Source organism: Brassica napus, chromosome C2, assembly GCF_020379485.1.
Source record: "Brassica napus cultivar Da-Ae chromosome C2, Da-Ae, whole genome shotgun sequence".
In the NCBI taxonomy this organism is placed as follows: domain Eukaryota; kingdom Viridiplantae; phylum Streptophyta; class Magnoliopsida; order Brassicales; family Brassicaceae; genus Brassica; species Brassica napus.
This window is the reverse complement of record NC_063445.1, coordinates 22,344,160-22,415,884: the sequence shown is the minus strand read 5'-3', so window position 1 is coordinate 22,415,884 and position 71,725 is coordinate 22,344,160. Positions and strand designations below refer to the sequence as shown.

Sequence of the window (71,725 nt, the reverse complement as noted above, 5' to 3'; positions counted from 1 at the left end):
TCGTTAAAAAATCTTTAACTAAAAATCCTATGAATTAAATCCTCAACTTTAATTTTGTTTATAAGTTGAAAATTTATAATGTTAAAACTTAATTGAGAGATTTTCTTAAGATTTAAAAATAGACGAGGGGGTTTATCACAAAAAAATCATTAAATATTTTAAAATATTTATTACTTATGCATTGTTTAAAATTGATTTATAAGCCTTTAAAACTAATCTATAAATTATTATTCATTATTTTATTATAAAATTAATTTGTAAATCCTAAATTATTAATTCTTAACACTACTTAAAACATAATATAACTTAGAAATATTAAATTATTTTTATATTTGGCAATAGTGATATAAAAAAACTTGTGTTTTATATAGCCATTGTCAAATATCGAATCATTAAAAAAATTTAAGTTATATTAAGTCTTAAATAGTGTCGAAAATAATTAATTCATGAAGTCAATCTTCGTACTTACAGTAGGACGCTCATCTTCTTTTTATATTTTCACGATTTCTGACCTTCGGACCATATTTTCCTTCTACCCCAAAAAATAATGTAAAGATATTCTTCTTCTCTTTTATTTCTGAACCAATACTTTGTACTTTTGTCCTATTGATTAATTAAACAATATATTAGATCCATTATTCTTGTTTTATTGTATTACTTCATATTTTTGTAGTATTACTTGATTTTTCCGTAGTATGATGAGTAATCTTCTATTATTTTATCTTAACAAGTAGCATGAATTGTAAAATCTTATAAAATCATTGTGAAGCCTTATTAATTATTTTTAAAAGTACTAAAATTTTGTCACGCTTTATAAATCGGTTATATGATTGATAAACTAATGTACAAGAATTTATAAATTAGGTTTAAAATCTTACAAATCAACTTAATTCATAAATGATAATAAAGATTTTAAAACATTTAATATTTTTTAGTGATAAAACCCTAAACTATTTTTAAATCGGAAGAAAATCCCTAAATGAAGTTTTCAATATTATAAACCCCTAACTTATAAATCATTAACGTATGTCACTTTCCGTCACTGTATTTTAGAAGGAGGGTTACATTAATTAACGGAATTAAAGTTGAGAGTTTATTTCGTAGGATTTTTAGTTAAATATTTTTTTTGCGATTAATGTTTAGTCGAGAGTTTTAATTACTACTTTGTTGTATAAGAAAACTTTCACTTATCTAAAACTTTTTCACTAAAATATTCAATGTTTCAACCCAGAGTGATATACTTGGAGGGATACAAAACTAGAATTATAAGAACTCCTTAACGTCAGCAGAAAACAGACGTTCTTCCGGAAAACTTTAGCCGACAGAATTAACAAATTTTTCAGGAGATATAGAAGTATACATAAAACGAGGACTAAAGTAAAAACAAAGAGTTATCGATCAAACTAACATGACACCCAAGAAAGAAGAAACCACCAAGGAGGAAAGATAAGGTAAGCGCACATCATCCAGCCGAACATTATTTGGGATGAAGCAGCACCTCAATATATTGCTCTGAAAATCACTTCTGGAGCCACGGAAAAGAAGTAGACTAATGAATTCAAAGAGATGAAAGACGAATTTGATAACATTAAATCTCGCATGATGGAATAAGAGTCAAGGCCCCATTTCCATGAAAACAAGCCAAAAACCCTGTTACAAGTGAAAACAAGAAAAACACACCTTCCTAACAGCAGAGGAAATACCACAAAAAGAAAAATTGAACATGCAACCCGAAAATCTTGAACCCGAGACATCAATGAGGCCAGAGGCGTCTTAAATAATTTAATAGTCTCAGACGAAACATGATATATGGATGTTTTTTAGATATTTTCGTCAACATTTTTATTGCATTTCAAAAAAAATGAACCAAAAAACGTTTTGGTATTTAATTTTTTTTTTTTTTTTTAGAAAAATGGGCCTTTATATGAAAATTAGGTTTTGTGAACAGAAAATTGGGAATGGTGAATCATACATAATTTGTTTGTTTTGTCTTTGTAGTAGCTAGGTTTAATTTATTATGGGTCCTTTTTGTTACAAATTCACCAATTATTTGATAAATTAACATAGTGAAATAGGTCCTTATAACCACTTAAATAACATTACAAAAATTTGGACCCATGAACCCATGACCAATTCCTATGTTGCGATAGTCAAGAGCCGGCACTGAATGAGGCCTCCACAGAACACCGGAAGAAATCTAAGTAGAGAACACGACGGAGCAGAGGTAACGAGACAAATCCGAAGACAAGTACCGACTGAGCCATCGTTAACGAACCCCAACCAACAAAATCAATATTTGAAGATCCAGACCTAGAACCACACTTTGAGAGAATAAAATCCTAGCCGAAAAGAGATGCAAACATAGAAACAAACAGAAGACACAAACCAAACCGATGGTGGCTAAGGGAGCTCACTCCGACATCGGCCAGAGAGCCGGATAAAGATGATCTTAGAACTAGAGAGAAACAATGTAACGGCCCGGTTCCTGGCCAAAAAATTTCTTAAGGAGAGCCCGTTAGGACTGCAGCCCATTAAGGTTAATGACCTAGGGTTTCCTCCTTTTCCTATAAATGAAGCTGCCTCCTCTCACTTTTCTCTCATTCTGAAACTTGAGCGAAGCTCTGCAGAGATTTATAGAGACTAGGAAACCCTAGCCGTCAAGCTTCTCTTTTCCTTTTCTCTCTTCTTCTCTCAAGCCTCTCTCTCTCTCTTCCCTGCGCCGTCTCTCTCTCTCCTTCCCTCTCTCCTCTCTCCCTCCTCCTCGCCGGTACCGTGTGGTGGTGGTGGTTGCAGCCGATTGGTGGTGGTGGTCAGATCTCGCAGCTCTCTTGTTTCCTTGTTCCAGATCTGTTCAGATCTCCTCTCCCTTGTCTCTTGTTTCCAGATCCGGATCCAGATCTAGGCTAAGGTGGAGTGTCTTGAACCCATCTTGTTCTCATGTACTGTATACTCCTTTATGTTGGAGTTAGGGTTGATTAGACCCTGTTTGAAAGCTAGGATGATAGATCATGATTATTGCTAGGATGTTAGATTAATGGAACACGATGCATAAGAACCCTCATATTGTTAAATGGGACTTAGTAAATTGAAATGGAGTTGTGGTAGCGATGATGGATTGGTAATTTATGCTTGTATGTTTGGATGTGTAGTCCCATGAGTGGTTTGTGATTAAAGCTAGGATGCTAGAGAGAAATGAATGCTAAGCTGTTAGATGAGTAATGATTGTTAATGTTATTGAAGTAGAACTTGAGTGCAATGTGTATTGTGTGTGACACCGATAACGGGTGGCGTCTAGTGAATGAGTCCAAGTACAAGTCTAAATGAAAAGGAAAGTGAATGAGAATGGGAAGGGATAAGTGAAAATGATAAGGATGTGAAAGGATAAGTGAAAGTATGAAAGAATAAGGTTACGGTTAAGCATGGGTGGGGAAAGCATATAGAGTCTAAGGAAAGTATGTGTGGCAGTAGTTCACGCTAGGTATCCATAGGAGATGTGGCGAATCCACAAGAATATGGAAGCACCCATAGGAGATGTGGCCAATCCACAAGAATATGGGGTAGAAGCCTAGTAGGAGCTACCCACTGATGATAAGAACGTGTGCCAACCGCGAGAGGCGGGATATAAAAACGTGCATCATGGTCGGGTAACGGGGAGTTAAAGGTGTCATAGGATCGAGTCGGTCTAGTATGAGGAGACGGTTCAGTCTAGGGTTTAACGTGTGTGGCAATGAGTGGGATCATTGTATTGATTGATCGCTAGGTTGCTAGAAATGTATGGAGTTGAATGTTTGGAAATAACGATGATGATATGAAATGATGAAAATACATTACCTGATTGTAGTGGCTAGTCGGTCCTAGTTCCCGCATAGAGTAGTATAGAGTGTCATGCGGGCAGGCTGGTCTAGAGCCACTTCACTGAGTAACTTGTTGCTCACTCCTCCATTTCCATTTCCCTGTGCGCAGGACTGTAAGTAGGAGTATATGGATGTGGGTGTGACAGTATTTCAAAGAAGGTTTTGCGCCCGTCGACTCTCGGGACCAGTAACGGGACACGTAGGGTTGTCTAAATGAGTAGACACGTGTCCATAACGCCCCTTCGATAACCCCGGTCGGACACCGGGGAATCGGGCCGTTACAATTGGTATCAGAGCGGGTTAAGATCCCTTAGTTCCGTCCTAAGGGATAAGCATTTCCGACGTTTAAAAAAAAAATTGTTTTCATTGAAAGAAAAGAGTTTGTGAAAGTTTTGATTCTCCTAAAAGTTCTGAAAACGATTTCAAAACCACCCACTATATTTATACTTCTAGTATGCTTCTGATCGGATGTCTACTTGAAAGATGTCTTCGACGATCAGTAAGAACCAGAGTGACAATTACGGGTATCGTGGACCTGCATGGTGGAACCCGATCTACATTCGGACTCAGCACACCATAAAGGGAAAGGTGGTACCCTATCAGTGACGCCTATTGACGAAGTTTCATCGCCAGACACATGAGTTGGAGTGGTTGGAGGAAAGCCAGAGATGGAAACCCGACTAATGTAACTACCGAGAGCATGAAGGTTGTGGCGGATATCATGGGTTTGGAGGAACATTAGAAGTGCAGTGAAATAAGTTGAGGTCATAAGTCAATGAAAGTATTTCCCGAGGAAAGACATATATCTAATGGAGGGCTAGTTCTAGGATATCCGCCAGAGAGACATGAATGTAAAGGAATACAATAAGGATGTAACCCCCTGGGGAGATTTGTTGGGCACCCTCTAAGGGGGCGAGAACTGATTCACCGCTTCCTGAAGGAAATGAGAACCGATATGAAGAATAGTTGTGACGTGCAAGATTACTGGGATCATGAGCTAATCTAGAAAGGTGCAGAGTTATAGTTTTGGTTGTAAGAAGATCATAGGCTAACCAAGCATCACATACTCAGAGCCCAAGGGAAACTTGCAACATCGCCATTACCACAAGGCGGTTTTGTTGTGACAAGAGCGGAAGTGCGAGAAGAACCACACTAGGATATAATGGATGGGAGCATACTACCAGTACAACCAGTAGGGTTATGATAGGAGGCTCGTTCATCAAGGAAAACATGGTCAGACCGAAGGACTCAGAGGATGAGGATATGTTTGGTGCGGAGTAGCTAAACACCAAGTCGGGGCTGCTGGACTCAACTAGTAGGATCCACGGTTGAAGTGCTATCCTAACTATCGGTCCCAGCAAGGGCAATTTCAATTGGGGTTACACGGGTTAGGACCGAGGGAGTATAGAGAATGATGACCATGGGAGTGTATGTGGTAGTGTTAATATCTCTCGACAGTGTGAACCTGCATGGAGACCAGCTGGGGTTGGAGTTTGGAATGATATGAAGTGACATAATTTTGGGATGCGTATTTAGAGGTGTACCAGTGTTCGGGGCTGTTGCAGTATGTTAGGGATAGCATCGGGGCTTAGCGAGAATCTATACGGAGGTCAAAGATTAATGAATAGGAAGAGAGCTAGGAAAGAAGACCGGGACCAAGCACATGGAGTTAATGTATTGTATTGGCATGTACTCATAATCCTCGATAGGAGAGGAGAGTAGTCCTTAATGGAATAAGGATTAGGATATGGATATAAGCTATCTTGATGTTGAAAGCTGAACAGTTAAGTGAAAAGGAGAATGATTTGTATTTGGAAGTGAAAGCTCTAAGTATTGTATATCATTGCTGTAGTAGCCGGGTATGCAGACGCTTTTGAGCATTTTTAAGGACCCATGGAACTGAATTAGTGCATACACCGTAGAGCGGAAATACAGAACATCGTCTAGTCAAAGGAACCATATCGGTTAGCACCATATAGTTCGTTGAGTTGTTGAAACCTACAGCAAGTAGCTTTGGAGTTTACTAAGAGCGATTTGACATTACAGTATTGCCAGATTCTGATATCAAAGAAAAATATCCAGGAGACAACATTACGAGTTGGTAATTGACATTACCAGTTGTAGAAGTGTGTCTTTGGATCAACTGATGCGCAACATGTTCACGTGAAGTGGATGTACGATGCCGCAAGCATATTAAGATAAGCACGCGGTAGTGATGATCGAAGACACAATATTCTATTCCACCCGAAGAGTGTGATGATACTTGGGAGTAGCTTGTTAAGTTTTGTGAGATGAAGTGCTCGCTAAGTTAATCAACGGAGATGTGGTTGGGTACCACGCAACGATGAAGGAAGAGATCATGGGACAAGTTTATTGGTCGCAATGGGCATTATAGTGGGCAGCAAACTGATTTATCAGAATTCAAAGAGGAACTGCCATGGGTAAAGATAAAGAGGGTTCTAATGGAGCTTTGCAGTTGAGATTTGTTAGTTAAGAACAGTGGGGTGTAAGGCCGTATATGATTGATGCAAAGAGTTGTATGTGTCAAATGGAAATGGAATATGATAACAATATATTTTTGTTGTTGGGTCGCCAAGGACATGGCAATCAACCTATGTGGTGTACATGTGTGTTGAGCTTAGAGAGGAAGTTGGTTAATGGATCTGATATTAGTTGAATCCATACAAGACATTAGCTACGAGTCGAGTAAATGGATATGCCCTATGAGAATTGTATGAACAACCATGTTGAATCCCTTATGTTGGACCAAAGTGGGGGAGATCAGAATCTCGAGCCTGAGATGATCCAGGAAACTGCTTAGCAGATATAATTATGGATGGTGAGCTGCTTTATGAAAGGATGAAGAGGTACATGACCATCAGAGAATTACGTCGACAAAAGTGGTGGAGATATGGAAATGCATATGAGATGAAAGCAATCTAGGGATGAGAACGCTGTTGGAGAATCGATTTGGGCTTTAAGAGGACGTTGGATCTCCCTGAGGAATATGGAACCTGGTCTGTTGCATGAACCATTAGATTTCAAAGGACGAGTTGTTTACCCATTTGGGTTCGGGATGTTAGAGTTGTAGTATCGACACACAGAATTCGAGGACGAATTCCATTCAAGTGGGGGACAATTGTAACGGCCCGGTTCCTGGCCCAAAAATTTCTTAAGGAGAGCCCGTTAGGACTGTAGCCCATTAAGGTTAATGACCTAGGATTTCCTCCTTTTCCTATAAATGAAGCTGCCTCCTCTCACTTTTCTCTCATTCTGAAACTTGAGCGAAGCTCTGTAGAGATTTATAGAGACTAGGAAACCCTAGCCGTCAAGCTTCTATTTTCCTTTTCTCTCTTCTTCTCTCAAGCCTCTCTCTCTCTCTCCCCTGCGCCGTCTCTCTCTCTCCTTCTCTCTCTCCTCTCTCCCTCCTCCTCGCCGGTACCGTGTGGTGGTGGTGGTTGCAGCCGATTGGTGGTGGTGGTCAGATCTCGCAGCTCTCTTGTTTCCTTGTTCCAGATCTGTTCAGATCTCCTATCCCTTGTCTCTTGTTTCCAGATCCGGATCCAGATCTAGGCTAAGGCGGAGTGTCTTGAACCCATCTTGTTCTCATGTACTGTATACTCCTTTATGTTGGAGTTATGGTTGATTAGACCCTGTTTGAAAGCTAGGATGATAGATCATGATTATTGCTAGGATGTTAGTTGAATGGAACACGATGCATAAGAACCCTCATATTGTTAAATGAGACTTAGTAAACTGAAATGGAGTTGTGGTAGCGATGATGGATTGATAATTTATGCTTGTATGTTTGGATGTGTAGTCCCATGAGTGGTTTGTGATTAAATCTAGGATGCTAGAGAGAAATGAATGCTAAGCTGTTAGATGAGTAATGATTGTTAATGTTATTGAAGTAGAACTTGAGTGCAATGTGTATTGTGTGTGACACCGATAACGGGTGGCGTCTAGTGAATGAGTCCAAGTACAAGTCTAAATAAAAAGGAAAGTGAATGAGAATGGGAAGGGATAAGTGAAAATGATAAGGATGTGAAAGGATAAGTGAAAGTATGAAAGAATAAGGTTACGGTTAAGCATGGGTGGGGAAAGCATATAGAGTCTAAGGAAAGTATGTGTGGCAGTAGTTCACGCTAGGTATCCATAGGAGATGTGGCCAATCCACAAGAATATGGGGTAGAAGCCTAGTAGAAGCTACCCACTGATGATAAGAACGTGACCGCGAGAGGCGGGATATAAAAACGTGCATCATGGTCGGGTAACGGGGAGTTAAAGGTGTCATAGGATCGAGTCGGTCTAGTATGAGGAGACGGTTCAGTCTAGGGTTTAACGTGTGTGGCAATGAGTGGGATCATTGTATTGATTGATCGCTAGGTTGCTAGAAATGTATGGAGTTGAATGTTTGGAAATAACGATGATGATATGAAATGATGAAAATACATTACCTGATTGTAGTGGCTAGTCAGTCCTAGTTCCCGCATAGAGTAGTATATAGTGTCATGCGGGCAGGCTGGTCTAGAGCCACTTCACTGAGTAACTTGTTGCTCACTCCTCCATTTCAATTTCCCTGTGCGCAGGAGTGTAAGTAGGAGTATATGAATGTGGGTGTGACAGTATTTCAAAGAAGGTTTTGCGTCCGTCGACTCTCGGGACCAGTAACGGGACACGTAGGATTGTCTAAATGAGTAGACACATATCCATAACGCCCCTTCAATAACTTCGGTCGGACGCCAGAGAATCGGGCCGTTACAAACAAGATCAAAAAAATACTCGAGATCGAGAAAGTTCTTGTTTTACCTTTACACTTGTCTAGATAAAAAAGTATTCCCCTTAGAAGCTGCATATAATTTGTATTATTCCAATAAATGAAAGTTTTATTTTTTATTAAAGTTTTATTTTTCATATTATATTGGATCCCTGGATATATTCCATACGATCTATTCATATATTTAATTGTATCGTATACTTGATTCACTGTGTATTGTTGTGATATCCCATTTACAGGAGATGTATATATTTAATTTAAAAAATACATAACTGTTTCTGTTTCAAGTGTTTAAAATGGAACTTAGGATTTATCAGTTAGCTTTTAAAATAATGGTTTTTGGAATTGAAAGGTGACGAAGTTGAGACCGAGCTATCTAACTCTTTCAGCTTAACAAAGGGTATGAGAGAGACAAAGTCTTCTATCAAATACCAATATATAAAGGAGAAGACGGTTAGAGGAAGAGAAAAAGACGGTCGGCATGGTCGTGGCTTTTACCATTAGCATATGTTTTTCATTGCTTCTTGGTTCTTCTAGTCTCTGTCTTAGTTGTATCTAAGATTGAGGCTTAAACTTCTATAAAAATTGTTTCAAGATTCTGCTACATTCTTTTTTTTTTTTTGTAATCTTGATGTGATTCCAAAAGTTTTTTAGGTCTAAGGACTAATTACCACGAGATTTGCAGGATCCGCATTTTTTTACCATTTAAAATGTTCTGAATGGCCAAGGAAAATCAAAACCAGAACGGTACTCACTGCTGAATTCTTATTCTGTAAACGTTTATATTTTCAAATTCGAAAGTTTTTAGTAAAAAAAAAAGGTGTGGGTATTGGCGAGTTGACTACTGACCTTGCATTACAGAACCATATGATTGATACTAAATATTGATTAAATACAAAGAGATGCTAAAATGGAACGGTCTAATGCCAAATAAATATTATTAATTTGTACGCTAAACCAAACAACATGATATATAAACAGTTCCTAATCTTACCTTAAGTATGATCAAGACATGTTAACTACAGCGTGGGACATAAAATGTGAACGACTATTCAAATATTACATCATTTGGGTTGCGTAGCATTCATATGTAGAAAGATTATTGATTGTCATTGATATTTCAATATTTAAATATTGCCTTCAGTTTTTTTACGGCATACATAGATTACATATTGTACAATATAAGTGCCATTTATTTCTACGGCGGGGTCCCGAATTTTAATCACAAAAATATAGTTGTTGATATTGCAGGAGCACAATTTTCACACATGGGGAAAAGAAAATGTATAGAGTTTGTAAACTTTTTAGGGGAAATTGAACTGTTTGACCATTGCAAACATTAAAAAGGGATAATTCAGTGTCTAACTAACTTTTCTAATATTTATATACACAACATTACTTTTTTTATAATAATACGGTATTATCACTTCCTCCAACCCGATGAAACCTGCAGAAAAATAAATATAAAAATTTATAATTAAAATAAAAGTAAAATTTCATGTAGAATAGTTGTAACCAACTATTGGTATAGCTGTAACCAACTATTGGTCATTTATTTTATAAAATAAATCATCACTTCTTCCATACGTACATCTCAGCTTATATATCCCACAGTTATTCTGTAAAAATACATATTTCTTGTTTTTATTTCATCTGAAATACATAGAATTCGAAATATATAGAATGGAAAATCATTTTCTTTGAATTAGGGTTTATATTTTCATGTTGAGTTTAGTGATTATTTGATAAAGTTTAGTTTTTGGACGATTGGGGACCAATTACCACGTTCCATGAAGCCATATGCATAGCAACATTTGAGAAAGATGGTAGATTGTCTTTAAATTAAAATTTTATTTTCACTTTGTCTATTCTATATGCCTCATATAGAACAAAAATGAATTTGTCTAGCATTTCGAAATGTGGGTTTAGTTTATGGGAAGATTTGAGCTGACATTAGATTAGGGTATATACTTTTGTGTAGAATATAGTGATTAGTGGCTAGAATTTAGTTTATAATCCCGTGGTCGGTTTAGGGATGAGTTTATGTTTAGTTATGGAAGTTTGGGGTTTACATTGGATTGTGGTTTACATTTCCGTATAGGGTTTAGTGCTTAGTTGATAGGGTTCAATGATCACTTTGTCTTTAGTTCACCTTGTCTATTCTATATAACTCATGTAGAATGTAAATGAATCTGTTTGGCATTTCGAACTTTGAGTTTAGTTTAAGGAAGATTTGAATTGATATTGGATTAGGGTTTACATTTCCGTGTAGGGTCTAATGCTTAGTTGATAGAGTTCATTTTATGTACGTTTAGGTTGCCAATTGGGTAACATGACAATACATATGTGTTGAATTTTAATTCATGATCTATGCTATTTTGCTATATGGAATAGTGATAGTTGTAAGTTCGATTCTTCGTTACGTTAAATACAGTTAGAGCATTTTCAATGGAACACTATTTTATCTTCTATATTTTACACTAAAATAGAGTAACTCTAATAGAGTTACTCTATTTTAGTGTAAAATATAGAGAAAATAATAGTGTTTCATTGGAGATGGTCTTAGGCTACGCACTCCGTATAGTTATATAATTGTTAATAGGGAATTTATATGCCACAAAAAAACACCATGTCGCTTACTTTAAAAATGCAACTGGCTACTTATTATGAGAAAGGACAAAACCACATGAAATGTGTTCAAAGAATCTGACATTGAATTATGTCAAAATCAATGATACTCACCTAATTTGTCACTCAAATTGGCTATTTGGCCAATAACCCCAGTTTTTAGTATGTTCTCTTTTTTGAACAAATGTTTTAGTATATTTTCTATATATATAGCCCTTTCTCAAAACTGTTTTCTATATACAGTAGATACTCTATAAATTAATACTCGATAAATTAATAATCTCTATAAATTAATAAATTTCGCCGGTCCCAACTTGGGTCAGTTAAAAATTTGACACAAATCGATAAAATAATAAGATAATTTTTTTTAGAAAATTCTATGTAAATATATGGTCCCATTAAAATTATAAATTAATAATTTATATGTATACATATTTATATAAGTAAGAACCTATTATTATATTGTTTGCTTTATATTCATAATTGAATTATTTTTATATTTTCTTAACACTTAATATATTTTTGAGGAGATTTAGTAATATTATATCTAAAACCACATTTAAATTCTATGAAATATATATTATATACACAAAATAATATAATAAAATTAATATAAATGTCAAATTTCAAAAAATAAAAAATAAAAATTAATGTCTATAAACTAAAATCAAATATTTTTCTTATCTTATAATAAATATATCTTAAAATAAAATAAATAAATAAATAAATAAAGAAACTTTTGTAAATTAATATCTCTATAAATTAATAAAATTTCAAAGTCTCAACATTATTAATTTATAGAGGTTTTACTGTATACGTTTAGTCTATACTATATCTCAAGCTATTTTAAATCTATGAGAAATAAACAACTATGTAATCATTTATTTATAGAAGCTTCTTCTTTTCTTATAACAGGAGCGTTCGAGTTTTTAACACCCCACTAATCTTTAATCTATATCTTGTTGATGATGGATCCTAATTAAAATTCATTCAGAAATAGGATTTACGAAAATATAAACTTGATTAACAAGTAAGATAAAAAAATAAAAAGACTAAGCTATGATCAACAATGAAAAGTGGATGTTTTATTAATGATTTGAATACGAGTACAATGAGGTGTTAAGTTACAATGGAGATTGTATGTAATTAGCATATAGTTTAGCTATGGAGGATTCAGATCCCCTCTCTTTGGTTCCTTCTTCTTCTTTTATAGATCTTTCAGAGTGATCGTAACGGCGTGTGAACTCCGGCGTGGATTGGACGCTTTAATGATGGCTTTTAATGTCTTTGATTTTTGTATGTTTTGAGTTGACTCCTCCGAGTTTGGTTTCTTGGCTTCTTGAGTCTGCAGTGGGGCTTTGACCTCGGTAAGCCTATGTTTCCCTCTTGGATCTCGGTGGTGATAGAATTTAGGCTCTATCGCTTTTGGATTAGAATGTCGGACCGGGTCTGGAGTTGGGTGAAACCGGGCTCCAATAGTTGAGACCTTATAACATAATTTATTTCTCAAACTTAGAGAATCTATCCACTTTTGTAGTTTCTTGACACTTGACACCTAAAATGCGTTTAATTTAGGGTGGTTAACAGCAAGAGATGTGTATCCTAATTAGAGTGAGTGTGATTAATATATTTTTGACACCCAGTAATATATAAATTAATAAGAAATTATGATATCATTCGAAATTTTATCTAGTAATTTATAAATATTGAATATGATAGTATTAAATATTATTTATTTGAATATTATTGGTATTTTCTCATATCGTTCTACTTGCTCAACATTATGATAATCAAATATATAACTGATTGATAATTTAGTATGAATGGAGATGATCATTTTGGTATTACATATATAGAAAAGTGGGATCTATATGACCCAAAACAAGATGAAACACTGTTTTTATATATGCAAAGAAGATTTTTTTTTAGAAAGATAAAGAAGAATGTTTTTGCTTATAGTTATTTTAAAACATATTACATGGGTCTAAGACATGTATGGTGCTCAACAATTCTTTTATTTTTATTGCAACATCAACAGTGAAAGATTCCCCTTTAGAGCATGATTAATGCTGATGTTTTAGGTTAGAGTGGAGTTATTAACGTGATATGAGATACGTCTCTTAACTTTTAACTAAGAAAAATTAAGAAACGTCTCTTAAATAAGAGACGTCCATGATTAATGCGGGTCTCTTAGGGTGGAGTTCTTACCGTAATATAAGATACGTCTCTTAGTTTTTAACTAAGAAAAATTAAGAGACATCTCTTATGGCATGATTAACCCAGGTCTCTTAGCCGGAGTTCTTAATTCATGATTTGACACTTGTTTTTTTACATTTTTCGGCTAAGAGATGACTCTTATATTTTTTATTTAAGAGACGGTTCTTAGCTTTTCTTAGTTAAAATCTAAGAAAAGTTAAGAACCGTCTCTTAGCCGAAGCTAAGAACCCCAATTAAGAGACTGAGGTTAATCATGATCTTATATCTCTTATTTGACATTTCTTAGTTTTTCTTAATTAAAAACTAAAAGACGTGTATTATAATACGGTAAGAACCTCATCTTAAGAGACCCGCATTAGAGCATAAGGTTTTTCCCCCCAAATTCTCAGAAAAAAATAAATGCAATAAATAAGAAAATTAAGATAGATAAGGTGGAACTAAAGAAAAAGACAAGAAACGTACAAGAAACTTACCGTTGTGAATAGATTGTAGAAAGGTTTTTACACTTGTCAGACTGGCTGAATTATATTTTTATTTAAAAATTATTAAATTAATCATCGGTATTATTATTATATGAGAAATTAATGGGAAGAAACTGACTCAATGCTGATGCTCATGTTCTAAGGCTCTGAATATATATATATATATATATATATATATATATATATATATATATATATGTTTAGTATTCAATAAAACAACTCGATTCACTAGGCACCTCATTTTCCAAGTGGTAAAAAAACAACAGTATAATATGTCAGTACGTACAAACACGTCCATGCCTATAGCAAAATAATCAATGTTATTTTGTATGTACTTGCACGTATAGCTTGACTTGCCCTCACATGGGATAATACTGGAAGCTAGCTAGATATCACACAGAACCTTCAAACTTGGTTCCACCAAGTTGAAATAATTGTAGGAACCAAGTTGAAATAATTGTAGGAACATACAGTATACTTAAAAGTTTTTTAAGAAAAAAAAAATTAAAGTTTAAAGTTAAAGTTCATAGGAAATAATTTTTAAAATATCACACATAATATATGTCACATTCAGAGAATAAATATATATGGAAAGTATTGCAAAGACCAAGAGATATATAATAGAGTAAATCGTGAAAGACGACAAATCAACGGTGACGGCGTGGAAGAAGCAGATGATCATACGAAGCAGCTTTTCCCGGTTTCGGAAGATAAACAATGGACTCTGAAACTGCACAAGTTCTCCGACAAGAACCGTAGAGACTTACTAACCCGAACCTGCCGCTGATGCTGTTATTTACCAACACCTTGCTTGGCCTACCGGAGTTTCCTCGGTACCTCCGATCTACGTCTTCTTCATCTTCGTCGTCATCTTTGGAACATTCCAACAACGCCGCCGCGAAAGGATCTTTCTCCATCGCCGTCACCGGGGAGCTGCTCCTTTTAGTGGGACAGTTAGATTTATGGTTTTTACCGGTGACCGGAAAGGTGATACTCCGGTGAGGAGGGAGAGGTAATATAACTGAAGACTCGTTGTTGCGGCGGTGGTTGAGTCTATGAGAGTAGTCTTTGGGTTTCCCAGGAAGCTGTTCCCATGAGAATGGAACACCGATGAGACCAAGAGGAGTCGCCAGAGAGTTTAAAGGAGAGTCACCTGGAAACAAGAAGGAAGAAGAAGATAAAGATCGCCGGGAAGAAATATTTTTCTTCGCCGGAAAGTTGGCCGGATCAGATCGTCTGGCCACTAATCTGGTTTTTGAAGAATCCATAAGGTAGAAGAGAGAGAGAGAGGGAGAGACAATGTGGGCTAGAGAATGGCCTTTTAGTTTATTCTCATCAGAGATTTCTTTCTCCATTTAAACTACGGGTGGGCACTTCGTTTATTTTTTAGGTTCGGTTCGGGTTTGGTTAGTTCGGTTCTAGCATTTTTTTCAACTGAAGTAAATCATAGTTAGTTTGGTTTGGTTTGTGTTCGGTTCGGTTTATATTCGTTTCGTTTTGTATTCGGTTCAGTTTGTTTTTTTGGACCAATTTAATTAGATTCTTCTTAGTTTAATTTTTCTAAAAGAAATTATGTTTTGAAACATAAATTATGTAAACATAAACTATATGAACTAAATTCAATATAAAACTGAAACAATTTTTTTTTTAAAGTCACAAAAGTATATAAGAATTAAAACAAATGAAAGTTAAGTAAATTAAAAAAAACAACATCATTAGTAATATCTCTTATATCATTAAAATTCAAAAGCCTACAATGAATGAAATATTTTAAATCAAATATTTTGATGATTACATATTAGGTTAGAAAAATATATGTTAATGAATATAAAATGGAAAATATGTGGTTTAGTATTAGAATTTTTGTATACTGGTATTACTAATATTTTTAATTTAAATAATTACAAAAATACATCGGTTTCTCGGTTCGGTTCGATTTAAACCAAACCAAACCGAACCATTCGGGTTGGAGAAATCTTCAACCAAATGGTTTGAAATAGACTTTGGTTCGGTTTGAATCGGATTCGGTTCGGTTGGTTCGGTTCGACTCGGTTCGGTTCAGTTTTTTTGCCCACCCCTAATTTAAACTGTGGAAAAATAAAGGACATAATTGTCTTATTTATTTTCAAAAAATATTTTGTTCAACTAATTGTAATTACAATAAAAGGCCAAACATAATTATTACATCTAAGTACTACTAATTTTATAACTCTTTTGCGTCGAATTAATTATACACTTGCATTTATATTTGAATGTCGAACAATAAAAATTTTAGGTGGGGGAATAAATCAATAAAATACGTAAGGGAACTTAAACAGAGAACAATTTTACGTTGTTCGTTTCATGTCATTTCTATCGGGATGATTTATTTACATAATTAATTCAAATGATCCATCGGGACGGTTTGTTTGTCCATCAAAATAAATCATCTAGATGATTCATCTAGATGGACTTATATTCTCTTCTTTTTCATCTTCATTTCCATTTAGATTAGTTTTGTAACTAAATTACTAATATATTTTTGTTCTAGGTTAATTATATTTTAGTTTTGTTTCCCTATATTACAAAATATAATTATTTTAAAATATGGTTTTCGGAAAATATAATTTTACGGTTTTAGCGAAAATATAATTTTGTGATTTTAGCAGAAAAAATAATTTTCTTTTGTGATTTTCACGAGAAAAAAAGTAATTTTCGGTTTTGACGGGAAAATGTAATTTTGTGGTATTGGCGAAAAATGCATTTATGTGGTTTTAGCGTGAAAACATGTTTTTGAGGTTTTGGCTGCGAAAAAATGCGTTTTTGCGATTTTGGCAGAAAAAATCATTTTTGCAGTTTTGTCGGGAACATGCATTTTGCAGTTTTGGCGGAAATATGTGTTTTTGCGGTTTTGGCGGGAAAATGCGTTTTTGTGGTTTTGGTGCGAAAATGCATTTTTGTTGTTTTGCTGAAAAATGTGTTTTTTTGCGATTTTGGCAGAGAATGTGTTTTTGTACTTTCGGCGGAAAATGTGTTTTTGTGATTTTGGAAGAAAAATGTGTTTTACGGTTTTGAGAGGAAAATGCATTTTGGCGAGAAAGTGTGTTTTACGGTTTTGGCGGAAAAATATGTTTTTGCGATTTTGGCGGGAAAATACGTTTTTGCGATTTTGACGGAAAAAATGTTTTTTGCAATTTTTTCTGAAAAATGTGTTTTGTGGTTTTGGTGGGAAAATACATTTTTACGATTTTATCTTTTTTTCATAAGTGACAAAAATGATATTAGATTTATGTATGTAATTTGTAAATGATATCATGAGTATAATCGATATTATACTATTTTGACTAAACTATTTGCATCGAGATGATTCAATTTTGTTTAACTGGTTGGTTTTACAAATTAAACTTAAATTTGTAAAGTTCATGCAGATGAGTTATCGAGATGAGCTATTCAAATGACTTGTAATTTGAAATCTAAACGAACAATTATCTCATTTTCATCAGGTGGATGATGAACCGAACTGTAACGACCCAAATCTCGGCCCGGAAAAATTTAGCCCACTAAGACCCAATTACATTGAAGAAAACCATAAAGTTTTCTTATTTAAGATGGGATTTCGTGGTGGCCTCTGACAGAGACTTTTGGGGATGGCAAAGTCCTGCCGGAACGTCACCGGAACAACCACAAATAGCCACCATGAAAGAGAAGCCATCCTACCATCCGAAAAGAGAGAGTAGAGCTCTGCAGACATGTTTTCGGGGAATAGAAGAACGATCGGTCAAATATGAGTATTTCGAAGTTAAATTTTGAGGTTATATTCTACACTCATAGATCTATGTGTATCAGAAAGCAGATCGTCATTTGGAATTTTAATCTAAGAGTTATGGTTGTTTCTTTGGGACTGATATCTACAGATCGGATCCGCGAACAGTCAACTTCATCAGCGTTTTATCGTTGATACAGAAGGAACCAGGGAACGGGCGAGATATCATTGGAAATATCTCAATGCCATATTTTCAGATCATCTATCCGATCGTCAAATCGACGTACGGTTAGAAAATTATTGACGTTTCTTCTTGGCGAAGAATAAAGCTGTTGAGTTGCAGAGACAGTTCCGACCAGTCTCGGTGTAAGTGAGAAAATGTCGACAGAAACAAAATCTTTCAGTCTGGAAATTTGTCAGTAAGTAGTTAATTCTCTTATCTATCATCTCCTGCAAGCGGATCGTTATTCCGAGTTATTTTCTGAGAGTTATGGTTGTTTTCGTGAGAGGTGTTCGTGAAGTTTGCGTTTACGACCAGCCTGCAGATGAAGCTACTTTGGTTAAGCAAATGGTGTCCGATCGGAGTAAACTTGGTGTCTATGGATAGATAACATATAGGACAACATTATGACCGGAGGGATCTAAAGGTTATCGGTCAGTGCTTGATTTATTCATCTGTTTGCTCTATGGTTCAGCTCTGTCAGAATATCATATTTATCTAATTTCAGAGAGCTTCGGAGTTGCTTTGTTAGAGCCGTCAAGGTCCATTCGGCGTTTCCTCAGGTTTCTTCAGAACCCGTGGCAAAGGTGAGGGTCTATTCCGTAAATTCCGTACCAGTGTAGAATTTTCTCTATCGTAGTTTAGATTTCGAATCATGATCCGTCTGTTTGAATTGAGTCTTGATTGTTAGTTAGTTCATTCACTGTAAACTGGAACTAGGGGTTTAGAGGATTCAACCGTTGATTGATTGCGTGATGTTAAGAGATGCGATATATATATGTATGTACACAAAGCTATGAGTAGGGACTATGTGCGCGGGCGGGGGCTCAGAGATGTCTGGGCTAGCGACGCTACTTTGACTGTGCGGCCAGGGGTTCAGAGACGTCTGGACTTGCGATGCTACTTGTGCGGGCGTGTGGTGCAGAGACGTTTGTACCATGGACGCTACTTGAGAGGGCGGGGGTACAGAGACAGAATGTACTAGCGACGCTACGTATTATATATCCATATGAGGAGATGCGGGGTGTATGGATTAGCTATATGCTATCATCGCATTGTTTGTGTGATGCTTTAGGCGTCTTGTTTGTTCATGTTAGAGCTAAACTTCCATAGTGGAAGTTCTATTACTCAAGTCAGTGGTTCGCGTGTTTAGCATCCCATACCTCACGGAGTAACTCCCCTGTTGCTCACCCCTCTTTCTTCCCCTTTCAGATGAGACTGACGAGCAGGAGTGATTGCTATCGGGCTGGTGCTTTGGGAGTTTTATTTCGTTTCTTTTTCAGACTTGCGGTTTTATGTTTTTATCGATATTTTCGAAATTTATTACGTTATTTGGATTTATGTCTATTTATTGGATTTACGGCTTTGGAGTTGAATTTTGAGAAGTAATAAATGGAGATTTCAGACTTTTTATTTATTTAAGTTATTTCGGAAAATACGGGTGTTACAATTTGGTATCAGAGCAGGGTTCCGTCCCGGCTCTGATCCGGGATGGCGATTTGTTGGGACGTGGTTTCGACTCGGTTTTGACTCATTTTTAATTCGATTTAATCGATTTTAAAAGATTTTTGAATCTGGGGATTTGGGAGTTTTAAAAGAAGAAAAATACAGCACCTTTTCGTTCAGTGACTTTTAATCCAATTGTCTTTTTATTGACGATGAGTAAAACTCATCGTCATCCGCTCTCTAGCTAACATGGTTTCTGCCAGATGTTCGAGAGATGGATGATGTCACAGTTTGATAGATTGCTCAGGTGTGTATCAGTTTCGTCAGCCGTGTTCGGAGATTGTCCGCATGTGGATGTGTGACGTTGTTGCCACCACCCAAACTTCAAGCCATCTCTCCACGAGTTTTCGTTATTGGAGATTATGTGGTATGAGATGTGAGCCATGAGTTGGCATGTGTTATTCGTGTGTATGAGTAGAGTTACTGCGATGGAGTCATGGTTATTTTGTAAACTTGTGGGGATCGCTTTTGGATTGGGGTGTGACAACTTGCGTTGTGTTATATTGGAGTTACACTTGGTATGTTTTCCAGTTTTTGGCAGTGTTGATCATTTCAGAGATGTGTCAGTTTGGACAGCTGACATAGAAACGTTAGGAGCTATTTATATTGATTGCGGTGTACCAGTTATGCTTGGAGGGCCGATTGGTTCAGAAACTCGTTAGAGATGGAGTTGTGTTTTGCGATATCATTCTTGGGATGGGCTTGTTATCACGACATCGAGTACTGTTGGATTGCCTGAGGGCAAGAGTTCACTTTTCTGGAGCAGAGCAGATTTTATTTGCATACATGCTACATGCAGAGGAGTTATTGGATATGGGGAGTAAATGGATTTTGGTGATCATTTCGATGGTCGACATGAGTTGCAGGATCTTCTAGTTATCTCAGAGTATGGAGATGTATTTGTGGCCTTGGAAGGGCTGTCACCAGCCAGAGGAGATGTTCTTACGATCGAGTTGGAGTCAGGGCCAGCACCGGTTTCACGAGTTATATACCGATTAGCGCCAGAAGAGATGGATGAGCTGAAAGAACATATGGAAAATTCATCATACAAGAGATTTATTAGGCCGAGTAATTCGCCGTGGGGAGCACCAGTGTTGTTTGTAACAAAAAAAAATGATGGGAGTTTCAGGCCTTGTATTGACTACATAGACTTGAACATGATAACCATCATATTGATGAGTTGTTGAATTAGCTGCATGGAGGTTCACGTTTCTCGAAGGTTGTCTTGGCATCAGGACATCATCAGATTGCTATAGTTGAGGAGTATGTGCGGAATGTGGGTTTCGTATACGTTATGGATATTATGAGTTTTGGTGATATCATTTTGGATCGACGAATGCACCGATAGCATTTGAGAAGCTTATGAATGATGTCTTTCGCGAACACTTGGACAAGTGCGCGATTGTACTCATCGACGACCCCATTGAGTTATTCTTGGAGTAGAGGGAGCATGATGAGCGTTTGTGGATTGTGTATTGATGCATGAGGATCAGGTCGTTCTATATACACTGCATCAGTTGAGACCTCATGAGACCCACTACCCTATTCATGATTCGTAGTGGCTGCAGTGGCAATTGCGTTATAATTTTGGAGATTGTAATTGTACAGGAAGGAAGTTTAGATTCTCTGGGGTCATTGGAGTCTGAAATTTATCTTCATTCATTAAAACTCGTACTTGGACAGTGCAGTTGGATTGAGTTGGTAGCAGGCTACAGTTTGGATATTGCATATCATCTGGTAAAGACAACCAGGTGACAAATGTCTTGGGCAGGCACATGAGCGACGTATCAGGAACCAAAAAGGTTCATGAGTTTACTGGGACATTTGTTAGTCTCAGATTGTGTGCCATTACTGTCGATGGAGAGACAGATGCCTTGGGACTTTAGAGCAGGCAGTCTTGCTATGGAGGATACGCCAAGCGCATGTTAGCGTTATGGCTTTGTAAGACGATCGAGATGGGGAGTATTGGATATCATAAGTATTGAGCGGGATGTACCTGTACCAAAACTGAGTTGCGTGTTGGACGATAAGCTGTTAAGAAAAGGGATCTTACAGCAAATACATCACTTGTGTTTCTCTACCCACCGGAAACACCAAGGGGTACAAAGATATGAAGTGTTAACTATAATTGGTCTAGTATGAAGAGAGTTGTAGCTTCATTGCCTCACAGTATCAGACACGTCAGATGACTATGACAGAGGATCAATTATCTATCATGTTATTTTTGAGCTTTCTTTTGCCGGAGTGGAAATGGGGCATGGTGATTATGGACATTGTTATTGGATTTTAAATCACCATATGTGGAAAAGATGCCACATGGGTAGTCATGGATAGACTTACCAAGTCAGCCCATTTCCTAAGTAATTAAGAAGACAATAAGAGCTAATCAGTTGGAGCAGACCTACATTATTGAGTTTGGGAGGTTTCATGGATGTCAACATTGTATCGGATTGGGATTCGAAGTTCACGTCTACATTTTTGTAGTCATTCAGAAGGAACTTGGGACAAAGTTCCACAGGAATACAACTTATTATCAGCATACAGATGGTTAGTCAAAGAGGACTATTCAGACTTAGAGGACATGCTCAGGGATTGCGTCTTACAGTGGGATGGAAGATCGGAAAGCATTACATCTAGCAGAGTTTGCCTACATCACAACTATCGTTCGAGCATTGAGATGACACCGTATGAGGCTATTTATGGTAAACCTTGTTGTATACCACTTTGTTGGACCAAAGTGAGGTAGTGACATGAGTTAGAACTATTAATGGTTCAAGAGATGGTATAGCAAATGGAAATGCTCAAGGATTGGCTTTGGGACCCCCATGACGGCAGAGGATTTATGCAGCTAAGCGTCGTAAGGATTTGGAGTTACATATGAGCAATCTAGTATACCTGAAAATAATGACATTTCAGGGAGGACTTAAGACTCATAAGCTGAAGCAACTAAAACCGAGGTACATTGGACTATATCCTCCGGTGGAGCGAATTGGAGCAGTTGATTGCAGTTATTTTATCAGCAGTGTATCAGAGTTCCATGACGTGATCCAAGTGAGATCAAATTCAGGTGAGGATTGACTATCCGAAATTTTTTTTTAGGACGGTATTGGACAGCCGACTCTGGATTTGAATTCGAGGACGAATTCCTCGTAAGCGGGGAAGAATTGTAACGACCCAAATCTCGGCCCGGAAAAATTTAGCCCAGTAAGACCCAATTACATTGAAGAAAACCCTAAAGTTTTCTTATTTAAGATGGGATTTCATGGTGGCCTCTGACAGAGACTTTTGGGGATGGCAAAGCCCTGCCGGAACGTCACCGGAACAACCACAAATAGCCACCATGAAAGAGAAGCCATCCTACCATCCGAAAAGAGAGAGTAGAGCTCTGCAGACATGTTTTGGGGGAATAGAAGAACGATCGATCAAATATGAGTATTTCGAAGTTAAATTTTGAAGTTATGTTCTACACTCATAGATCTATGTGTATCAGAAAGCAGATCGTCATTTGTAATTTTAATCTAAGAGTTATGGTTGTTTCTTTGGGACTGATATATACAGATCGGATCCGCGAACAGTCAACTTCATCAGCATTTTATCGTTGATACAGAAGGAACCAAGGAACGGGCGAGATATCATTGGAAAGATCTCAATTCCAGATTTTCAGATCATCTATCCGATCGTCAAATCGACGTACGGTTAGAAAGTTATTTACGTTTCTTCTTGGCGAAGAATAAAGCTGTTGAATTGCAGAGACAGTTCCGACCAGTCTCGGTGTAAGTGAGAAAATGTCGACAGAAACAAAATCTTTCAGTCTGGAAATTTGTCAGTAAGTAGTTAATTCTCTTATCTATCATCTCCTGCAAGCGGATCGTTATTCCGAGTTATTTTCTGAGAGTTATGGTTGTTTTCGTGAGAGGTGTTCGTGCAGTTTGCGTTTACGACCAGCCTGCAAATGAAGCTACTTTGGTTAAGCAAATGGTGTCCGATCGGAGTAAACTTGGTGTCTATGGATAGATAACATATAGGACTACATTATGACCGGAGGGATCTAAAGGTTAACGGTCAGTGCTTGATTTATTCATCTGTTTGCTCTATGGTTCAGCTCTGTCAGAATATCATATTTATCTAATTTCAGAGAGCTTCGGAGTTGCTTTGTTAGAGCCGTCAAGGTCCATTCGGCGTTTCCTCAGGTTTCTTCAGAACCCGTGGCAAAGGTGAGGGTCTATTCCGTAAATCCCGTACCAGTGTAGAATTTTCTCTATCGTAGTTTAGATTTCGAATCATGATCCGTCTGTTTGAATTGAGTCTTGATTGTTAGTTAGTTCATTCACTGTAAACTGGAACTAGGGGTTTAGAGGATTCAACCGTTGATTGATTGCGTGATGTTAAGAGATGCGATATATATATGTATGTACACATAGCTATGAGTAGGGACTATGTGCGCGGGCGGGGGCTCAGAGATGTCTGGGCTAGCGACACTACTTTGACTGTGCGGCCAGGGGTTCAGAGACGTCTGGACTTGCGATGATATTTGTGCGGGCGTGTGGTGCAGAAAACAATGAATGAAGACAATGGTTAGTTGCTCGTTCAAAAACAAAATAAAAAGACAATGGTTAGTTGCAAACTTACAAATGGTATTTGGTTACTCCATAACAAACATAACAAATACTACGTGTTGTAGAGCTTTTATGAATTTATCACACTTTTGGTATCAGCTCACGTAAGATATACGAGCTTCCTTGCCAGTACTTTGCTAGTTCAGTGGTTGAGTCTTCATTTACAAGTATTCCACGGTGAAGTTTTTTTACATATGGACGGATGGACCCATAAAAACAAAACAAAAGAAACAATATACCTTTCACTTTCAGCACTCTTGATTGCTTGCAATTCGTGACCAGGGATAATGAAAAAGTTCATTCTCTCCAATGATATACATCTCCCTCTCATATCTCCCTTAAAACCTGCTTCATGCGGGACATCGCTCCGTCTGGTAAGAGTTTTATGGATGTAGTTGTTCCTCGAAAAACATTTCCGTAAAACTAATCTGTGTGGTACAAATGAAAAGAAACATGCTTCATAGAAAAGAACAAAAACAAGTCAACAAACCAAACTGCATGCAAAATCAAAAACTGTGTACACTTGTTGAGATTGAGAAAGTATATTTTTTACAAAAAAAAGATTGAGAAAGTATCTTACATGTACAAATACCTGCAACAAACTAAGCACATGTTCATCAAGAGAATTTCTAGCTATTAAAAAAAGAAAGAAACTATATTAAAAAGAAGAGACACTATAAGGAAGAAACTCTTTTAAAATGTTAAGATATCATATAATTAAGTATTGTAACTTTATAATTGGTTTAAAAAAATATTTAAACAATTGAATATGTATTTGAATAACAATACAATTATTATTGATATTATGAAATATTCTTTTGAATATCTAATTCATGATGATGCTTTAACAATACTTAATTAATTTTCAAAAAAAATGTTTGTGAAATCATCTTTACTTAAAATTAAAAATATGAAATTATTTTTGTTTGTCAACACTATGTTATATTTTAAACGAAAAACTAAATAGAATTCGTAAAATATTTTTGAGCTGCCTGCACAACAACTTTTCTGATCGGTATGACTTTGCCCATTGCATTTTGCCACATATCGTTTTTGTTTGTATCTTTTGTTCGTTGTATGATTGTGATTGTGATCCCGTTTGATTGAATCGTTTATATACAACTGTAACTGGTAAATTGATTTGGAATTAATGGAACTAAAATAAATGGAACGACAGGAATGAAATACATCAAAAAATGGAATGGAATACATTTCATTCATTCATGAACAATTTTGTTATAGAATATTTTTCTTTGTATTTTATCAAAATATTTTTAGAATTGGTGGAATGACCATTTCATTCCATTCATATCAAATGGTAAAAAATATTTTGGAATTAATGGAATCCACCATTCCACGTCATTTCATTTCAAAATATTGTAATCTAGTTGCACAAAGCAACAAATCCGAGACGGTTACCAAATTATTGGGTCAACAGTTAACTTTCCTAAAAGCTTAGAAAAGTGGTATGATTACACAAATGCATTAACAGCTGCTTTTTAATGTATTTGGTACAATACACAACTTAGAGCCCAGGGTTAACTTGAATCTCAACACACAAAGAATACCTGAATTTCCATGGGTTGCTCTCTTCTCTCTCAGTTGTATTCTCTTGTACTTCACGTCTTTGATTATGCGGATCTGTCTTGGACTTCGTTTTACTTTCCTTTTATAACTAATTTGACTTGAACAGTATTTAGGTACTCTGGATCAAATCTGGCTCATCTAATTTATTCGGAAAATAACAAGCCCATGGTTAGGCCCACTTTCTACAATGATTAAAGAAAATTAATTAAAAACTTGATAACATTAAATCAAGGGAAAATTTGGAAAAATACTCTAATAAGAGATTTTATTTTGAAAACTACACTGCTTTTTAATTCTTTTGAAAACTACATCTATTTCTAAACTAAAAGACTAAATTACCTTTGACCAAAAAAAGACGAGATTACCTAACTAACAAATTACGTTTATTACGTTCACTTGTGATAGATCGGAATATTTCGTGATCGTAATGTACAAATATAATACATAAGACTGGTATAGGTATTTAGATTCGTCTCATATATAAGTTAGAGATCTATTACAAGTAAGAATAAACACATCAAACTTTAGCAATCTTAATAAAGAGAGTCTACGCCCAAAGTGAGAGAGAAGCGGATATCAGAAGCTAAGCTTCCTACCAACAAGGTAAACATCAACAGAGTTAAGCTTATTTTTCTACTTTGTGGTATAGTAGTACGTGAAGTGCTTGTTATCGGTTGTGAGCAGCACTCATTGGGGAATAATGTATATTCACATCCTCAGAAACAAATGAATTCTCATCTTAGATGGTCATCTCACATGTCTCCAAAATTAGGATTGAAAGGTTTATAAATCTTTCTAAGTAAACATATATATCCCATGATGTTGGACAAAAAGATAACATTCAATCGCATGAAAATTAAAAATCTCAAAAGTTTATCAGTCGGAAGTCAATTTACGCGGAGTCCTTAGAATCAGCTAGTTTCTTTCCTCGTCATTCCCTTCTGCATCTTTTGTTTTTTTGTCAAACAAAGAATACTACGTAGAGATCCTTTTCTGCATTTGTGTTGCCACCTCCTGGATTTATGACATGAATCTTTCATAACTAAGCAATCCGAAAAATGTACAATACAACCATTGGCAAATCTTACATGGTTTCTTATGAATTAAAAACCCAATCAAAATAATTTTCAGTACCACAACACACAATTCGGTTAGGAAATTAAAGTGTGACTTTAACCTACATACATAATTTAAAGTAACAAACAAATGTAATTTTAATTTAAATCAGGGCAAAAATGTCTTATCATATATAAAATATTGTAGTTTTCAAAAAACAATATAAACAGTGCATTTTTCAAATTTTAAATCTTGTCTTGAATTGTACTATAAAATCATATTATAAAGAAAAACACCGAAATGTAGCTTATGAGAAATGGTAACACGAGGTTTACTCACATGACTTTAGTTAATTAAATTAATTTCCATAACGTTTACTCTAATTTTAGAACTTAATAGTCAAATGAGGTGTTGGTATACGTCGAGGGCTTCTTTGTCAAAAGAAGAAAACAGATTAAGGGGGGCCTATTGGAAATGAAATTTATATAGAATCTGCAATTTTTTAAAGTTCAAAGTTTTTTAAGAATTAAGTAGATTTGATGAATTTTTGCCATATGTATTGCATAAATTGTCATTTATTATGATTGAATAGCATGAATTTCCATATATGTTTTTCTTTCCAGATTTATCTTTCAATAAAAATACTTAAATTTTTTTTATTTCAAGAAATATAGTTATTTGATGTTAAAATAATTTTTTTTATTTTTTAATATTTGAATTTGTCTTGTTTGATTTTTGTTTAAAGTTTTCTAAGGTCAACCTATGATTTTTTCATGATTCTTGATTATGTTATCTTTAATAATTTTTTTATCTTTAAATTTCTTTTTACAATTATCTTTCACATGACAACAAAAATGTAATACACAACTTTTTGTGTTTGTATATTTGTGTTTTTTGTTACATAGATTCCAATAATCTTATGAGTATAGATGATATTTATAAAGTTGAGTGTTATGAGTAAAATTAAAGAGAATTTATGTCCCAATAACAAGAGAGTTTACTAGAATTAAAAAATCAATAAAAACTAAACTTTTTGAATAACAAAGGATTTTATATAGAATTTAAAAGTCCATAAACCAATTACAAAGGATTCTAAAAAGATTGTAAGAATACATAAACCAATAACAATAGAATCTCTAAATTTGATAACTTTTTTATTTCAAGAAATATAGTTATTTGATGTTAAAATAATTTTTTTTATTTTTTAATATTTGAATTTGTCTTGTTTGATTTTTGTTTAAAGTTTTCTAAGGTCAACCTATGATTTTTTCATGATTCTTGATTATGTTATCTTTAATAATTTTTTTATCTTTAAATTTCTTTTTACAATTATCTTTCACATGACAACAAAAATGTAATACACAACTTTTTGTGTTTGTATATTTGTGTTTTTTGTTACATAGATTCCAATAATCTTATGAGTATAGATGATATTTATAAAGTTGAGTGTTATGAGTAAAATTAAAGAGAATTTATGTCCCAATAACAAGAGAGTTTACTAGAATTAAAAAATCAATAAAAACTAAACTTTTTGAATAACAAAGGATTTTATATAGAATTTAAAAGTCCATAAACCAATTACAAATGATTCTAAAAAGATTGTAAGAATACATAAACCAATAACAATAGAATCTCTAAATTTGATAACTCTTTCAAAATTTAACTACCAATAAACCCCCCCCTAATAGAGAAGAAACCGTATGTAGGGGTGGACATGAATCGAACCGAATTTTCGTAAATTCGATCCGTTTTGTTTGAATATTCAATTATCCAATCTGATCTGATTCGTAAGTACACTGAAGTAGGTGTTTCGCATGTGCATGCGAGCATAAGCATTTTTATAATTATTTATTAATACATTCATTCATAATTAAAAATACTATAATGATAAATGGTTTTATTTGGAATTTTGTATGTATTATAAATATTTTGAAAATTTATTTGTACATTATATTTATTATTAATAAATAAATTTTGTGAATCACTCAATATTCTTTTTTCAGTTATATAAAATGAAAAGTTTTACTTGATTAATAAGCCCTTTCTCAAAAAAAAAGATTTACTTGATTAATATTTAGTTGTGTGTTTTTCTATTTTTAGTTTTATTTTTTTTATTGAAAAATGTTTTTTGGATAACAACACAATATATATGGAATTATCTATTTATTTTAAAATATATTTTTAGTTTTTAGATAATTTTATTATTATTAATTTTAATCAGTTTTCTAACTTTAAATTCATTTTAATTTTTAGCTAATTTATATATTTTATTCACTAATGGTATAAACGATATTTAATCTATCTAAATTTTAATGTGAGAGTTCGAATGCGAAATATTACTTGGCAAATAATAGTATAAATACCCGGAAATTTTTATAATTTTAACTGGATATATGATTCAATCTGAAAACAAAATAATTTTTTAAAAGATAAATTATAAAATCTAAATATAATATAAAATAATAATGTTTATTATAAAAAGAGGAAGTTATTTGCATTTTAAAACTCTACTAAATGAAATAATCAATTTAATAAATAAATATATCATAATATTTACATAAAATATAATAATTATTTAACTTATATATAATTCTGTTGGAGTGTTAGTTCGGGAATGTGATTAAGGAATAATTAAAGGTGATTTAAGGATAAAATAGGTCGAAAATCTCGTTTGTATTAGAAGAAAATCGAAGCACAAGAGGAGATTACAAATGTAAGGCGAGGTAGATATTCGAATCGGGATCGCTCTTACAAAGTATCGAAATCGTTAAGTTAATTCTATCTGAGTTTGCTCGGAAAATGGTTGGTCCTTTACTCGCTTAGCAAATGTTTTCCTTTATAGACAAAAAGGCTCTCCAAATCCGACAAAAGAAAGCTTGTCGTCTTTTGCGATGAGTCATATATTCGGTCTGAGTTAGAATGATGTCACATATTCTATGTGATGTGGGTTCATCTCGCTTCATCCCGAAACTGACTCGTTCCTACTCCTTTGACTGGTCTGCACGCCTACTGGCGGTATGGGTTGGGAGCTCTTCACGTCGCTTTCGCCGCCCATGACCCTCAAAACGAGCTGGGCCGATCCTACTTCTTGGGCCAAATTTAAAAGTGGATTTTTTCCATAAATGGGCCGGACATTGATAGGGGTGTGCAGTCCACCTCCAGTACATAATGGATCAAATTGGATATTCGTTTCTAAAATATTAGTATTTTTGTTTTTCTTTGTTTCTTACTGGTATTTGCATGTTAGTATTTGTTTTGCTTCGTAAAGTAATATATATTCAGATTTTTCTATTTGAATTAAAACGGAAAATGAAGTTAATCAACATGTACTGATATATTGCCCAGTCCAATAACCGTACTTGAAGACAGGGGCTGAGCTATGTGAGGAGTGAATGGGGCAGTTGCTCCCATGATTATTATTTTTTTGCTAATTTTGTATATAATTTTTAGTAATGCCCTTGATGAAAATTTGAATTTATAACTATATTACTAGTGTTTTAAAGTTTTGCTCTGGGTGAAAACTATTTCTAAATCCGCCACTGAAGAAACAAAAATCCAAATGAATTTATATTGCCGTGGCGTAATCGGAGAAGGAGATGCTCGCTCGCTCGTCAATGACTCATGGCCATAAGTGGATCATGTAATCCATATTCTCTGTGCACCCACGCGCCGGGGTGATTACGCGTTTAAGCACACACCAATTAACCTAATGTGCCAACAATACCACAATCGAATGGTATGTTATTGTAGCATTTTAGGATCGAATCCACAAGGAACTAGAGATCTACAACACCAAGAATACACAAACTTTCCTAATCCAAGCAAACAAGAAGATGGATGATTTTGTAACAAGCTAATGTCTTAGAAATATAAACAAGGTGATCTCAAATTCAATCAAGAAATAAATGCAAGAACTTTCAATCAAATGCTAAGGATGAATCCATGGGCAAAGATAATTGATATAAGATGATCAAGGTTCAATCTAGGATGTTCAAACAAAACAATCAACAAGTCTATAGGTCTAGATCTCATTCAAAATAGATTAATCCACTCCCGTGATAATAATCCCTATGCTAGTCATATATTAAACATCAACTCCCGTTGGTTAACACATTCAAGTATGCATAAATCACAAGTCTACTAACCACTTAAACATCTCGGACATCAACTGTCGTTGGCCAAATATGTAAAAGACAATGCTAAGTTCATTCAAACATTTTAACAAACATCTTGCGAACGTAAAATAGCTTAAGGTCTAGATGAAAGTGATCAAGTCTAATCTAGCATTAAGAACACTTAGCAAGCATAGAACAATGTTAATCAAGCAATAAACATCCTAAATATCCACTTAATCACCCTAATCTATCTAATCCATGAATCACAAGTTCACTGCTCACTAATCTCCATGAAAAACCTTAAATCCATGTAAGGATCAAGACTAATCATGTTAATGAGCAAGAGAAACACAAATATAATATGAAGTACTTCCTTAGATTATCAAAAGATTCAAGTTTTTACAAGTTTAGACAAAGTCTCGAGAGAAAATGAGATAAGATTAAGAGTTTTAGGTCTAAATCTATTTATAGGATTGTCAAACTCGAGCTGGTTTGATTAAATTAAACCGGGTCAAACCGGAATAAACCGATCAACAATTTTGGAATAGTGTCCACCGCGGCCTTCGCATCTCGCGGGCTCAAACCGCTGGATCATCTTCTTCGCCGCGGTCTGCACTTACCCGCGTCCGTCTTCCGCGGTTCTCCCTGGAACTCTCTGCCACGAATCCGCGGTCATGCTCAGCCCGCGTCTGTGGTCCGCGTCGGCTCCTTCCCAAGCTCGAGTCTCTGCCATGTTTCCGCGGTCGTAACCAACCCGCTGTGTGAGTCTGCGGCGTCTCTCCTCTCCACCGCATCCAAGCTCGGCCCGTGTCGTCAACCAGTCGTGCTCCAGCTCCTCTCCAGCGCTGTGCTCTGCTGCACGCCCGCTTCGTCTTTGTCGAGTTCGTCATCAGCTTCACACCGTCGTGGTCGTCGTCTTGCTCCGTCATCTGAACCTCCACGATTCGATCTCCTCCAAGCACCACTCTTCTCCAAATCTCGTGTTATCCTCCTCCACGTAGTGCTCAGCTTCATCGCCGCGGTCATGTCCTCGTTGAATCGAGCCTCGCCGTCGGGATTCAGATCCGGCGAAAAGAAGTCGTGAGCTCCAATGGCTACTTTTGATCTTTTTGCAAGCTTGGTCCTTTAACTTTTGATTCTTTACAAAATGGCCCCCAGCTTTAGAAATTGCAGACACACCCTCTCAAATCAACCCCAATCTTTCATTTGTGCGATTTAGCCCTCGTGTAATTGCAGGATGGTCCTTTGGTTTCGGATTTCTTTCAAATAGGCCACAAAATCCATAACTTGCAAGAACAACCTTGTGATTTCGCCCAAAATTTCTCAAGTGTGCACTTTAGACCACGTTTATGCAATTATGCATGTAAATGCAATATTAAGACTTAAATGCAACCTAGAATGATTAAAATGAGCTAAATGAGATGTTAAATATCGTTAAAATCATGAGTTATCAGGGGGAAGGTGAGTGAGTGAGAACAAACCTATCTTTGAAGATATAGGAAACCAGCACAGTGATGAATGACACAAAATGGATCTGCGTTGAGAAAAGAAGGGACAATGTTGAGTGGGTCATCACGTGCGGTCGACACGCGTCGCCGTCCTCAGTTTATACATGGGAGATGGGACCAACCGTTGAAAGTTGAAACTGCGAAGTTCTCACTAACTGATGTATGTAATTCATTGTAATTTGTAATTATGCGATTTTCTCTGTGACGAAGTACAAAAATGATCCCGATAAATTTTTTCTTTGACTTTTAAGTTAGTTTTGTTGTGTACAATCACAGTCATTGTCAGCACCTTGAGAACGGTCTAAGAAACGGTGTCATAAGAGCATGATTAATCTGAGCTCTTAATTTGGAGTTCTTAACTCATGATTTGATACTTTTTTATAACATTTTTCGGCTAAGAACCGACTCTTATATCTCTTGTTTAAAAGATAAACGGTTCTTAGCCAAAGCTAATAACCTAATCCTAAGAGACCGGATTAATCATGGTCTAACGGTTCTAAAACGCACCACCGTGCATCCCTGTTTACGCACGTTTTCTTGGCCAGATACAGCACACCATTAAGATAGAAGTACTTATACAATTATGCGCATACGTTTTAGTACTATTACAAAAGAACAATAAGTACTACATCAAAATATTCCTAATACATGCTCGGTCAAATTGTGCCACGCAGAATTTTTGTTATCGTCGAGTTGTAGACTTGTAGTCTTCGTATCCTATTTGAAGTGATCCACCGGTTTTAAGGAACATTCGGCTCTAAAGAACGACTTTTCGATGTTCAGTTAAGTTTTGACGTGTAATTTCTTGATTCTTTCATATTCGAGTATTGTTTTCAGTTAACATATTTTAGAAGATTTGCTCATTATACGTGTAGTCAGGTGCTATGTTCTTTCTAATATGGCTTGTCAGGTGCTATGATTCTGGACTATAAACAGCAAATGGATTTTAGTAGAAACATGTATATTGTGGAGACAAAACTTATAACATTTCAAAACATCAAACTTCAGCAGCCACAAACACACAAATGGGTACAACATTCTTTTTTTTTTTTGCTAACTTACAACAGTCTTTTTTAATCAAAACTTAAAGTTTTGTCAACTTTTGAAACATGGTAAATATACAAATCATATGTTCTTTCACAGGTTATTGGAATAGCAAAAATACTTGTTATTTTTGAAACATCTACAATGTTACCAAACTTAAGATCGAAACATAAACTAATCGTAGAATGGACATATTATTTACTTTTATCATGCTTATATTTCATATTATTTAATTATCTATATGATTTCATATAGATGGACGACAAGCAATGGCCGGCCATGGCTTCTGACTACTGAGGTTTGTTATCATTACACACGTGGGAACCGAAATTCGCACTGTCGATTTACGTTTAAATGAGAAAACTAGGAAAACCCTAATTTCCCAGAGGTCCCGGATCTCTGCGAGAGCCAACGGCAAGTGACCAAATATATGCGGAAATCATGAAAAGATAACAAACGAGTTTAGAGAAAACAGTAGATCTTATTTCGAGTCCGCGTGAGAGCGTTGCGATCATTACAAGAGATCATAAAAACTTTGGCCGCAAAGGCTGTCAGCGAGTTACCTAGTTCTAGCGGCCTAAAAGCTCAAACCTAGTTGACTCACAGCTCGATAACAAAAGACGAAGAAAATACAGAAAAGATTTTTGATTGATTTTGGACTGAACCTTATGAAAGGCTGCCTACGTACCCCTTTCAAGGATCAAGCCGAACGTAGTTCAAGAGTGAACCAAGAGATCGAACTGCTTGTGCACGTTCGTCTGGTAATCGGGTGCCAGTCATGGAAACAGAGCATGTCGAGAATAATGCCTCAGAGTTTCTAAATGCCGAGAGTTCTGAGTCTAAAAAGTTCTCCTATGCCTCTCGCGTAGCACTCCTTATATACTCGCTCCTAGGTCGGTTTACGTTTTTTCCCTTCTACCCTTAAGCCGTCATAGCCTAAAAATGGAGATATTCCATTTTTCCCGATCTTCGTAATTATCTTCAAAATTTCGTATTTATCCGCGGAAACTTTGACATTTATTTTTCCTTGCGAACCAAGCGCAAACCGTCATGCGGCTTACGGGCTGTTAGTTAAGAAATCGTAAGTTGGGCCTCGAGTCATGTCTTAGGTCCCTTTGGGCCGTCTTCTGACTCAAAGCGTTTATTACGGCTTCTTTCGATAAAGAACGAACTTTCCGCGGTTTTTACCGTAAAGTTTGATCGATGACTTAGAATGGCGGGAAACATGAAATGGGTTCGCTACGGTCTTCGGGAGATAGCATCGAAGGGTAGATGAGAATGCATGGACTAATGTCGTATCAACGTTTCAGAAGAGCTCGGTTCCTACGTAGCGACCGAGCGGAACGAACGCTTGGTCGCTACGTAGTGACCGAGCTTGGCTCGAGCTCGGTCGTTACGTAGCGACTGAGCGGAACGGACGCTAGCGACCGAGCAGAATTGACGCTCGGTCGCTCGAGCTCGGTCGCTACGTAGCGACTGAGCGGAACGGACGCTCAGTCGCTACGTAGCGACCGAGCGGAACGGACGCTCGGTTGCTACGTAACGATCGAGCTTGGCTTCGAGCTCGGTCGCTACATAGCGACCGAGCGGAACACGCATTCGGTCGTTGCGTAGCGACTTTTTTCGAGCTCTTGTCCGATGTCTCGTGAATGTGTTTTCTCCGCAAGATTCTTCGTAAAAATAAATCTTTTACGAAGATTTATTTTTCGTAAAAACGTTCATACCGATTTTTACGGACTTTCAGACATTGATTCCGTCGTGACCGATTTTGACCCCAAGAGCACATTAGATTTACCTCGTGTTAGCTATGCTAATTTTCTAGCCCACATAAACTAACTTGTCTCTCTTCCATTTTATTTTCATATATATATATACAGCTTGCATTTATAATTTGATTTCGATTATTTACAACTTAAGTATTTTTTTAAAGTTTAAAAATTTATTTTATTCATTTTAAGTTTCAGTTTTATCTTGATCATACATACACCTATTTATAAAGATTTAATAGTAATCAGTTACATTTATCATTTAATTTTAATCATTTCGGAATTTTCATATTTTATTTATTTTATATATAGATTTTTTTTTTGATAAATTTATTTATAGATAAATATTCTAAAATAATAATGAAATTTATTGTTTAACTCTTCTGTTTTAACTTTTGTATTTTTATAATTATATTAAGTAATTTATAAAAAAATATTTATTAATTATTTAATTATTTGTGTGTTTACATTAAGCATTTCAAAAAAAAAACTTTCATCGTTTTATAGATTATGTTAGTCACTAATAAAAAGTATTTCACACAAAAACCATTAATAGATTTAGATGAAAATATTTAGGTTTAGTTGACTCAACTAGATCTCTCATTACCTCTCTTTTCATTATACGAGTTTTTGGATACGTATTAAGTTATTGTCTCTGCAATTTTTTTTTTTTGACAAAGGGCTTTCAATTAAAATAAAAATGTTTACATGATAAGGTTGCAAACCTTATAGTGAGAAAAAAATTGCATGAATATAATTCATGATGAATAACATCTCAAACCTATGAAACATTCAAGGCATGAGAGAGTCGAAACCAAAAAAAAAAATGAAAAAGAGCAACTAGTGAGTGTTACCACGGCCGCTTACCTCTCCCTCGTACATTTTTCCATTTCAAGTCTTGGTACTTTATAGGAGGTCTAATCTCCCTCAAATCCCTTGTCAAACCGAGCGAGCTCATTGGTTCATCAGGGCCTCTTCCACATCACCTAACGCAGTGAAGCAGTGAAGCGAGAATGTTGTTTTTTGGACCTCCTTGTTGATAATGTTGGATGGAGAAGTCTCTGCAATTTTACAAAAGAAAACAAGAAGAGGCCGGCTCGCGGATGCATTTTAACTAGAAACAAAAACTAATCCTAACACATATATATGATGATAATATACATTATGATGATCGACCATCGTCCAAGTGTGTCTTTTACTTTTTAAAGCAAAAAAAGATCAGTTGATTCTCAATTTGACAATTAGAATGGAAAACACTTAAATGGAATTATCTACTCTGTAAAGAGAGGAAAAGTATATTCGAAATGAAAAGAAAGAAACACATTAACAATCCGAAAAGGAAAGAGAGAATTAAAGTGGCAAATTATACACACACTAATGGAGAGAAAAGACGACCCGATTCCTTTCAGCAGCCGCCCCCTGGCATTTTGCCACATGTTAATGAACATTAAACACCACTTTGCTTACATGGCATCCCACTAGCCTTTCTCGTCCCACTTCTCCTCCATAAATAGAGCTCTCAGCAACTCACCACCTGATCCTCAGCCTTCTCAATATTCTTAACCAAACTCTCTCTCTCGATCTGTACTTCTAACTCCGTTTAAGTTTGTTGTCTGAATTTTTATTTAAGAAAAGAGGTAACAATAATGTCAAGTTTTGACGGCGTTGAAAATCAAAGGAACGGTCTAGATTTATCAGCTCGTCTCCCTCAAGATCCTCGTGAACCTCGCTCAATTTTATCATCATCATCTCCTTGTTTCCCAATCACCCTCAGGGTACATATTTATATACTACACTAGTTTTTGAATATTTATATATATACAGTATATATATATATATATAAGAAACACTGACTAATACATTGTTGACTCGGTTTGACTGGGGACATGACTTGTACTTTGTTTAGTTCGTTGATGTCTGTTACCGAGTGAAGATCCATGGCAAAACCGGCGAGTCCGGTAAGATCCAGAGATTGTTGGGACTAGACCACAAACCGTCCGATGAGACTACATCAACGGAGGAGAGGACGATACTTAATGGAGTTACCGGAATGGTGTCACCCGGCGAGTTTATGGCTGTTCTTGGACCATCCGGAAGCGGAAAGTCCACGCTACTAAACGCTATTGCAGGGAGACTCCATGGACCAGGTCTCACCGGAAAAATACTCATGAACGATGTGAAACCAACGAAACAAACGCTAAAACGTACTGGCTTCGTCGCGCAGGACGATCTCCTCTACCCTCACTTAACCGTACGCGAAACCCTAGTTTTCGTCGCCTTGCTCCGTCTCCCTCGGAGTCTAACAAGACACGACAAGATCAAAGCCGCCGAGTCAGTGATCTCCGAGCTGGGGCTGGAGAAATGCGAGAACACAGTGGTTGGTAACACTTTCATCAGAGGGATATCTGGCGGTGAGAGGAAACGAGTGAGTATAGCTCATGAGTTACTCATCAACCCGAGCCTTCTTGTCCTCGACGAGCCTACGTCTGGACTCGACGCTACGGCGGCTCTACGGCTTGTTCAGACACTCGCCGGGATGGCTCATGGTAGAGGGAAGGCGGTGGTCACGTCGATTCACCAGCCGTCGAGCCGTGTGTTCCAGATGTTTGATACTGTGCTTCTTCTTTGCGAAGGAAAGTGTTTGTTCTACGGAAAAGGAAGAGACGCCATGGCTTACTTCGAGTCCGTCGGGTTCTCGCCTGCCTTTCCAATGAATCCGGCTGACTTCCTTCTCGATCTTGCTAACGGTACGTTCTCATTTTTAAAATTCAAATTATCATTATTTAACTCCATGACTTAGAGGTTGATTGGTTTGTGCTTTGGTTGCTGTGAACAGCAAAAAATATTTCTACAGCCACAATATTTAACAATCAACCTTTTGCTTTGATTTTTGAAACCTACAGCTTCGTTTCTTTTTTTTCTTTTTCTTTTGACTGTATACACTAATATTTCCACAGCAAAATAACAGTGCTTTAGAAACTTATTAATAAATCTATGAGTTTTATAACATACAAAATCACAACAAAAATCTTACCGCTACAGCAAAAAAATACACAGCATAAATTCTACAGCAAAAAACTAAAATTACAGTTGCAACCAATCAGACCCTTAGTATACTAACACGCATTTTCTTGGATTGAAAATAAACAAATATTTCACCAGATGATTAGACCTAGGATTCGATTTTTTTATTATAATCTTAAACTTGGTTTACTTTGTGTGAAAGGTACTCCTACATGAATTGACTGATGATATGACAACAAAATATGAAATTGTCGTTTTGGTTGGTGTTATGTGTATGTAGAAGTATATGGGATCTTTGATACAATGATACCGCAGCCATGCATGATACGAATCATGTGAGAAGGTAAGATATTTGTATAGATCAGTCAAAAAAAAAAATATTTGTATAGAAAAATACTATGAATATAAAAGCTTGACCCCAAAAAGAGAGATAGTAATAAATGTTATATTTATGATCGTTATGCCGACGTACGATGAAAGCTATACAAGTCTAAGCTATTATATGTCTCTTTTGGACCCTGGTCGTCGTGATGGCTTGTGATTTACTTTGGTTATAGCTTTGTTATTTCGGAGTTTAGTACTTTAAATTTTTAAACAAAGCGCTAGCGTTATACTATTAGTATTCAGCAGTATTAAATAAAATTTCTTCTATGGTCATATCTAGTAATTGTTTATTTTATTATAAGTTTTTTTGGGTCAATTTTTATTATAAGTTTATATACTACTAATTGTGCCACATTTTTAAAAGTAAAGTTGATAATTGAACGGTGGCTTTTTGATGTTAATAATTATGGCCAACTGGGAACGTGTTATGGCTTTATTTCTCTCTCTCTTTTCGAGTATGATATGTATGCCACAGGTATTTGGGTTTCAATTTTGGCTTATTATATTTTTTTGGTGTAACTTTTGGCTTATTATATATCATCTGAATAAATGTTATTCTTTGCTTTTATATAAACAAAAACTTATCTCATTACACATTTTCACTATTAAACCATGATTTTCTTTTATTCTTTTCATAATAAATCAGAACAAGATGCTCTTTATTTTATTTTTAACGGGTTAACTAGAAGAAAACACAACGTGTCTAATCTGTGTTACAAAATGACGTTATGGGTTTCACAAACTCTGTCTCTCTGTGTTTTGTGTTTCTGTTTCCTCTTTATCCAACTTTTTCAAAAAGTAAGTTCTTCTTTTTTTGTTTGCACTACCCAAGCTTTTTTCAATTTTGTCTCTTAATCCTTTTTCAGCCAACTAATGCAACCTTCTTTTACTTGTTTTAATGAAAGCAGCCTTCTTACTCTTTCCCTCTTTTATTTATGCCTGGCCTTTGAGCTCCACGTGTGGGCATGGCTTTAGATGTTCTATAGTTTTCGTTTTTCCATTCATCCTTGACTTGGGAAACTTTTACGTTAATGGGTAACCGCCTAAAGTACCCAATCACACCTTGGCATCTAACTCGTGGTTTTCACTCCTCCTTACTCAATCCACATCGAAGCAATATAGTTTTTATCCAGATAGGGAAAAGAAAATGAATTGTGGGGAATTACTTACAGTTTCAACCTAAAGAGACACATTCATATCATATAAGATAGGGAGTATAAATGGCACATAAAATAGCTTGTCATGAAAAAGAAAGAAATAGTTTGTTGCGTGCAATGGCATATGTTTAACATCATATAGTTTCTTTGTCTTCACAACCATATTCTTCACATTCAATCTTTCTTTGAATCATTATCTTTATGAAAAAGTTTCCTCTAATTGGACCAACCATCCACATGACCACTCGATCTATTGCATATATACAATATATGCATATATTTTCAGATATGTATGTGTAAATGTATGTGATTTTTCATGGCTGGAAAGTTGATAATCACATGGTGTACTAAGCAAGAATATTGTTTGACTAGTTATTAGTTATTGGAAGTATTTGCTATATTTTCATCAGAAATGTTAGATATACGTCAAAGTACAACAGTAAATACCACTTGCCCTAACTTATTGATCAATTTGAAAGAAAAGAACAACATAAATTAAATTTTCTGTTCCAAAATCATTGCCTTTTCAAAAGCTGGCTTATGAGATTTGATGACTTGACTACACTTGTCGACTACTTGACTATGCATTATTCATTTATTTATTGACTATCAAAAACTTTTGTTCGCTGAAATTCATTTTAATTCCGTTGATAGTTTTTTTTTTTTTTTGCCAAAATGTGAATTTCATATTAAATATGAGAAGAGTTTGCAAACTTTACAAAAATTTTAAAACAAAAAGGAGATCACCTTGGCAAAAAGAATAAAAACAAGATGAAGTCCATTGAAGAAGAAGAATTAAAACTTTCTAGAGGTTCCTTAGCCATGATAGCATAAGGGTCTTGTAGTTCTTCTTGTGCCGTTTCCCCAAGATAGTGTCTCTGATGTTGCGATCAATAAGCTTGCAAATCGTTGCGGGAGTTGACGACGTACCATCATGAAGTCGTTTGTTTCTTTCAGCCCATATGCAATAGATAGTTGCATGGGAAACGAGTCTCTTTAGCAGGAAAAGTAAAGCTTAACACGTGTTAGGAATTGAAACTATTCAGAATATTTTTCCGAAAGTGGAATTCAAATATATAGTAGATTATTTGATGCTCAAGATTTTGCAATATTAAGAAATTGGAATCAATGAAGAAGCTAAAATTAAGAACCGTAGTGGTGACCTTGTGCGTTCTTGGGTGGACTCTCTCGCTTCTCCAACTTGATTGGTCAGTTTTACTGCAAACTCAGTCTCCGTTACTTATTAGTCAATTTATTTGGTTTAAAGATATTTTTTTTTTTTTTTTTTTTTTTTTTTTTTTTTTTTTTGTAGACTAGGATGGGTTCGGGCCTTCGGCCTTAGTCCCACCCCAGGCCCGGGGCCGGCCGGCGCTGATACCGATAACATGGCGTAAAGCACCCCTCCCCATGGGAATCGAACTAGGGTTGCAATGGAACCTACTCCAAGCACTAAAAAAAAAAAAAAAAAAAAAAAAAAAAAAAAAAAAAAAAGATATTTACTTTTGTTAGATTAATCCAATATGGTGTCAAAACCTGTTTGAATATAGGGGAATTGGTCGGTCCAAACAATACGATTGGTGCCGTCAAAGAAACAAAAAGACGATTGGTTGATTCGCCCTCATCTCTGTTTGATGGAATGCCACTTTGAATTGTCTTTTCCATTTTTATATTTAGGATATTTAATTAATTATTCCATTGGCCATTGCCGAGTTAACTTTCGTGTATTTGGATGATAATTTGAGTGGTTAATTTCATTAATATATATAGTTTGATAGATATTAATAACACTTTTATTGGTCCATTAATTGGTTAACCGGTCTGGCTCTTTTGGATTATTTGATTGAGTAGGTACCAGCTAATCATGGCTATTTGTTATGCACTACTGTTTTTTTTTTGAATGAAATTCACTACTGGTTAGCAAATACATGAAAACAGTTCCCTGATTTTTAGCTTAATTTTCCTCAAGTTTTATTGATTATTATACGTAGCTTCTCTAAACTGATTGAGATTTGTTAACCTATGCAGGAGTTTGTCAAATTGACGGCATGACAGAACGGGAAAAGCCAAACGTGAAACAGACGCTGGCTGTAGCTTATAATACATTGCTAGCCCCAAACGTCAAAACCTGCATCGATGCGGCACCTTCTCTTGGAGAGAACATGCGTTTTGTAAAAACGCGAGAGAACGAACATGGAATAACGTCAGGTATCACAACATGGTCCAGCCAACTTTGCATTCTCCTCCACAGACTTCTTAAAGAACGGCGCCACGAATCCTTCGATGCACTTCGCGTTTTCCAAGTGATAGCGTCTTCACTACTCTCTGGTCTAATGTGGTGGCACTCAGATTATCGAGACGTACACGTAAGTACACAAACATTACTAATCATATATAAATAGAAAAATAAAACATATTGTTGTATGGTTTGGTGTTTTTTAACATAATGTTTTGTTACAGGACCGACTAGGACTACTCTTCTTCATATCCATTTTCTGGGGGGTAATTCCGTCATTTAACGCAGTTTTCACGTTTCCGCAAGAACGAGCCATCTTCACTCGAGAACGCTCGTCCGGTATGTACACACTCTCATCTTACTTCATGGCTCATGTCATTGGATCGCTCTCCATGGAACTCGTTCTCCCGGCAGTGTTCTTGACGCTAACTTATTGGATGGTCGGTCTACGTCCAGGGCTAGTCCCTTTCCTCCTCACCCTCTTCGTGCTACTACTATACGTTTTAGCATCCCAAGGACTCGGACTTGCCCTTGGCGCAGCGATCATGGACGCAAAGAAAGCTTCCACGATCGTGACTGTGACAATGCTAGCGTTTGTTTTAACCGGTGGTTACTACGTGAACAAAGTGCCTTATGGAATGGTGTGGATGAAATACATCTCCACGACGTTTTATTGTTACCGTCTGTTAATTGCAATCCAGTATGGTAATGGTGATGAGATATTGAGGATGTTTGGATGTGAGCCCAAGAGAACGCAAGGAACGGCTATGACTGCTGGGTGTAGGTTTATGGAGGAGGAAGTGGTTGGAGACATTGGGATGTGGACGAGCGTTAGTGTTTTGTTTTTCATGTTTGCTAGTTATAGAGTATTGGCTTACTTGGCTCTGAGGCGTATTTAACTTTGAAATGAGGTGAGGGAGGGGAAAAATAATGATTGGATACAAATAAAATCAAAAAATTTAATTTCTAGGTTCTTACTAATCCAGAATATTAAGCTGTTGCTAGTTAGCGACGGGTAGGTGGTTTAGTTTGTTCGGTTGTCGAGTTTTTAACATGTGAAAGTGAAACCAAAATAACAAAGTATTTTTAGCGGGAAAACGGTCAATTCATACATCAACAGGGGGTCCCGGTCCCGATCAGTACATGCACTCAACACCTGTGCTAAAACATACATTAACAAAATTTAAATTTAAATTTCATACATCAACTTACACTTTTAGGCCAATTCATACTTTGACCGTGTTGCCGTTAGTCAAATTATAACGGTGTCTTATGTGGACATAACGGGTTATTACGTGGATCAAGAGGGTGATTACGTGGATTAAGACTCGAATGTTAAAAGAAAACGACGGCGTTTTGGGGTATTGAAAACGACGCCGTTTTGTGTTTTCAGAAACTAAAACCCTTTTCTTCGTTGAAGTCGCGACAGAAGGGAAGCATCAAACTTTGAGAAAGACGAGATTGAGAGAAGAGAATTTCGAGAGAAGTGCTGACAGAAGACGATTTAGAGGAGTCGAAAGCAAGTGTATGAGAGATTACTTGCAATGAGGTAAGTTTCTGTTAGGAAAAAGAAGAATAATTTCGAGAGCACACAAGGTGTTTGATGAAATGTGTCAATGAAAAAATAATCATGATTAACTGATGTGTTGTATAATTGTTGCAGTGGGGAGAATGATATTACGTTTATTATAAGCTATGATGGGAAGTTTGAGAACTTGGAAGGAGGTCTTTGCTATATCGGTGGAAAAGTTCATTATCTCCAAACCGCTCCTCACAGTCTATTTGGTGGGATAATCTCGGCAGAAATTGTTGATATGTATGGGCAGCGAGTTTGGTACAAGTTTCCCTATGAAACATTATCAGATTTAAAGGTTTTGTGTGATGGTGGTTTAAACTTCCAAAAGATGTGTGATGCGACACAATGGGTAGATACCGTGGAAGTGTATCTTGAGCATGAGGACGTTAACAATGAGGCTGAAGAGAGTGAATCAGGTCCGCAGGGTGGTCAATCAGATCAGGGGAATGATGAATCAGGTCCGCAGGATGGTGCTGAGTCTGAAATAGAAATGAATGAAGCACGAGAGAATGTTGAACCAGACCCGCGGGATGAGCGTGTAGCAGCTATAGTTGGCGAGTTTGTCGATGAGGAAGAGTACAATGAAGCTCATAGAGATACACCTCCAGCCTCGGATGATGAAGATGATGATATCGGAAATGGATATGAAAGATGGCGAGGAGGAAGTGGAGAGTTGAAAATTATGCAGGTTTTTGAAAGCATAAGCGAGTTCAAGGAAGCTGTGTTAGAATATGCATTAATGGGAGGTTGGAATGTCAAATACACAAGATGGGGAGATGAAATTTCCGAGGCAAAGTGTGCTGTAGTGGGTGAGGTTCCTTGTACTTGGAGAGTCTATTGTTCTTATGAGAAAGCGGTGAATTTGTACATGGTGAAGTCATATCAAGAAGAGCATTCTTGTACCAAAGACGGGTATTGCAAGTTATTGACTGACTATGCGATTGCTAAGCTTCTCATAAATGAGATTAGGCACAACAATGCATTGATGCCAAGGTTCATACAAGATATCATTCAAGACAGATACAACTTGACAGTGACACATGATATTGCTAGAAAGGCCCGAAAGAGAGCATTGGAGATGATAAGCAGCGAGTTTGATGAACAGTTTGCGAGGATAAAAGACTATAAAGAGCATATCCTAGAGTACATTTTGTTTTTAACATTTTTGTTTCAATTTAACTGTTGAGTTTAGTTCTAATTTTCTTGCTTCGTTTTGTTTGACAGGACGAACCCGGGATCTTCGTGTGATCTTGTAACAACAATTAGAGATGATGGTGTTGAGATCTTCGACAAGTTCTATGTCTGTTTTAAGGCTTTGAAGACAATATGGCGAGCTTATTGTCGACCCATTATTGGAATTGATGGGTGCTTTATGAAATCTACTTCAAAAGGACAACTCCTTGCAGCTGTGGGAAGAGATGCAAACAACCAATTATATCCTGTTGCGTGGGGCATTGTTCAAGTTGAGGACGCCGACAATTGGAAGTGGTTCATTGAAAGGGTGAAGTATGATTTAAACCTCCAAAATGGTCTAGGGTTCACACTTATCTCTGACAAACAAAAGGTAAGTTTTTTAATATTTTTGTTTGAATTGTTGAATACACAGACAATACACTAATTTTAAATATTTTCTTACTGTTTTTTTTATTTACAGGGGCTTATAAAAGCTGTTGAAGAAGAGCTTCCTTACATAGAGCATCGTATGTGTGCTAGACACGTATACGGAAACGTTAAGAAGCTACATCCCAACAAGCCTAAGTTTAAAAAACTGTTTTGGGCAGTGGCAAATAGCTTCAACGAAGGTGATTATAAAGCGGCACTTAAAGAGCTTAAAGCATTCGACTCTCAGATATATGATGACTTGATGGCGAGAGATCCTAGAACCTGCACTCGGGCATTCTTCAGCACCATTTCTACTTGCGAAGATGGACTCAACAATTTCTCAGAGTCATACAATAGCGGTCTGAAGAAAGCTCGTTCTCTGCCTTTAGTGGAAATGCTTGAGACCATGAGAAGACAAACAATGGTTAGAATTGAGGTGAGGAAGAAGAAATTGTTGAAGTATAGGAAGAAGTATAGCGAAAAGGTTGCAAAGACCATCATTGAAGAGGGGGAACAACGGAAATGGTGTAAGAAAAGGACACCTGGTCCGAATGGTGTCTCAGAAGTAGAAGAGAATAACGTTTCTCACACTGTCAATATGGACAGGCGAGCATGTAGCTGCAGAAGATGGGACCTAACCGGAATTCCTTGTCGTCATGCTTTGAAGGTGATTTTAGATAAAAAGCTTAATGCCGAAGATTTTGTGGCGGATTGTTACTTGACGACTTTGTGGAAGCAGCAATATAGTGATTCAATCACTCCGGTGGAAGGAATGAAGTTTTGGAAGGAAACTCCTGGTTCTCAGATTGAGCCACCGCCAAGACCTGCTGAGAAAGGACGGAAGAAGAATCCAAAGAAGAGGATGAAGTCGATTCATGAGTCGCCTACTAAAGGCAAGAAAGTGTCTAGACACTTGAAGGTGATTCATTGTTATCGATGTGGTATGGCTGGGCATAACTCTCTACATTGTAAACATGCTGGAGTCCCTAACAAACCAAGAAAGATTTATCCAAGGAAGAAGAAACAGTCCTCACAAGGAGAGTCAATGTCATTCGATCAACGTGATGCTCCGGGACCAAGTCAGCCAACGCAAACATCCAACTTGAATGACTAACTTCAGGTTTGCTTTCCTAATTAGATTTCACTAATCATTGAACTTGTCAGTCTCTTGTAACAACACATATTTTGCTTCTTATTCAGGTTCTCATGTATTTTGAAGAAAGATGAGTTTGATGATGGTTTTTGGTGAAATTGGTATGTTTTCAAGTAGGAAGCGGCTTAGTGACGAGAATGTTGGTTTTTGGTGTTTTAGATGTTGTCGGTTTGTTTAGTTGTGACTTAAGATGCTGTTAAGTCATCTCTTTTCTAAACTTATTAATCTCCTTTGTAAAATTTCGGATAAAACTTATGCTATGATAATTTTCTGTTTCAAAACTTAACAGCATCTATGATAATTTCGGATAAAACTTATGCTATGACAATCTTGCAACAAACTTCTTATATTAAAACAGAAGACAAATTCCTAATAGGTTCTCGTTCATAATACAAGCCGTAACACCTAGAAAAACCAACAATCCGAGATGAATTTTCTATCCGAAAATTGATAACATTCAGTCCAATCTTGCACACAACTACATAGCAAAATAGTAATACACTACCATCATTCCAACTCCACAAACAACCATCTTCTTCAAGTTCTTCACATCTTTCTCATACCCATCAACCAACTCTTTCATCTCTTTCATCTCTTTCCCAAATCCAGCTAGAGCATCACCCAAATCTTCAATTTTTTTGTCATAGCTTCTTGTTACATCTTCACATCTCTGAGACTGAAGCTCCAAATGGCTCTTCATATTTTCAATTTCTTCTACAGCAGATTCATCAGTCCATTTAAACAAATGATTCTTATCCTACACAAGAAAATCGTTCACTATAGTTAAACCAAACAAAGTCAATTCGCTTTATCTTAGAAAAGACACAAGAAACTCAAACAAAGTCTAATTTTGTACCTCTTCACTCCCATTAGGACAACCATGGAAAAGTCTTCCTGGGTTTTTGATGGTCTTAGAAGTGAAAATCTTAGCAGCTTCTCCACACTTCTTACAAAAACTCGGAAACCCTCTTTCTTTTTCAACCCTACGGCGACTCAGATTCGCACTCATTGCTGCTTAGATATAACTCAATTAAACATCCACACAAAACTTGATTCAAGACAAAATTGATTGTGTTTACCTGTACCATACAAAGAATTAAGGTTAGATGAGCTAGACATTAGCGATTCTCTTCTCTCAATCTCGTCTTTCTCAATCTCGTCTTTCTCAAAGTTTGATGCTTTCCTTCTGTCGCGACTTCAACGAAGAAAAGGGTTTTAGTTTCTGAAAACACAAAACGGCGTCGTTTTCAATACCCAAAACGCCGTCGTTTTCTTTTAACATTCGAGTCTTAATCCACGTAATCACCCTCTTGATCCACGTAATAACCCGTTATGTCCACATAAGACACCGTTATAATTTGACTAACGGCAACACGGTCAAAGTATGAATTGGCCTAAAAGTGTAAGTTGATGTATGAAATTTAAATTTAAATTTTGTTAATGTATGTTTTAGCACAGGTGTTGAGTGCATGTACTGATCGGGACCGGGACCCCCTGTTGATGTTTGAATTGGCCGTTTTCCCTATTTTTAGCAGATTTATGATAAATGAATGTATATTTCTTCTATCTATTTATACATATGGGTTTTCATTTCGTTGTGTGAATATGAGGATAGGGCCATGTGGTTCTATTGTTGTTGTTTTTTATATTATGATGTCTCGTTTCTTTTTGAACTCAATAATTTTTTTTGCCAAATATTTCATCCTTAATCAATCTAGTTAATCAAAAAATTAATTAATATTTTAAAAACAAAATATGAATTTATATTTCATAAAATAAAACGTAATAAGTTAATAAATAATTTTACTTTGTTTTTAACATAATACAAATATAGTCATTTATTATTATCTCACATGCAAAAATATAATTACTTATCATAATAATAAGAGATATTCCAATTGTTTCATATTAAGTGTCACTTTAACATTTTTTTTCTTGTTACAAAAAATGTCATTTTAGAATTACAATGCAATTTTCAGCTAAAAATTAATTACAAATACATTGATTTTATAAATAATTTCATTTATCTCAAATACTATTGGTTGAATATATGTAACTAATAAGAACTTTAACGTATTTTAATCATTTTCTCAATATGTGTGAAAAATGTCAAAGTGACATTTTTTATGAAACGAAGGGAGTATAAAATTTATATATCATATTTAAAAAAAAATAGAAATAAAATATTTTGCATAAGTTTTCAATTTAATTATAAAGTAATTATAATAAATGGTTCCAAAAATCACCTAAATTTAATAGGGAGATTTAGTGGATTACCCATAAATAAGACCTATATTAAAGACTTGTCCTCCGATTGACAGCTGAGATACAAGTCACACAATAGAGTCCGATAATGGACGAAAATGCTCTTCACCATTTGACACACTCATCACAAAGTACACCGACACAAGATTTTTTTTTTTTTTTACACTCTATTTCTTATTTTCACACTTCTTTTTTACAATCTCCTTCAAATTTCTTTCTCTTTCTTTTTACAATCACTTTTCTCTTACTCCTCTTCTCTTTCTTTCCATACTCTCTTTCTTCTACATACACGAATTCTCCACATAAACTCATTATTCTTATTTTTTTCGTATTCATTTAGCTCCACAAAATCACAAACCATGTATCAACTTATTTGTCACATAACAAACTAAGCATCATATCATGTACAAACTAACAACCCATTAATCAAACAATTTTTCAGCTAACCAAGAGGCGTTTGGGTGGGTAATTCACCTATATCCAATTAAGTGTTATATGTGTTAAACAAATCAATACATAATAACAGTCTTTATAATTTAGTATTAGCTATCAATCTAAAATATTAGTTATCATGTAACATATAATAATGCTAAAATTTATGTTAACGAATAAAAACACATGTATCAGACAATAATCATTATTATAAGTTGTTAACAATTGATGTATCATTTAAAAAATATAGTAGTTGTTAACATAGATATTAGCTATAATTTCTAGTGTAACAAATATAATAAACATCAGTGTACTTTACAGCATCATCAGCTTTTGGGCATCAGTTTTTCCTTTATCAAAGGGTTGTGTAGAGGCTCTAGAAAAGATGTTAAATGCTTTCCTCTGGTCTGGGGTGCCAGACTCGGCTCGTGGAGCAAAAGTGGCATGGGAATCAGTTTGCACCTCTAAAGAGAGTGGAGGTTTGGGTCTACGTCGGATTTCAGGACTAAATATTGCTTTTGGAATCAACCACCTGTGGAACATTTTTGCTGGCTCGGGCTCCCTATGGGTTGCTTGGGTAAGGCGTCATTACGTTCCGGAAAATCTCTTTTGGACTGCTGATTTCACTACTGTTGGGAATTGGATATGGCGATGCACCTGCGAGACCTGGCTTGTCCCTTTATCATGTGTCATGTTGTTTCTGGCAGAAACGCTTCTTTCTGGCATGATAATTGGACTCATGATGGATCAATATTCTCAACAAGGGGACCGATTGGCTCTATGGTCTCGGGCATTCCCATCGATGCATCTCTATCTTCCATTTTATCAAATGGCGGATGGAATATTTCTTCAAGGAGCATGCACCCAATACTTCGTTACATTCGTTCGGTGCTTCCTACTCGAGTGCCGGATGTTGATTCTATTGATGAAGACTATTTTCTGTGGCGAAATTCTATAGCTGACCAGCCTTCGGAATTCTTCGTTTCAAGGCTCTTCAAAACACTATATCCTGACCCTCCTTTAGCACAATGGCACAAGGTGGTCTGGTTTAAAAAGCGGATTCCAAGACATGCTTTCATAACTTGGCTTGTCTTGAGAGAAAGAATGGTGACTCGTGACAGGTTAATCTCTTGGGGTATGGATGTATCACCAGCGTGCTTGCTGTGTGGCAGTGATGATGAGACAACACCTCACATTTTCTTTGAATGCGACTACTCTCGCATTGTTTGGAATGGATTATTAGCGAGATCAAGACTCCAACCACCTTATGCACTTCATGCCATTGTTGATTGGCTCTCTTCTACCCATCTTACATGAAATCTGAGAATCATGATGCACCTCATCTTTCAGGCAACTATTTATTATCTTTGGAAGGAAAGAAACAATCGGTTCCACTCAAACACTTCTAGGCCTCCAGCGCTGATCATTAAGGACATATCCCTACAGCTACGCTCGAAGCTTTTTTCATTGGACAGAGAAACTTCAAATTTGCAGAGACCTCTTACTTAACAAAATCAGCAGCAGCAAACCTTCCTTTCCATCTGGTTTGACAGAGTCGAAATCTAAGGAACTTCTTAGGAATTTTCTTCACAAAATTGCTTGCTTCACATCTTTTCACTTTTATGTAATTTGATCACTCCATTTTTCACTTTTTTGTGGGTATGTAAAAACTTTTAAAGTTATTCAGAAATGGTATCGTTAAAATATATATATATATATATATATATATATATATATATATATATATATATATATATATATATTTATATAGATAATAAACATACATATTAACATAAATATAATATCTTGTTTAACAAGGTAACTATATATTAAATATTGAAAATAATTAATAGTAACCGAAATGCTTAAACATATATTTAGGAATATTCGAAATACATATATTTTATGCTCTGCAAGCTAAATTTGTGGGATTATACAATATTTGGAGAATATTACATATTATTGTTAAAAATTGTTTTAAACTTGAATATTCCTAAAATTTTGGCTAAATCATTTTTAGGAAATTATTTGTTGAACGTATGGAGGATATTTGCATATGTTTTTCTTACGGTTCATATGTTGATGTTGTGTGTTTAGAAATGATTTGTTTTCACTTATTCCATGATGTAATTTTTTACACCTTAGTATAATATATATTTTAAAATAGGATTGTAAGCTGCAACTGATTCATGATATAATATTTTATTAAAGTACAAAATAATCATATTTCGTGAAAAGATTTGACTGTAAATTACGACCAAATCATGTTTTGATATTTTTCTTTTTCTTATTGTTGTCCTACTCCTCAATGGCAATTAGATTTTCTTAAACTGTTGCCGTGTTTTTATTTAAAAGTAGATTTTAGGGACAATTTGAAAAATACCCTATTTATAATTCAAAATTTGAAATATACACTTCTATTTTTAATTTTTGAAAACTACACTTAAGTAAATGTGATAAGACATTTTTATCCATATTTTAACAAAAACTATTTGTTTAAATAACTAAAGTACAAATTCAATAATACTATTATCACTATTATAAAATAACACTTGAAAATCGTAAGAAATATTTTAAACTTCTGCAAATAATTTTCAAAAAAAAGTTTTACAATAACTCTCATTCCTCATATAAAACAATTCTCGTTCACCCAACATATACAATTTTGTTGAAATTCATTCTCTATCAAGCCATATTAATGACTACCCAGATTTAGATTGGGTCAAAGTTGGATTGTTATTTATTTTTTGAAGACTTTTATTTATTTACTGTTCTTTTGCATATATGGAAAATCTAGAACAACAATAACAGTTATGAAATTTAACTTAATTGTATCAAAGTCAGAGAAATTTAAGTTCAATAAGTAATATATGATATTCACTGAAATTCTTATTTAATACACACCAGCAAACAAAAACGCTGTAAATTAAAAACCAAAGAGATGATTTTCCATCTTTTTTTTTAACTTAGCTTAGATGATTTTCCATCTTTAAATAAAGATAACTGCGGTAGTGTAACAATAATAACCACATTTACAGAATTCAAAACCCGTTGATACAATTACAGAACCATACCAACATAACAAAAGAATCTAAGGAATAAACACATCGGTGACAAGGGAAATCACTAGAAGAATTATCCAACATGTCCACCAAGTGGAGAAAGAGACATAGGCGAAGATATTCTTTTATTTTTTACATATTAAAAATCACTAGAATAATTATAAATCTCAAAATTGGATAGTTTAGTCATTTTATCTACACAAAAGTGTAGTTTTCAAAAATAAATAAATAGAAGAGTAGTTTTCGAAATAAAATGTCATTCAAATGTAGTTATCCAAATTTTTCCTTTAGGAAAGTGCATTAATAAGTAAGAAAGACAAAATATTTATTGTTAGATTTATTAAATACTTCAGTGATATTTCATTATAAATAAGTGGTAAGTTTTAGGGCGATTTCTTATTTGTATTTATGTTTTAATAATATAGTTGTCTAACTATTTTAGTGACGATGATTTTACGATTATATATTTAATTTAGTTGATATCAAACTCAAATAACTAAGTTGGCTCACTTGTCTAAAGTTACGACTTTTGAAAATAATTAATCTCAAATCACTAAATTGATGGCAAGCACCCTCTTAGATAAATTAAATAATTAATAAATAAATTCATATCACTTCTCAAACAACGAATTTGCTGCAGCGAACTATAAACTAGCAGTAGGGTTCAGAGGATCTGACACAGCTATTGGCATGTCGGCAGGCACGAGGTAGGGATAAAATCCACATAAAAATATTACCGTCAACTCAGATGCATGGACCTAATTAAGGCATTCCTTATGGGCATAGTAGCCAATTTTCTCAATTAGGTTGAAAAATCTATATATATAAAAGAGGGTTTGGATCCCTCCCAGGCTATCCACGTAAGCTGACAGGTCACAAATTCGCGTGATACTGTTGCGACACGTATGAAACGCATCGTTTCATTTAAACGTGATTTCTTATGGGATTTGGTCCTTTAGACGTGATTTCTGTATCGGGCCTGAGTCGAAGGAATTCGCACTCTAGCCCTAAACGAAGAATTTCAGATCTTCTCCTCTCTTCCTACAACAGCGCCGCCTGACGTCTGAACTCCCTTCCTTGGATGAAACAGCTCCTGTAATGGAAGATGTTGTGATTACTCCGTCTTTAATCCCATTAATTCGTAATCTCACTACGAGAGCTTCAGTTGCGTTGTTTCATCGGCGAGTTCTGTATAAATAGGTTAGTATCTCTCTTCAGCTGATCGCGATCTCCACAATCTATCTGCTACTCATCTTTCTCATACTCATCTCTTACTACTCTCTCTTGATGGCTAACACGAGGATGTTTTTTAATTTTCCGACTTGAAGTCCGGTCGGTGTTCATCGGTTGTCGAGGCAAGGCTGCTTCATTATTGGGAGGCGAGGCGAGGCTGCTTCATTATGCGGGTGGATTTGCTCCTGGTGGATGTTAATGTGAGTGATCTTAACCTTTTTCATCTATATATTGATTATTCTGAGTTAGTATTTACCGTCGTCTTGTTTATGATGTCTGATTGTGTTTCCGCTTAACCTGATCATGTTATTCTGTTTTAAAAAAAATCTCTTTTTTGGTCTGATCTATTGTTCTCAGCAAACTATATCGTGTTTATTAGCATTTGTAGTGTTTCACGATGATCTTGATCGTGTTGTTTATTATTGTTTTTGATTTTTCTGTTAGGTAGAGTCGATACTGATGATCCGTTGTATCTTCCTCGCCATGTCTTCACTCACGGACAGTTGTACGTTGCCATTTCTAGAGTCACAACTCCAACTGGGCTTATGATATCAGACGAAACTTCTGATGTGGACGGCAAAGATGGAGTAACCAATATTGTCTACAATGAAATCGTCAAAGACGTCCGAGTGACTCAGGTTAGATCTAAATATTTAGATCATGCATCCGTATCAACCTGATTTCCGTCTACAGAGACTAACAATGTATATTTGCCATCGTACGTGGAGGCCTCATTGCTCCCAGTGAAATCAACAAGCGGATATAAAGGGACACGAAGGCGCAGATATATCATCAAACTGGAAACGTTCTTCTGCTAACTCCGATCCGGATTGTAAAACTTCCTTTATCAGTTTTGTCTCATGAATTACAGCCAGTGTGTTATTGACCAATCTTACGCTTTCTGAAAACATCGTTTACAAAACAATGGAACATAACGTTTTTAGACTCTTTCCCTTTGTTTTGAGATTTACATTTCGAAAACCTACGAAACTGTCGTACCATAAAGTTAACCAAATCCCGGTTAGCTCAATACATCATATTGACACTAACACAAAAGTCAAACTGTCGTGCAGAGTCTAAAACACATTTTCTACGTGCTTTTTTTTTTTTTTTTTTTTTTTTTTTTTTTAACGTCAAACGGCCATTCTATTATTCAGGCTTGAGGTGGTCTGGGTAACCAGACCGGAATAGAACAACCAATGAAAAGTAACTTCCTATGGAAGGATCTAGCAGTCTTACCTAAAAAATCTGAAAATTGATTCTACGTGCTTAAATTGCTTTTATATATCAAATTTATTATAAAGCTACGTAGAAAAACCAAATTAACTGATTAGTACATCCATAATATTGGTAGGTAAAAAAAACGCATCGTCTGATAGAAAGTTATATCTTTTTTGTTCAAAAAAAAAAAGTTATATCTATATAATATTTTAAATCTGTTTTCCAAATAAAAAGAAATACGGATTACTGATAACCACACTATGGTTTTGTTGTTCTCGGTTTACATTGATAAAAGGTAACCGACCAATTAATGGATCATTCACATCTATATGATCCTGGTCAATGTTTCCCATATATCACAGAAAATTATGTAAGACCAAAATCAACTTTTAATGTATTCCTCGCATATTCTCAAATAAAGAAATAAATCTCAATAAATTATACTATATTGCCATACATAAATTCAAACCAGCACAGACGTTTAAAATCTCAACTCAATCGATAATTCTGACAAGCCAGATCAATTAGCAATATCAACTATCTATAATATAAATAAACGAAATAACTATTTAGTACATCCATAATATTTGATACGTTAAAAAAAAATCCTACACATGTTCTACTATAAAGTTATATATATAAATACAATTAAGTGACCTAATCGTTTTAGTATTCCATATCTGTTAATATATCAACTCAGTCAATATTCCTAACAGATCAGATCAACTATCAATATAAACTATCCCTAATTTCAAGCAAACCAACGACAGAGATGTAAACAAAATCTACGCTATAATGCTAACTAGATTATGACCCGCACAGTTGTGCAGGATTACCTATATTTGTATTTATAATTTACATTTTAAAATAAAAAACTTATAAAAATTTAATGATATTTTATAAATTTTGATCCACATTAAATTTTACTGTTTTAGTTTTCAGTTTAGTTCCGGTTTAGTTATGGGTTTTGATTTTTCGGTTCAAAAAATATAGTAATAATTTGGTTATTTATGAATTTGAGTTTTGTTATTTTGTTTTTTGGTTTGGTTCATCTAATTTTGTAATTATACTTTATTTATAGTGGTTTGTGGGATTGCACGGATTGTTTTTTATTTATAGTTATGAATTTATATTAAAAATATATATGATGTTTGTTGTGTAGTATTACATAATAGTAGTTTTAATTTGGTTTCCTGTTCAGAACCACAAAATTTCGAAAATAGAAGTTATTATCAAAATTACCGTATATTCATTCCAACCCAGGATTATTGCATAAATTTAAAACATTGTAATATATTGTTTTGATATTGTTACTAATACAAATGTTTGGTATCAATGGAAGCTGGTAATTTATAAATTAAAAATGCATAGATTTAAGGATATATTTGTTTCAATATGTTTTATAGCATGCTATATTTTCTTAGGAATATACGATCAGGGAATACACGTTGATGTTGTGTTTGAGTATATAATAGAGACTAGGTTAAGATCCGCGTCTTGCGCGGGATCAACATTATATATATAAATTATTTTATGCATTAAATATTTTTACATATTATAAATTAATAAATATATATTAAATAATTAAAAATCAGTAACTATTAAAAATATAATTAAATTGGTGCGAACATATAAATCAATTGTATTAATCCAAAAAAAAATTTATTTGATAGGATATGTTATTAAATTTAAATGATAGTAACATAGATAATATATTTTAGTATATTTTTAATATTAATGTCTATTAAATGATGATTTCTACTCATATAGTTTTTTTGATCATTTGTATCTTTTATAGAAAAAAATTTAAATTACTGATAACAAAATTTTCATTGTGGGATTAATAGTTTTAGTAATTTATAATTTAAAAAAAAAATAAGTTGTCAATGATCGTTCAAAACTTTTATCAAAAAAATGGTTCAAAGTAAATTTTGAAACTAAAATATTATATTTTATATGGTTTATAGTTTAATTTAAAATGATATATATATTAATCTTATTAATTAATTAAATTAGACTTTTTACTTATATAATTTTTGTAATCATTTGTATTTTGTCATAACAAAAATTTTAAACCATGAATCATAAAATTTGAATGTGAGACTTTTAACAGTTTTAGTAATTTATAGCCGTTTGTAAAAATTCAAAATATAACATATACATAAAAATCTAAATTTTTATTATACGGTTATTGTGGTTGTTTAATTTATTTAATAGCTTAAAATTAAACAAATATGATAGAAGATACACTATTTTTTATCAAATCTTTATTATTCAAAATCATTAATTACCATATATACTTTAGCCACATTAGGCAATTCCGTAAATTTTATTTAAGGAAATAATAAAGTACATTAATGATGAATTTATTGTTAGTTTAATAAAAAGCTTATTATATAATTAGATGGACCAACATATTTCTCTAATGATTCTAAGAATCATTCTAGTGATGACATGTGACTACAAAAAGAAGTTGTAATGTTTCTCAAATAATATATAGGGGATTTGGTATAAAATATGTGACATGGTTTAGAAGAAGAAGTTGATTTTATGTTATAATCTAAACCTACTTCCTATAAGATGGTGTTCATAAAAAAAATAAACCACCGGTCAAACACTCCAATAATTGGTCAAAACAACTTATAGATCTTGATTTTTGAGTTCATATTTAATCCATGGAAGTTGACCATGTTGATCTCTTAACCTATAGGTTTCAAAACGTAGAGCGACACAATAACCAAACTATATGAGAGTTTAATAAGTTCAATTAATTTCTCTCCAGTTAATGCAAACCATATTTGTTTGGTTCAGATTAAAAGATATGGTTTGTTACTCAAATATTAACCCAAACCATAATTGGTTTAATATAAATATACCAGTTACCATATAAAATTGTATACACAATTTATTTTTATATTTAGTCACAACATGTTTAATAAGTCCAAATTAAATGTATGCCATGGTAAAATTCAAATAGGACTCTATTTTAATAGACTAGATTTTAATAGAGTAGATATAAACAGATCATGTAATTCAAAAACCTAGTGCTGTATAAACTTCAACCTAAAGAGGTACGGCTCACCAATAACACAACTACAAAAAAAAAACTTTGAAAAAAAAATGACCCCCTCCCGACCTCTGAACGCCTCATCTCATCAAGATTCAAACGACGTCCCCAATGATATGGAATCGGAGCCAGAGATGAACCAAAGCGTGCACACCTTAGATGAAGACACTTCTAACATATCACCACGATCCTATTTCAATAACCTGGGCCTGAAATATTTTGCATCCGAACCACTAAGGATGGTGTCTAGACACAAACGCTTAATGGAGTCGTGCTTAGAAAACAATAACCCTGAAGCACTCAAACATCTACGCCATTCTGCGCATGGAATATACGATAAGGGTACGTATCTTTGTGTTTATTACTGCTGTGCAACGGAAAATTGAAATAGAAAAAAAAGATTCTAGATACCCTGGAACGGGAACACACGGCATCAACGTCCAACTGTTGCTGGAGAAAGGTTAAAAAGTGCTCAGTGATTACAGTATTACTCTAGAGGATATGTATTTAAGCAACATGGAAAGGCTCAAACCCCTAAGAAGCTGCGACCTCCACGACAAGAATCATCTATGCAAAAAGTGTTACTTTACTTTTTACGTACCAAAATAAATTACATTTTTTTCCATCTTCAGACTCCCAAACATGCCTCACCAATAACAAAATCTAAAAATATATAAAACATTTAAACAAACAATGTTTATTAAACAATATATCATAGTAGCATACATGCCTCACAAGGACAAATGTAAAAATATTTAAAAAAATTAACAAACAATGTTAAATACCATTAACTATAAACGTTTAAATTATTTTATAATTTACGGCCCGCTCGTAGGCTACCCTAGTCAAAGATAAATAAGATAATTGATAGTTTAATGATTTTACTTTAATGGTAAGCTGCCACTTGGCAGGCTATTTACATAAATTTTCAGAATGAAACATATCCAGGCCAACAAATAATAGCCGTCAGATTCTGTGTAAACAAGTTAAGACCGTCCATTGTGAGTCGGTTGCAAAAATCAACATAGATGGGAAAAAATCTCACCTTGAATCCTTTTTGATTGAAATAAAATCTCAAATTCGATCAAAGAAATGCAAACATCATCTGTTCCTCCTGGAAGAAGTCTCTACCTCAACCTCATCGTCGTCGTCTTAGCGCTCTTTGCATCGATCACCATGGCAGAATCCACCGGAGAAGCATCGTCCGAAGCGAAGGTCCACATCATCTACACCGAGAAACCCACCGATGAGGAACCTAAAGACTATCATCTCCGTACTCTCTCCTCCGCTCTCGGCAGGTCTGTACAGAAAAAAAAAAAACTCGATTTTTCTCGATTTCCATGAGATGGGTTTTGGTGTGTGATCGATTTGATTTAGGGTTTGATTTGATTGGTGAAAATATGTTTGTGTCTTATGTTCTGATTACAGTGAGGAAGCAGCAAAGGACGCTCTGATCTACAGTTACAAGGAAGCTGCTTCTGGTTTCTCAGCTAAGCTCACACCTGAGCAAGTCACCGAGATCTCCAGTATGTTTCTCTTTTCTCTCTTTTCATCAGAGTCTTCGTTTGATTCTGCGCTTAACCGATGATTGCACACGAGAATCTTGTAACTTTTCCATCAAATACAGTTAAAAGCAATGAGAAATGTTAACACTTGTGCATATATAGTTGTTGTACATCTTCTCTTTGTTGTCCAGGTCCACTATGTGTTGTTTGATACTTGATACTTCAGTGTTGAGATAGGATTTCAAACCAGTAGAAATAGAATCATATGATAGCACATTTTCTGAGTATGTAGGTTTGGGAAAGAAGATAAAGATCTTAACTTAACCAATGTTTTAATTTATTCATGCTCTGTTTTTTTTTTTTTTTTTGGATGTTTATGTTTCAATGTTAAGATAGGCATATGATGAGATTTCTAGCTAGTAGAAATAGAATCATGTGTAAGTCATGATGGCACATTTTCTTAGTATGTAGGCTTGGAAAAGAAGATAGGTCTTTTTTTTTGTTCATGCTCTGTTTTTCCTGATGTGATTTTTTTTGGGGGCTCTGGTGTGGTGTTGCAGAACTACCAGGTGTGATTCAAGTTGTGCCGAGCCAGACCTACCAGTTGCACAAACCTGTTGGTGCTGGTTTCAAGCTGACTTAACTAAAATGTAGCTTGTTGTTGTAAATGTCGTGGCTTTGAGAACTGGTATCTAACTATAATAATGCCATGAATTTGCTAGAGTTCTGTGTTGTTGAGAAATTGGGTTTTATAATTATATTATTTTAAGACATAATTTTTATTCTATAGTTCCTCTTTCATATGCAACAATTATAATGGAAAAGAATATAAAAGAATGAGATAATCAACAAAGTGTACTGTTTCTTTAATATCCTTAATACCTACTACTCTCCGATGTAAACAGAGTAAGAGCAAAAATAAAGCTATAAACGAAGTGCCAAAATAAACAGAACTCATTCTTGTTCTGTTGTGTCCTCTAATCAGTTTAAAAGTGTATTCTTGTCCACTATAAGGCTAATGATACCGAAGGTTGTGGAGATCTCCACATCTCCTTGGTTATTCGTATATCTTCTTTCTTTTCAGTATTGTTGGAAGTATGGAGATGAACCCGATGAGGAAGAGCACCGACAATGTCTTGAAGTCATACAGATCCTTCACCGACTTGAGATCTCCAATAGCAAGGCCAGCCTACAATACAAACAACCAAGAAATCTTAAGCTCTGCTTAGATATATACCAATGTCGCATATATCATCACAAAAGGCTTACCCTGACGGTTATATAAGCTGCAGGGATGAGACCCACCAACGTCGCCAAAAAGAAGACATGAAAAGGTACATCAACTATTGGAGAAGCCAAATTGATGAACAGATTTGGCAGTGTTGGTGTTATCCTCAGAAACAACATATAGTTCAGAAGCTTATCTCTACGCTTACCAATCTGAAAAACACACAACCAATTAGACCTGGGAAAAAAACGAAGACCTGAACTCTGGAACCGAACCGAAATACCCGAAACGCTCAAATATCCGAATGGTCCCTATATTTTTATATCCAAAATAACCGAACTGAAAACCGAGCAGGTACCCGAACATATAAAAATATTAATCATATATACATATAACAACTCCCAAATGAAGAGTTCTCATTGAGAAAAAGGAAGAGCTCTACCTCAGCCTGAAAGAATCTCAGTTTTTCAGGCCATAGCCAAGTAATCAACGGCCGACCAATCAACTTAGAGAGAAAGAAACAAGAAGTAGCTCCAGCAGTTGCGTTGAAAACAACCAAGACAACACCTTTGACAACCCCAAAGAGAGCTCCAGCCAAAAGCGACATGAAGATAGTGCCTGGAATCATAAACGTCTGCATGAAAATGTAGGTGGCACAGTACCCTAAAACGAACTGCGCCGGATACTCATTAGCATAGTTCGCTAAGTTATCTCTGAAACACAACAAAAATTACAACTTTATCAATACCCTTCGATCATCATATAAAAAGTTTGAATCTTTATCAGTTACTTGAGCAAGCGCAGATCAGAGATGCTTCTTGGGAGATTGAGCTTGCCTAGTTCTGCGGCGGGCATGGTGATGTAGATGCAGAAGAGACCAGAGGAGAAGACGAGGAAGACGCCGAGAGATACCGCGAGTTCCCATCGGCTTATAGGGAAGCGATCGAGTTTGGATCGTTTTCCGGATGGAGAGTCGTCTTCGTCTGATATGGTTCCGAGCTCTTCGTCTCGGATTAGATTCCGCGTCGGAGCCATTACAGAATGCATTTAAGGAAGTCTTGATTGAAGATCTTAATTGTTCATCTACAACGATCTTGAGGGTTAGATCTGAATTGAAGAGATGTTTAATGGCGTTTCAACTCCATGAAGCCTAGTTACCGAAATAAAATCAGTCTTGGTCGTTTTTTTTGTTCTTCAGATGTTAGTACACGAAGAAAGTGGGAACATGTTTTTTTAACGGGAAACGTGTCGTTGTCGGAGACGGAGACCTGACGAGATGGCTATACTTCTAGATGAGTCAGAGGGTTTTCCCTCAAACTTTGGGAAATTAAAAACTTTGATTTTAAGAGTGTTATAGAACTTGAAACAATCAATACTACAAAAACAAAAACAAAATTTGAATCTAACCATTAGATACCGTGTGATATTCAACTTTAGATTTCGACATTAATTATCTACACTATTAAAAAAGAATCTTCCTAAAATCTAATTAAAAAAAATATTGCACCAATTCATTTTTAACCCAATCTATTACATATAATCAAATATTATAACAAACCCCTATTATAGCAGCCAAATAACATCCTCTAACATTGAAATAAACCCATATCATGACCATGCATACATTTGATATAAACGTTTCTTTGGTACATCTCGATGTGAATCTTTTTTATAAACATTTGATATCAAACTTACTATCATATATGAAACGGGGATATCATATCATCGAAATACTATCTACATTCCGGGGTCAGATACTTGAACTATGATAAACTTCAGATTAAGAGTATATAGTGATTTGTATGTCTCGAAGTTCAGATGTTTGCTGAGGAAGAAGCTATAGAACCATCACCATTAATGGCTTACCTTTACATGTTGAAATTTGATCAAATGAAATCAATTGAATTTCATATATCTAATCATCATCATTAGAGCATCAACTTCTTTACAGAGATTCATTATTATCCTGTTTCATTTATAAAAGCATTTATATACATTATTTTTGTATATCATCTTATTCACATTTGTATAATTATTCAAAACCAAACCGTATAACATAATTCAATATATTATAACCAAACCGTACAATTGCATCCTTAAACCAAATCGTATAAATGTTTTATATGTGATGCTAATTTATATAAAATTTCCTTAAATTCACGTGATTAGCACTCAACAAATACGAATTTATACTATTATAGATACAAAAATATTTATCAATTATATATTTAGATTTAAATGAGAATTTCGAGTGTATTATTATAACCAATCATATTTTTTTTTAATTTTTATTTTCTTAACATTTATTGGACTATGATATTATATTCTAACAACATTAAGATATTATTCTGATTTATATACTATTTCATTTAATTTAACTTATATTTCAAAAACGAATCTATACTATTAAAGATACAAAAATATAACCAGTTATCTATATACGGTTTAAAAGAGATTTTTTAAAATAAGGTTTCTAAAATATTATCAAATATATATATATATATATATACATTTAAACAAGAATTAGTGTATTATAACCAATCTGAATATTTATAAGTTTTATTTCTTTAATATTTATTGTTCCGCTTACATATATTCTAATAAGGTTAAGATATTATTCTGTTTTTATACTATTCCATTTAATTTATATTGATAAACATTCTAAAATGAATATGTTATTAAATATACAAATTCGTGTAAACGGATCGGATCTTTGGATCGGGTACAAATCGTTTTTGGATCTGAATCCTTCGGGTCCTAGATATTTGGACCTAATTAGGTATTTAAATTTTTTGGTTCAGTTGGATTTGATTCCTTTCGAGTCCGGCGGGTTCGAGTCTATAATTCAAATACCTGTAAAATATAATAGGGTACTAACGGGTCAGGATTTGTTTAGATATTTAGACCCAAAAAAACTCAAAGTACCCAAAACCCCAAAAATAATCTTGAAACCCAAAAAATACATGAAACCCAAAAAAGTACCAAAACAATATTCAAATACCCAAAAAGTCCCAAATATTTACCTAAAATCTAACCCTAAAAACCGAAAATACCCAAAATTTATCCGAATACCCAAAATATATTTTTTTAAAATTGGAAATTTTACCCGAAACTCGAAATTATAACCAAAAACCCCGTCCCAAAACTTAAAATATGTATGTAATACCAAAAACATATGTGAAATACCCAAATATACATAATATAGACAAAACATTTAGGGTACTTTGGGTACTCGATCGGGTCTCGGGCAAGACCCGGACTCAAACCGAGATGTCCAAGAAAATACCCAATAGGTACTTTTACCTGAACGTGGACCCGAACCAAACTTGTATTTTTAGGTCAATTGCGTTTTGATTTTTGGATTCGAATAAAATATCCATCCCTAAGATAGAGAGTAACACAGTGTATATACAAATCTCAAATAAACTAAGTAAAAAATATATATTTTTTTCAAAAAAATTATTTCTTCGATTTGATACGAATTTGTAACATAATAATGAAACAATCCCAAAATACTAATTTATATGAAATTTTGTATATAATCCAAAAACGAGCGCTTCGAAAGCACGGATCAAAATCTAGTGTATTTTCATAGGTAGTTTATCAAGTTTTGTGAACCAAACAAATGTTACTTTTATGTCACTATGTCCAAGCCCGATCATGCCTAACACTTATAATTTGTGTGAGTGTGTGTGTGTGAATGATATGGTTCTTGCACTACAAGAAAACATCGGTATTCTGACGGACATTCCGACGGAAAATGAAATCCTCGGAATATCCCGAGGAATTTCCGAGGAAATTCCGAGGAAGCACAAAATTGGGTTTCCTCGGAATTTCCTCGGAATATACCGACGGAATTCCGAGGAAATATCTATCCGTCGGAATATTCCGAGGAAATTCCGAGGGAAAATGGGTTCCTCGGAAAAAACCGATGAATTCCGAGGAAATATTATAGCCGTTGGAGAGCCGTTGGGGGATTTTACAAAATTCCGAGGAAATTCCGACGAACTAGCCTTTTCCGTCGGAATTTCCTCGGTCTGTCGGCAGGATTTAGACTATAAATACAAGCACTCCTCTTCCTCTTCATTCACTCCATATCTTCATCCTCCCTCTTACTCTATTTACACACGAATTTGATTCATAAAAAATATGTCTTCTTCAAATTATTTTCGTTCTTGGATCGATCGACCTCATTTGGATCCGAACACGAGATTGCTTACGGAAGAATACCAACGAGGTATAACCGAATTCATGGGGTTAGTTCACCGACAACCGGAAGAAAAAACAGGTATGTTAAGATGTCCTTGCTCTAATTGTAAAAATAGAAAGGTTATTAAAGAGTGGGATGTTTGGACTCATCTATATTTGAGTGGGTTTACACGAAGTTACAAAATTTGGTATCATCATGGGGAAACTGATTATGAACATGGTAGTACTAGCGAACCTCAGCCAGCGGTTAGATTAGAAGAACCAATTAGAACGGATGTAGATTATGGTGTAGGTACTGAGCAGATGGTAAATGATCATTTTAGAGGGGAAGATTTACCCAATGCAGAAGCTAGGAGATTTTATGATATGTTGGATGCTGGAAAGCAACCATTGTACGAAGGTTGCAGAGATGGTCATTCAGCTTTATCATCTGCTACAAGATTGATGGGCATTAAAACAGATTATAATTTGGCTGAAGACTGTGTGGATGCGATTGCTGATTTTGTAAAAGGTATTCTACCCGAGGATAATGTAGCTCCTGGTTCATACTACGAGGTTCAGAAACTCGTAGCTGGTCTTGGTTTATCGTATCAGGTAATAGATGTATGCAGCGACAACTGCATGATTTATTGGAGGGCGGATGAACAGCGGGTTACATGCAAATTTTGTGGAAAGCCTCGTTATAAAGATACGAGTGGAAGAGTTCCAGTGCCATATAAAAGGATGTGGTATTTACCTTTGACGGAAAGGTTGCAGAGGTTGTATCTGTCTGAACGCACAGCGCAACCAATGAGATGGCATGCGGAGCACTCAACAGATGGTGAGATCAGACATCCTTCAGATGCAAAAGCGTGGAAGCATTTCCAATCAAAGTATCCCGACTTTGCGTATGAGAGAAGAAATGTCTACCTTGGATTATGTACTGATGGTTTCAGTCCGTTTGGCAAGAGTGGAAGACAGTATTCTCTATGGCCCGTCATTCTTACACCATACAACCTACCCCCAAACTTGTGCTTGCGACGAGAGTTTTTGTTTCTCTCGATTCTCGTTCCCGGACCAGAGCATCCTAAGAGATCACTTGATGTGTTTCTTCAGCCACTAATATATGAGTTGCAACAACTATGGGCTCAAGGTGCTGAAACATACGATGTTTCGTGTAAAGAAAACTTTCAAATGCGGGCAGTACTAATGTGGACAATAAGTGATTTTCCAGCATATGGTATGTTGTCTGGATGGACAACGCATGGAAGGCTATCATGTCCATATTGTCAAGATAACACTGATGCTTTCCAACTAAAACACGGAAGGAAAACGTGTTGGTTTGACTGTCACAGGAGATTCCTACCACCTGATCATCCATATCGTAGGAGTAGGAATTTGTTTACGAAGAACAAGAGGGTGTTTGACAGTCCACCTCCGGAAATTTGTGGGAAAGATTTGAAGATACAACTAAGAGATTTTGGTGCAGAAAGGACGCCAGACGTCGGTGGACATGAGCGTTTTCCGGTAGATGCTGTTGGAGAACTACATAACTGGCACAAAAAAAGTATTTTCTGGGATCTGCCATACTGGGAGGATCATCTGCTAAGGCATAATTTAGATGTCATGCATATTGAGAAGAACTTTTTTGACAATCTCATGAACACGATCCTTAATGTTCAAGGTAAAACAAAGGATAATTTGAAGTCAAGACTGGATTTAGTCGATATATGTGCTCGTTCAGAACTTCATGTTGATGAGAATGGTAGGGCTCATTTTCCCATATACCGACTTGATGCAGAGGGAAAAGATGCGTTCTTTGATTGGATTTCAAACGATGTGGAATTTCCAGACGGTTACGCATCAAATTTGCGTAACTGTATCGACAGAAAAGAAGGAAAGTTTACTGGCTTGAAAAGCCACGATTGCCATGTAATGATGCAGCGCCTCCTTCCGTTCGCCTTCAAGGAACTATTACCACGAAATGTTCATGAAGCAATTGCAGGGATAAGTGGTTTCTTCCGCGATTTATGCACGAGATCAGTGACTCTTGAAGGTATTGAAAATTTGAAGACTAACATAGCCGTGATTCAGTGCAACCTTGAGAAGATATTTCCTCCCTCATTTTTTGATGTTATGGAGCATCTTGTTATTCACCTGGCAAGAGAATTGGAACTTGGTGGTCCTGTGCAGTATAGATGGATGTATCTGTATGAGCGGTATATGTTCCATTTGAAAAAGATGGTGAAAAATTTAAGTAGGGTGGAAGGTTCTATAGTCGCACAGATGATCAATGAAGAAACTTCAAACTTTGCCGAGTACTACTTTCCAGCAGAAGTTCAGACCAAAAACAGAAGACCTGCTCGGCATGATGATAGAGGCGAACGGGCAACATATCATGTTACGGTTCCAGACATTTTCACAGACGTTGGACGACTTAGCGGAAAACCAAAGGACCGTCGACTTACTGAGCAGGAGCGCAGTCATTTGCAAACATATTTGCTCACCAACTGCGAAGACGTTCTTCAATATGAGAGGTAAATAAATGAGCTTACAAATTTTTATTTTAACAAGTTGAAATTTAAATCTTAATTAATTACATTATTGTCATCATATACAGGATTTTCATGGCAGAAAAGCGGTTCGAGTATAGATACGCCACAGAGGACGAACTAGAAGAAATGAAGCAGAGAGAATTTACTGGATGGATGTTTACTTATGTGAGTGCTTTAAACAAATTAAAATATATTTTATCACATATTTATACTAATTCACATTTATTGATATAACATATATATATGTGCTATTAATAGGTGTCTGCTGGTTTGGCCAGAGGTGAAACATTTGACGATTGGATACGTGAGATGGTCGTTGGACCAAACTTTGTTGTGAAGTCATATCCGAGATTTTGTACTCGAGGATATGCATTCACAACTCAGAAGAGGAGACGTTCGAGTACGACTTATGATGCTGGCGTTTGTTCTGCATCAGGAGATATGTATACTACGGACACATACATGAGATTTTGGAAATCAAGTATTTGGGCATGGTTGGATTGCGCTGTACTGTTTTCTATTGTGATTGGCACGACAACACTCCAGATCGAGGTGTGAGAACAGATGCATTTGGTGTTACATCAGTAAATTCGAGGCGAAAGCTGCAATATTATGATCCTTTCATTCTTGCTTCTCAGGCCGATCAGGTATTTAAATGTTAATTATTCAGAATGATTCATCATCATGTGTATTAATTTATAATTTTTTTAAATGTTACAGGTTTGTTATATCAAGTACCCCCGGGTGAGGAACAGAGATGATCCATGGGTTACTGTTACAAGACTCAACCCGAGAGGCCGAGTTCAGGGAAGTTCTGAGCTGGAAGACCCACTACAACCAAGCACATCCGGCAACTTAAGTGCAGCAGAAGATTTAGCTGGAGTTGGCCTTGTAGTCGATTTAACCGACTTTGGAGAGGAAGCCGTCGTTCACGTAGAGGATGAACCAGTGATTGGAGAGTTTCACCAAGATCCAAATTCAGATTCATCTGGTGATGATGACTCGGAAACAGACTACCATTGATTTTTTTTTTTTTTTAAGAAATACCGAGGAAATTCTGAGGAACACTTGATATAACCTCTTTCCTCGGATATTAGTTATTTGGTTTATCTAGCAAGGCAAAGCTGAATACGAATTAAAAACTACTCAAAACACAACCAAATAAAACGAAGAAACCATGTAAAAGAAATACGAACTCATAATTAAGAAAAAAAATTAAGTTCAAAATTAACAGAAAATAAGACCATAAAACGTTAGAATAAAAAAGAAAATAAAATAGCGCGGTCGGAAATCAAATGGCAATACTGGCCGGTGATAGCTCCTACTCCTCGTCTCCTGCTCCAGATGTTCCTGCATCGTTGGGTCTCTTGGACCTCTTTCTTACCATGTGTGTACCACTCGAACCCGAACCAGAGCTGGATGGAGAGTTGTCCCGATGAACTACATCATCCTTTTGGCAACGACACGGCCTGATACGTGAAATGGCAGCCCACATCTTGTGTAGCATGTCGTTGTTTGTCTTTATGCTCTGATCTCTCCAATGTTGTTGCTGGCGCAAAGTGGCGTTCGGTGGAAGCTCTTGCAGCTTGTACTGGCTGGAGTCTGATGGGAGTAGCTGATGGGGTTGTGAATCATCTGGAATGGCTTGTGCAGCCTCATCTTCTCCTTCTTCATCAACCACGGCCTTGCCTTTGGTCTGATATTTTGGCGTGAAGAAGGATGGCTTGTCTACTAGTGCGGTAGCAGGGGGTAGGAACTCAACTGCAGCCTCTAAAAGTATAGCAGTCAGGCCGATCTGAGGCAGGTGGCAGTAGAGTGTTTTCTTCGCTCGGTCCTAGAATACGTAGACGTAAGGACCATCCCGATCGATCATCGAGTGGGGACCAGCTATGAACTCCTTACTTACTAGAGAAATGACATCCAGGTAGTTCCAAGCAATGTTGTTTGATCTGTCCAGTGCTACCTGCTGGTTCTGGCAGTCTACACCCACATGTCTAAGGATCCGAGTAATCACTGCACCAAATCCACATGCATTGCTCTTGGATTTGGTTACTTTCCCCTTGTATCCTGCTAAGTTTGCGGCCAGCACCGCTCCCATGTTGAAGGCAGTAGCAGGTGGGAATGTAGAGTTTCCAAATGCCGGTAGCAAATGCATCACACCTTGGTACAGGAGGCACAACTCCCATTGCGTGACTGATGCGGCTGTGGTTGTCCCGTATAGCAATGAGCCAATGAGGCGTGTCGCATATCTCAATACTGGGCTCCGGATAAGTGACTCCTTTGCCTGAGAAGATCTATAAACCCCTGTGCCAATCGTTTCCCAGAAGTTCAACAGCTCTGAAGTCCAATAAAGACCAGATGTCCTCTCCCCCGCACTCAATCCAAATAGTCCGCAGAGGTCTGTGAAAGATACCTCATAGTATACTTTCTGCACTACGAATGCCAGAAAACCTTCCTGATGGCTATCATCGGGACGGCTGACGTATGCGGATGCTATGAACTGGCGTACCAACTCCGGATAAGTGGGTTCCTTGAGGTTGCATAGTTGGCCTAGACCCATGTTCTGGAATAGCCCTTCAATGTCTGCTTTGATTCCCAATATTGTCATCGTCTCAGGACATGCTAGTTGTGTAGCCGGAACGGCTACCTTCTTCATGTTGTTATAGTGGGTCGTATCAGACTTATCCCACTTCTTTGGCCTTTGCGTCTCTCGCTGAGACGAACCCTCTTCTTGTGTGTTCTTCTTTGCTGATGTTTTCGTGCGCTTCATTCTCTACAAAATAGAATCATTGCTCTCAACATGGTTATAATCAATTAAGAACTCAAAGCAACATGAAAATGAAAGGCGAAATCGAGTTGTGATAAAAAAAAACGAAATTCAAAAAAATTCTCAATCCCTAAATCATCTCAATTGTGTTCCAAACTCGTTGATCACAGACAATTGTGTTCTATTCCATGTTTAAACATCTGTTTCATGCATATTTGATCAAGGAATCAACAAGGAAATAAGAAATTCACAAAACCCAAATATTGCTCAAGAACACGATTTCAGAATGTGGAGATTCGCGGAGTATACCTGTCTTAGGGTGAAAACGAGTGTAGGAATCAGGTAGAGCTCGAAAAATCAAGGGGAATAGAGCCAAAATTATTCAAATCGGATGATTATAGAGAGAGAAAGGGGGGGCGAATTATAGGGGAAATCGGAGGGGATGAGAGTTATGAGGTTTAGATCCAAAAAAGGTCGGGTTTTGCCTTATAATTCTGTTTCCCGGACACGCATCGATCGATGCGTTTTTGAACAAATACGGATCGATCGATCACATTCTTACGCTTTGGTCCATCTTAGTGATTGATCGATCCATTTTTGGACATATATCCATCGATCGATCCGTTTATAAAAAAACTTACAAGATTTTCCGAGGACGTTCCGAGGAACATTTGAGATTCTCGATCGATCGATGGGATAATCTCATCGATCGATCACATTCTTACGGTCCGGTGCATCTTAGTGATCGATCGATGCGTTTTTGGACATATATCCATCGATCGATCCGTTTATAAAAAAACTTACAAGATTTTCCGAGGACATTCCGAGGAACACTTGAGATTCTCGATCGATTGATGGGATAATTTCATCGATCGATCACATTCTTACGGTCCGGTGCATCTTAGTGATCGATCGATGCGTTTTTGGACATATATCCATCGATCGATCCGTTTATAAAAAAACTTACAAGATTTTCCGAGGAAATTCCGAGGAACAATTGAGATTCTCGATCGATCGATTGGATAATCTCATCGATCGATCACATTCTTACGGCCCGGTCCATCTTTGTGATCGATCGATGCGTTTTTGAACATATATACATCGATCGATCACATGCAGAGGATGTACCCGAACGAGGTCTTCCCGGACGTGCCAGACCCGTAGTTTTTTTTTTTTTCCAAAAACTCGGAATGTTTTATTTTTATTTGTGAAACTTTGAATATTAATTAATATGATTTCAATTTTAATTTTAATTTCATATTTTCGAATTTAAATTTCAGAAATTTTATTTTTTTAAAAAAATTAATATTTTTTACATTCCGAGGAAATTAATTATATTTTTTACTCGATCGATCGATGCGTTTTTGGACATAAATCCATCGATCGATCTGTTTATAAAAAAACGTTCGGAATATACCGAGGGAAACCTTTCCTCGGAATATACCGAGGGAAACCTTTCCTCGGAATATACCGAGGGAACGGTTCCTCGGTATATACCGAGGGACATTTCCCTCGGAATATTCCGAGGGACAGATCCCTCGGTATATTCCTATCGATCGATATATATATGCCTAAAAACGCATCGATCGATGAACGTCCGAGGAAGTATCCCGACGAAGTTCTCCCTCGGTATATTCCGAGGACCTTTCCGACAAACTAGTGATCCTCGGAATTTCCTCGGAAGTTTATTTCCTCGGAATTCCGTCGGAAAATTCCGAGGAATTTCCGAGGAAAGAAGAAGTTCTGAGGAATTATTTCCGACGACTTGTTTCGTCGGTATGTCGTCGGAATAACGAAATTCCGACGAAATTCCGACGATTTTTTCCCTCAGAATCCTCGCTGTTTTCTTGTAGTTGTTCCTCTTGGTCAAATAACAATGTCATTAATTCCATAACCTTTTCTTCATATTTGTTTTGTTTCATTTCTGTTTTTTTCATCTTCTTCATATAATATTT

General features: G+C 35.6%; 8 protein-coding genes and 2 long non-coding RNA genes across 10 annotated transcripts in view; 5 read left to right on the top strand and 5 right to left on the bottom strand.

The window, feature by feature from the left end:
- Positions 1-1,241: 1,241 nt before the first annotated feature.
- On the bottom strand, positions 1,242-3,971 carry LOC125582043. Its single transcript, XR_007319874.1, has 2 exons — positions 1,681-3,971; positions 1,242-1,525 (listed from the first exon to the last, which is right to left on the bottom strand). It is a non-coding gene; the product is annotated as an uncharacterized LOC125582043 (long non-coding RNA).
- A 10,491-nt stretch (positions 3,972-14,462) lies between these two features.
- LOC106421312 lies at positions 14,463-15,582 on the bottom strand. Its single transcript, XM_013862155.3, has one exon. The coding sequence runs from the start codon at positions 15,311-15,313 to the stop codon at positions 14,606-14,608; it is 708 nt and encodes a 235-aa protein (XP_013717609.1). The 5' UTR covers positions 15,314-15,582; the 3' UTR covers positions 14,463-14,605.
- A 20,964-nt stretch (positions 15,583-36,546) lies between these two features.
- Positions 36,547-42,901, top strand: LOC106395435 (ABC transporter G family member 25-like). Its single transcript, XM_048748444.1, has 4 exons — positions 36,547-36,893; positions 37,025-37,865; positions 41,709-42,046; positions 42,141-42,901. The coding sequence occupies exons 1-4, from the start codon at positions 36,765-36,767 to the stop codon at positions 42,813-42,815; spliced, it is 1,983 nt and encodes a 660-aa protein (XP_048604401.1). The 5' UTR covers positions 36,547-36,764; the 3' UTR covers positions 42,816-42,901.
- A 1,940-nt stretch (positions 42,902-44,841) lies between these two features.
- LOC106421322 lies at positions 44,842-50,547 on the top strand. The gene is made up of 3 exons (XM_022710668.2): positions 44,842-45,056; positions 45,147-46,214; positions 46,295-50,547. Exons 1-2 carry the CDS (start codon positions 44,865-44,867, stop codon positions 46,206-46,208), a joined length of 1,254 nt encoding a protein of 417 aa, XP_022566389.2. The 5' UTR covers positions 44,842-44,864; the 3' UTR covers positions 46,209-46,214; positions 46,295-50,547.
- On the bottom strand, positions 46,726-47,256 carry LOC125582254 (uncharacterized protein At4g04775-like). Its single transcript, XM_048748847.1, has 2 exons — positions 47,104-47,256; positions 46,726-47,004 (listed from the first exon to the last, which is right to left on the bottom strand). The coding sequence occupies exons 1-2, from the start codon at positions 47,254-47,256 to the stop codon at positions 46,726-46,728; spliced, it is 432 nt and encodes a 143-aa protein (XP_048604804.1).
- On the top strand, positions 49,590-50,261 carry LOC106410938. The gene has a single exon (XM_013851576.1). It carries the CDS (start codon positions 49,590-49,592, stop codon positions 50,259-50,261), a length of 672 nt encoding a protein of 223 aa, XP_013707030.1.
- A 289-nt stretch (positions 50,548-50,836) lies between the features above and the next one.
- LOC111202710 lies at positions 50,837-54,186 on the top strand. Its single transcript, XR_007319873.1, has 3 exons — positions 50,837-53,206; positions 53,335-53,439; positions 53,684-54,186. It is a non-coding gene; the product is annotated as an uncharacterized LOC111202710 (long non-coding RNA).
- A 4,297-nt stretch (positions 54,187-58,483) lies between these two features.
- Positions 58,484-59,819, top strand: LOC106395476 (subtilisin-like protease SBT3.9). The gene is made up of 3 exons (XM_013835927.3): positions 58,484-58,825; positions 58,956-59,053; positions 59,593-59,819. The coding sequence occupies exons 1-3, from the start codon at positions 58,620-58,622 to the stop codon at positions 59,673-59,675; spliced, it is 387 nt and encodes a 128-aa protein (XP_013691381.1). The 5' UTR covers positions 58,484-58,619; the 3' UTR covers positions 59,676-59,819.
- Positions 59,820-59,874: 55 nt separating this feature from the next.
- BNAC02G20890D (uncharacterized membrane protein At4g09580) lies at positions 59,875-61,495 on the bottom strand. Its single transcript, XM_013835918.3, has 4 exons — positions 61,051-61,495; positions 60,703-60,973; positions 60,302-60,472; positions 59,875-60,221 (listed from the first exon to the last, which is right to left on the bottom strand). Exons 1-4 carry the CDS (start codon positions 61,305-61,307, stop codon positions 60,090-60,092), a joined length of 831 nt encoding a protein of 276 aa, XP_013691372.1. The 5' UTR covers positions 61,308-61,495; the 3' UTR covers positions 59,875-60,089.
- A 9,980-nt stretch (positions 61,496-71,475) lies between these two features.
- The window catches only part of LOC106421331 (NAC domain-containing protein 30), a 2,579-nt gene continuing 2,329 nt past the window's right edge, over positions 71,476-71,725 (bottom strand). Inside the window, exon 3 of the mRNA XM_022710678.2 lies at positions 71,476-71,725. This exon is cut by the window's right edge and continues 936 nt beyond it. The gene's annotated coding sequence lies outside the window, so the exon portion shown is untranslated.

Excerpts from the sequence above, each read along its gene's own strand:
- LOC106421312 (XM_013862155.3), bottom strand. The coding sequence starts at position 15,313 with ATGGAGAAAGAAATCTCTGATGAGAATAAACTAAAAGGCCATTCTCTA.
- LOC106395435 (XM_048748444.1), top strand. The coding sequence starts at position 36,765 with ATGTCAAGTTTTGACGGCGTTGAAAATCAAAGGAACGGTCTAGATTTA. Across the intron at positions 36,894-37,024 it reads GTTTCCCAATCACCCTCAGG|TTCGTTGATGTCTGTTACCG; the intron begins GTACATATTTAT and ends TACTTTGTTTAG. Across the intron at positions 42,047-42,140 it reads CAGATTATCGAGACGTACAC|GACCGACTAGGACTACTCTT; the intron begins GTAAGTACACAA and ends GTTTTGTTACAG.
- LOC106421322 (XM_022710668.2), top strand. The coding sequence starts at position 44,865 with ATGAAATCTACTTCAAAAGGACAACTCCTTGCAGCTGTGGGAAGAGAT. Across the intron at positions 45,057-45,146 it reads TTATCTCTGACAAACAAAAG|GGGCTTATAAAAGCTGTTGA; the intron begins GTAAGTTTTTTA and ends TTTTATTTACAG.
- LOC125582254 (XM_048748847.1), bottom strand. The coding sequence starts at position 47,256 with ATGAGTGCGAATCTGAGTCGCCGTAGGGTTGAAAAAGAAAGAGGGTTT. Across the intron at positions 47,005-47,103 it reads GTCCTAATGGGAGTGAAGAG|GATAAGAATCATTTGTTTAA; the intron begins GTACAAAATTAG and ends TTTCTTGTGTAG.
- LOC106410938 (XM_013851576.1), top strand. The coding sequence starts at position 49,590 with ATGGCGATGCACCTGCGAGACCTGGCTTGTCCCTTTATCATGTGTCAT.
- LOC106395476 (XM_013835927.3), top strand. The coding sequence starts at position 58,620 with ATGCAAACATCATCTGTTCCTCCTGGAAGAAGTCTCTACCTCAACCTC. Across the intron at positions 58,826-58,955 it reads CTCTCCTCCGCTCTCGGCAG|TGAGGAAGCAGCAAAGGACG; the intron begins GTCTGTACAGAA and ends TTCTGATTACAG. Across the intron at positions 59,054-59,592 it reads GCAAGTCACCGAGATCTCCA|AACTACCAGGTGTGATTCAA; the intron begins GTATGTTTCTCT and ends GTGGTGTTGCAG.
- BNAC02G20890D (XM_013835918.3), bottom strand. The coding sequence starts at position 61,307 with ATGCATTCTGTAATGGCTCCGACGCGGAATCTAATCCGAGACGAAGAG. Across the intron at positions 60,974-61,050 it reads TCTGATCTGCGCTTGCTCAA|AGATAACTTAGCGAACTATG; the intron begins GTAACTGATAAA and ends GTTGTGTTTCAG. Across the intron at positions 60,222-60,301 it reads CAGCTTATATAACCGTCAGG|GCTGGCCTTGCTATTGGAGA; the intron begins GTAAGCCTTTTG and ends TTTGTATTGTAG.